The sequence below is a fragment of the Schistocerca americana genome, chromosome 2 (genome assembly GCF_021461395.2).
Source record: "Schistocerca americana isolate TAMUIC-IGC-003095 chromosome 2, iqSchAmer2.1, whole genome shotgun sequence".
NCBI lineage: Eukaryota > Metazoa > Arthropoda > Insecta > Orthoptera > Acrididae > Schistocerca > Schistocerca americana.
The window spans coordinates 310,957,624-311,029,712 of NC_060120.1; the positions used below are offsets into that span (position 1 = coordinate 310,957,624).

The following is a 72,089-nucleotide window of genomic DNA, read 5'->3' on the forward strand; positions in this document are numbered from 1 at the left end:
TGGTGCTAGTAGCGCCACTTTGAAGATGCAAATCCGCTTTGCTTTAAATATGCGCTGTAACGATTGTGAGCGTTAGTCACCTTTGGAAAAGGACGTGGTGAGTTGAAGTTAGTCAAGAATGCGCATGAGGTCGTGTAATAGAGCTACGAGAAGTTGGATGTTCTATCTGCGACACTGCGGAAAGAACTGGCAGAAATGTAGACACTGTACATGGCTGCTGGCAGCGGTGGTCACGAGAATGTACGGTAGCAAGAAGACCGGACTTCAGAAGCCCAAGTGGCATTACCGAGAGGGAAAACCATGGTGTTCGGTGTATGGCTCTGGCACATCTTACTGCATCTGCAGCGGCAATTTGAACAGTAGTCGGCACCACAGTGACACAACAAACTATTACAAATCGATTACTACAAGGATAGCTCCGAACCAGCCGCTCTGTAGCGTGCATTCCACTGATCCCAAATTGCCACCATTTGCGAGTTCAGTGGTGTCAAGCGAGAGCTCATTTGAGGCGAGGGTGGAGGTCTGTTGAGTTTACTGATGAAAGCTGATTCTGCCTTGATGCTAGTGATGGCCGTTTCTTGGTTAGGAGGAGGCCAGTTGAGGATCTGCAACCAACCTGTCTGCGTGCTAGACACATTGGACTACACCTGGAAAATGTTCAAATGGGTGTGAATTCCTAAGGGACCAAACTTCTGAGGTGACGGTCCCTAGACTTACACACTACTTAAACTAACTTATGCTAAGAACAACACACACAGCCATGTCCGAGGGAGGACTCGAACCTCCAGCTGGAAAGGCTGCGCAGTACTAAACCTGGAGTTATGGTCTGGGGTGCGATTTCGTATGACAGCAGGGGCACTATTGTGGCTACCCACGCACCCCGACTGCAAATGTGTACGTCAGTCTAGTGATTCGACCTGTTTAGGTGCCATTGATGAACGGCATTCCAAGAGGTGTTTTCCAGCAGGATAACGCCCGCCCATATACGCACATACCGTTGTTATAATCCAACATGCTCTACAGAGTGTCGACATGTTGGCTAGGCCTGCGCGATGCCAGATATACCTCCAATCAAGCACATATGGAACATCATCGGACGACAGCTGCAGCGCCATCCACAACCAGCATTAACCGTCCCCGTATTGACCGACCAAGTGCAATGGGCACGGAACTCCACCCCATAAACTAATATCCGGCACCTGTACAACACAGTACATGCAGTCTGCATGCTTGCATTCAACGTTCTGGCGGTTACATCGGTTATTAATGTACCAGCATTTCACATTTGCAAAGGCTTGGCTCAAATGGCTCTTAATACTATGGGACGTAACATCTGAGGTCATCAGTCCCCTAGAACTTAGAACTACTTAAACCTAACTAACCTAAGGACATCACACACATCCATGCCCGAAGCAGGATTCGAACGTGCGATCGTACCGGTCGCGGGGTTCCAAACTGAAGCGCCTAGAACCGCTCGGCCACAGCGGCCGGCATTGACTTGCTCAGTTTGTGAAGCTTTTTCTCTTGAATAAATCATCCAATTTTTCTGAAATTGTCTGTATGTGTAGATCACACCCACCCATTTCCATTTGGATAAGTCCTTAGTGATGCGTCGCTTTTTCGTCTTAGTGGACTTTTAAGCTTTCATACAGAAGACATTTTGTGTCCACGTATACTGGAGATTAAGAATTAAACACCGAATTTAACGTAATAACGGGCATTTAACAGCTGTTTCGTATGCTTAAGATCAAATAATAATATCTGGCAGTGGGTATTGCTAACTGAGAAAAAGTCATGAGCTTATCTTAATAGCTGCGGAATACAACTTTAAAGTCTCGATCAAAAACTGTAAGGTCATAGAATTTAGAGGAATAGAAGTGAATACTGAAATCAAAGTTAACAATATCCAGTTACACAAGTGGCACATACTAAGAACTATGGCTATTCCTTTTCTGTTACATGGAAGTTAAGATACGGAGTCCTACGAAAAAGAAGAGAAGAAAGAAAGGAAAAGGGGAAATGAACTTTTCGAGAAAAAAGTCAGGGAACACAAGCAGAGGGAAAAAGTAATGTAGACGTAAAGACAGAATTACAAATACAAAGTACATAAGATCACATTCAAGAGTGTAGAACAGACTGAATGAATCATGTAGACAGAATGAGTCACACCCAGATTCCCAAAACGATAAACACAAATCAATCAAAGTTCTAAAGACCATTGGTACATTAAGGGTAAGAAATGGAAAGAGCAAAATCATCAATAAATAGTAGGAGCCATAACAAGTTACAAAGCCTACTACATGTCAAAAGAAGAAGAAGGGGTAGGAAGAGACTAATCTTTGATGATAGGCTGGAAATAATAATTTATGGGTGAACAAACTTTTACTTTACTGACTGATACAGTATCTAAACATTAGACCAGTACTATAGAATTGGTTGCTCTAGTCTCTACTGTTTCGTTTCCATGACAGATGCTGTGCTCTATCCCAGAGCTTTTTCAACGAATATATGTCATCCGTTCGCCTTCAATTAGTAATCCGGCATTCGTAGCGATTTAGTAAATCACAGACACACTACATCCAGATGGGCGGACGCGCATTTGAACTCTACTGTCTCGAATACTAGTCTACTCCGTGAAGTATTGCACGCCTTTCAAGAAGTAAAGCCAGTCTAACGGCATTTCAAGGAAAATGCAGATGTAGATAATAAATCATTACATGTATTAATGTCACCATACACTACTTTAATTTAAATATTTAGGATGTAATATTAATTATAGCTAGGACAAACGTAAATATATAAAGATGTGTTTGGAAGATAAAGTCCTGATTCTAGTCATGTGGCACTGCGGAAATGGTATTTGTATTCGGTATTTGTAGAATATTAAGACTGTCCTGGCATACATACACTATGTGATCAAAAGTATCCGGACACCCCCGAAAACATACGTTTTTCATATTAGGTGCATCGTGCTGCCACCTACTGCCAGGTACTCCATATCAGCGACCTCAGTAGTCGTTAGACACCGTGAGAGAGCAGAATGGGGGGCGCCGCGGAACTCACGGACTTCGCACGTGGCGAGGTGATTGGGTGTCACTTGTGTCGTACGTCTGTACGCGAGATTTCCACACTCCTAAACATCCCTAGATCCACTGTTTCCAATGTGATGGGAAACGTACAGCACAAAAGCGTACAGGCCGACCTCGTCTGTTGACTGGCAGAGGCCGCCGACAGTTGAAGAGGGTCGTAATGTGTAACAGGCAGTCATCTATCCACACTATCACACAGGAATTCCAGAGCGCACCAGGATCCACTGCAAGTACTATGACAGTTCGGCTGGAGGTGAGAAAACTTGGATTTCCTGGTCGAGCGGCTGCTCATAAGCCACACATAACGCCGGTAAATACCAAACGACGCCTCACTTGGTGTAAGGAGAGTAAACATTGGACGACTGAACAGTGGAAAAACGTTGGATGGAGTGACGAATCATGGTACACAATGTGGCGATTCGATGGCAGGGTGTGGGTATGGCGAATGCCCGGTGAACATCTGCCAGCATGTGTAGTGACTGCAGTAAAATTTGGAGGCGGCGGTATTATGGTGTGGTCGTGTTTTTCATGAAGGGGGCTTACACCCTTGTTGTTTTGCGTGGCACTATCGCAGCACAGACCTACATTGATGTTTTAAGCACCTTCTTGCTTCCCACTGTTGAAGAGCAATTCGGGGATGGCGACTGCATCTTTCAACACGACCGAGTACCTGTTCATAATGCAAGGCCTGTGTCGGAGTGGTTACACGACAATACCAACCCTGTAATGGACTGGCCTGCACAGAGTCCTGACCTGAATCCTATAGAACACCTCTGGGATGTTTTGGAACGCCGACTTCGTGCCAGGCCTTATCGAGCGACATCGATATGTCTCCTCAGCTCAGCACTCCGTGAAGAAAGGGCTGCCATTTCCATAGAAACCTTGCAGCACCTGATTGAACGTATGCCTGCGAGAGTGCAAGCTGTCATCAAGGTTAAGGGTGGGCCAACACCATATTGAATTCGAGCATTACCAATGTAGGGCGCCACGAACTTGTTCGTCATTTTCAGCCAGGTGTCCGGATACTTTTTATCACATAGTGTACATAGGATTCACAGGATGTTTCTATTCACCTGAGGCGAATGCTGGGATCGTCCATAAGTAAGGCCATATCAATATCGTCCTCCATTCTTGTCCAACCCTGGCTAATGCTCCGTTTAAGTGGTACTGAAGTCGTTCGTAATTTTTCTGAATAGAGGACTCAGATGAAGTCATTTAAAATAACGGCTGTTGATGGGAATAGAAATTTTCATTGCAACACTTATAAGAACAGCCAGTCCGCATTGAAAATGTAAATTATGCTCTTGACAAAACAAAAAACGTATGCTGTGACTACTGTATCTAAGAATCGGAATTGGAATCAGTCAGGAGCATTCAATAAGCGATGCACCACACTTTTTTCCCATTTAGTTTCGGCTGAAAAATGCGGAATTCGTTGTGGAACGTCGTGGAATATTCCTGCGTAATCCCCTATTGTTTCATAAAGGTCCGATAAGTGTCGGCGCTACACGTAGCTTTCAAAACGACTTATGTAACGGAGGTGCGTTCCAAGCAGGGATTACAATTGAGTTTACTTTGGTGGAAAACTAGAGTATCGCAGATATTCACAACGTAAGCAGAATGTCTATGGAGACCTGGCAGTGAACAAAAGCACCGTGAATCGCTGGAGAATGCTTCTGTCATCACTGCAACAAGGTCACGGAAACTTGTCCTTATCTCCTGCGTCCCGGTCGGCCGCACACAGCTGTGACTTCTGCAGTGTTGGAACGTGCGGACACTCTCATTCGAGGTGATCGACCGATCACAATCAGACACCTCGATCCACAGCTGGACATCTCTGTTGGTAGTGCTGACACTGCATAAGTGAACGTCTCTATAGGTGGTGCTGACACATTCGTCCACTAGTTGGGGTACTCAGAAGTGTTGCCCGCTGGTTTCCTCGCCGCCTAGCAGAAGACCACGAAGAGCAACGGCGGACCATCTGATCTGTGCGGAATTGCTTGTGCGTTACGAGGATGATCGTGACAACTTCTGTCGAACATCGTCACAGGAGGTGATGAAAGATAGGTTCATACTTCTAACGGGAAACAGAACGGTAATCCATGGAGTGGCTCCACACCATCCCTCGTTCGAAGAAAAAGTTCAAAGCCGCACCCTCATGCGGTAAAGTCATTGTAACGATCTTCTGGAACTCTGAAGGGTTTATTTTGTTTTATGTCTTCGATCACGGTGCAACGATCAACTCAGAAATGTATTCTGCTACCCTCAGGAAATTGAAGAAACGACATCAGCGTGTTCGTTGCTACAAAAATACGAATTAACTTCTCCTTCTCCATGACAACGCCAACGGCCTTGCCACCCGCAATGGTAACACCGGTTCCCGTCAGATCACCGAAGTTAAGCGCTGTCGGGCTGGGCTAGCACTTGGATGGGTGACCACCAGTCTGCCGAGCGCTGTTGGCAAGCGGGGTGCACTCAGCCCTTGTGAGGCAAACTGAGGAGCTACTTGATTGATAAATAGCGGCTCCGGCTCGGAAACTGACATACGGTCGGGAGAGCGGTGTGCTGACCACATGCCCCTCCATATCCGCATCCAGTGACGCCTGTGGGCTGAGGATGACACGGCGGCCGGTCGGTACCTTTGTGAATTCATGGCCTGTTCGGGAGGAGTTTTTCTCCACGACAACACAAGGCCTCACAGAAGTCTGCGTACCCAGCAGGAGCTCGTACAGCTTCACTGGACTGTTCTTCCTCATCCAAGCTACGTCTCGGATCTCGCACCTTCCAACTTCCATCTGTTTGGCCCTATGAAGGAGGCACTCCGCAGGAAGCAGTGTGAGGCTGATGGAGAGGTTATTGATGCAACAAGACGTTGGCTTTGACGTCGACCACTGGAGTGGTACCACGCGGGCATACAGGCACTTCCAGCAATGTGGCGGAAGGCAGTCATATTGACTGGAGATTTCGTAGAAAAATAGGGTTTTGCAGCCATAAGAGTGGGGAATGGTATGGTGTATTGGAATCCTGAGTAAAACCAATCTGCTTTTAGGAAAGAAATGTATCGCATTACTTACTGAACGCCCCTTGTACAAATACCTTTGTAATACAGTTTGCAGAGATATGAAACACAACGCTCGCATAGGCTAACAAGGATACCACACGGCAAAGAGATTTTTAGACTTATAGTACTGAAGTTCAGAAGTCAAATATAAATCCGACATATGCAACTCTCACAAGCTCTCCATAAAATCGACTTTGAAGTTTTCTAAGCGCCTTTAATACTATAAAGTATCGTCACGTTACTTCGACAGGCAGTGTGGCTCTCTGGTAGAATGCATGTATTGCCTGTAGGGTTACTGTGTTCAGTTCCTGTCCGACGCGATTTTTTAAACAACGGTCTATGTTCTACGAGAGCATTTCCATGAAGTGTAAAATGCATAAAGATGAAAAAAAAATCGGTTCCGCTCGAGACTGGTAATTGCTGGATCGTTACATTCACTTTCTTATGTTGTTTCCCGTTTAGTTAGAATACCAACATCATTTAAATATAAAATTCATCAACTAAATGCTAATTTACATATCTAATTGTCATTTTTTATGAAAAATAGCCGGCCGTGGTGGCCGAGCGATTCTAGGCGCTACAGTCTGGAACTGCGCGACCGCTACGGTCGCAGGTTCGAATCCTGCCTCGGGGATGGATGTGTGTGATGTCTTTAGGTTAGTTCTAGGGGACTGATGACCTCCGAAGTTAAGTCCCATAGTGCTCAGAGCCATTTGAACCATTTTTTTTAAATGCACTATTCCTTATTTCTTATGCATGGACGCAGGAATCTAGTTTCAATTATAAATATAAATTCTTAATTAAAAGTCGTTTATAAAATATTACTAACAAAGGTCGTTTAACTTTCAAAAATTGGCCAAATACGGGTAGGACCCACGCACTGAGGCTTCTGTACAAACTTCATTTTGTATACAGATAGTTCGTCCATTGTGGCAATCGAGGATCTCGATGATTTTTGTCTGTTATCAATATCGGTCCCGGGAATTCCAAGACCGTGTCAAAACCTTTACAGTAGTTCCTGAGATTAGTCGTTACGTACAAAAACAAGCGAATAGGGGTCGCCAGTTTATATATGTAGAGAGAGGAGACCTAATAAAATATTTTTAATTTACTTAATGGAACATGATTAAAATTTACATTTCATGTTTGTTTGCAGTAATATTTGTCCTATTGTGCTTTTGACAGATGGCAAAAATATATTTTTTGCGTGATATAGTTACAATGTAATTATTTTAGGATTTTTCCCCTTACTTGTACTGTGAAGTCTTGTTTCTTATCAAATTTCATGATTCTGGGTCAACGGAACGTAAACCTGTACGTTTTAATGTGTGAATTTGCAAGTATCAAAATAGGTGAGATAAAAGACCGCATTTGCTCACTGCACTGGCTTAGAAGCTTAGATGCTTTACACCGCCACGGGGCCGTTGACTTTAGTGTGTGGCAAATCTGAACCTGACATGCCAAACCGTTCCAGAAAAAGAAAGGGGTCTTTACGGACGGACAGACAGACAGACGAATGAAAAATGTGAGAAGAAATTTTTTTCGTGAGATATGATTACAGATGAACAATTGTCGGATGTTTTTCCCTTTTTTCCCTTTACTTGTAGTGTTAAACCTGGCCTCTTGCCAAATTTCATGATTCTAGGTCAATGGAATCGATGCTATAGGTTCTGATGAGTAAGTTCGCGAGTACAAGAATTTGTGACATAAATGGCCATATCTTTTGATTGTGTTAACTTAGAAGGTTAAAATTTTTACGCTGGCAAGGGGCCGTGTGTGACATAAAATTGAACTTGATATGTCTATCAGTTCCTGAGAAAAAATGATTCTTAACAGACAGGCAGACAGACAGACAACGAAGCAATCCTATGAGGATTCTGTTTTTACTGGTTGAGATATGAAACCTGACAAACATTATTTTTCATACATTACGTATACATGCTTCACGGAAGTACTCGTGGAACATGCACTTCCTTTTTTTGGCCACGATACCCATCGAGAAAGCAACTTTGCTTTATGATATTAAAGACGCTTGCAAAACTTCGGACAATTTTGTCTAAAATTTTTGAGATGGCAGACCTGGTACGATATTGCGGAAACGCAATCATTCTACAGAGAATACTGTTCACAAAACTCTCGTGGAACCCATCCTAGAATGCTGCTCAAGTATGTGGGGCCCATACCACACAGGTCAGTCACGGAGTATTGAACGTGTGCAAAGAAGGGCAGCTCGTATGGTCACAGATTTATTTCACCTGTGCGGGGGGGAGGGGAGGGGGGAGAGGGGACTCACGGAGATACCGTAAAAACCTGAAGTGGCATATACTTCGGATGACTTTCCTGTGGATGCCTGGGAAAGTACTACCAACTTTCGTAACGTTTACACGACGATATCTAAAAAAGAAACGTGAACTCTTAGTTGGATGAAAATTGTAGGACATTAGGAGTGTTTCTCGCTGAACGTTTTGGCATACAGTTAATAATATTCGTTCTCACGTTGACTTTATTACAGTTTTTTGTGAAGATCAGTAATTTACAGTTTTATATGCCGGTCCATAATTGATATCTGTGCACTGAGTAATTATTTTACTTAGATGCTAGAGACATTAATCACACAGTAACAACATGTCTATATAAAAAGCAGATTACAATAATGACATTTCAGCAGCAAGTTTTTATTCTAGAAATGTTTATATCTGAAACACCCCTAAAAATTTCAGATCTCTATCTCAAATACACTTTTTGCGCATGAAATAAACACGTCAGAAAATTTTGCCCTCGGGAAATTCATTTCAAAGTTATATTTGATCCATGACTCATCTCTTCTGTTCCTAATACACTCCACTTGCATAATCATCTTGGTTTACATGTTCCTCATCTTCAGTCTTCCTTTCCTTGTTTCTCCTTATTATTCTGGCGTCTTTAGTTGCCTGAAGAAGCCAGTTTTCAGCTTCGGCCACTCTCATGGAATCAACTGCTAATAGTGACTGTCTCATATTAAGCCCAGAATAACTCTAGAACTTCACACCTGCTAACTGTCCCACATTAAAACAAATTGCAGGTATAATGACTTCTGAGAATGACAAAATAGCAGCAGCTCGAATTACAGAAACGTTTACTGGGAAAACAAGGCTCGAGAACCAAAGATGTACAAAGGAAACAGAATAATATGGGAAAGAGTATCTTCTAACAGGGCTTTCTACTTGAAAAAACAGTTGTAGTACATGGTTCTCGAACAGGAGTATATTGACAACATTGACGACTGTAAACAGCGTGTAACTGGGAGTGGACGCACATCGAGAGATCTTGAACTTGATTTTGAAACAACTTCTTGATGTTCCATCCAGTTCTTTTAACCACTATTTTTTCAAAAACTCTAAATATTGATTTAAGATAAAAAAATCTTTTTTTAAAGCGGATTCATTGGCAAGCTACACTAACAACTGACGGTAAGTATCTCGCTATAATTCTATTTGACAGTGTTTGAAGAATTAGCATTAGGTCAGGAATCTAGGAATATGCAACTCCCTACATTTTTCTCCCATAGTGACTGTTGACAAGACAGAACTAATTACTGTGAACACGGAACGGCTTACGCTTCCATTCTTCCAGTGTTCCATACGCGAGTGGAAACAGAAGAAGCCATAATATATTACATAGTACAATGCAAAGTATGCTTCTGCATGCACTTCACAGTGTTTTGCGGAGCAGAGATGAATATGTGTATGTAGATACATCGCACCCCGGCAAGAAAAGTGACACAAGTTAAAAAACGGCAATTCTTAGAATTTGTCACAGAAATAAACGTGTGGAGTGCCCCAACTTCACATCTATAACTCGCAATTTGTTCACTTCAGAGCAATTGTGTCAGTTTTGCGTAGGCTGCTTAATGATTCGCCACAGCAAGAACCGAGTCACGTCAACGTTGCTTGGCTCCTTCAAGAAGGGCAGCACGCTCTGAGTTGCGAAATTTTTCATGTATAAGGTAAGTTTTATGTAGTTTTTAATATCACTGATTATTACAATGTCTGTGTTTATATACAGTACCTGTGTTTTGACGACTACAGCTGTTGTACATATTACGAAATTTCGTTCGTTGCAGCGTGGAAGAGAGACATGGAAATTTCTCCCGTGAAGAAAGTTCATAGTGAATTCCTTTTCGCGGCTATATTCCTATATTATATAAGAGCATGTATGATTCTATGTTACTGCAAATTGTGTTTCTTAAACTGTATCTAATTGATGTTCCCTACTAAATTGTATTAATCTTCATAAATTACATTTTCGAATTTTATATTTTGCTAATACAACAATTTCAACTTTTTTTTATATTAAGCATTAATTTTGCTGATGGAGATTCGAATGTTGTTTTATATTACAATAAGTGAAAAAAATATACGGTATATTGCGTGTAAAAGTGACCAGTGACAGGTCATAACAAAAACGGAAGAGTTTTTAGAAAATCATGAAAAATATACAACTCAAATAATTAATTAGTAATTATCCGATAACACCTCACATTCACCGAAAACAGAACCTCATGTCCATGTTACTGTTGCATAGACTAAAATGGAATTTACTGGCAAAATTACTTACTTGAAATTTAATGGACGCTTACATTAAAGTTTTATAGAATTCTCTAAGTCGATGTTTCTCAGGTATTGCTTTTTTGCGTCGTGTCGCTGTTCTTGGCGGGGTGCGATATGGTAAGAACGAAGACGCATGCGAGCACTTTCAAACTACAGATGTGAATCCCGTGACTTTGTGTCTCTCAGTGTCTGTAAATCTCAGTTCACGTAACATTCTCCTACCTCGATGTCGCTCATAAACCTTCCGCAGGTCGACCGAAGCGTACTTGTACCTTTCCGACAGTGAATGTGACATCTGGAGCACCTACTGCCATTCGGAGGCTTCCCGTTACTCCTATAACGAGATTCTATTTCAAGTTTACTGCCGTAAGATACGTAAATTAGTTAAAAGGTGATTGATAATGGGACACATATTGAAGGTCAGCCGGAGGTCGGTGGTGGGGAGACAGGAAGAGCTGCGAGAGAAAGCGAGTCGTCACAGGGGATGCGGCAAACAGCCCGGGGCTACTTAAGGCAGCGCCCGAAGGCCACACAGCCAGAGACGCGACATCCGAGGCAGACATGCAGCTCATCACACTCGTGAGTACCGCCCGTTCGCTACCTGCGCTTCCAACACGTTTCCCAGCTCAATCTCGTCCCAGTTGCCAGTGCTTTCGTATCTTTTCCTCCCTATAAAAGATATTCTCTCTTCTGACTAGTTCTCGTTCACCTTATCCGCATCTCTTTCCTGGTGTTCCACTTTTCCTGTCATTTTCTTATACTGGCTAATGTTCAATACATCACCAATACGTAGTACATCTCTACCTATCACAGTTGAAGCCAAGTTATCTGCATTCATCGAATTTATTTCGAAATGCTGTCTGACAGTCGTCAAACGTCAACAATGTCTGTTCATCGAGACACACAATTTAGAGCCCATGTTTACTAGACTTATTGTTTTGTTTGGTTCATACTACTATCTCGCAAAGTATGCAAAACAAAGAGCTTGTAGTAGAAGAGATTTGTTTCACAGTTTCGAATGTTAACAAGTGCTTGCAGCTCTTAAGGGTCCGCAGCTCGTGGTCGTGCGGTAGCGTTCTCGCTTCCCGCGCCCGGGTTTCCGGGTTCGATTCCCGGCGGGGTCAGCGATTTTCTCTGCCTCGTTATGACTGGGTGTTGTGTGATGTCCTTAGGTTAGTTAGGTTTAAGTAGTTCTAAATTCTAGGGGACTGATGACCATAGATGTTAAGTCCTATAGTGCTCAGAGCCATTTTTGAGGTCTTAAGGTATGTGCACTTTAGAGCACATGTTTACTGGACTATTTTGCTTCGAATGATAGTTGGGCTGTCATATCCCTGCATATTGACCGTTCCTCCTGGGACACCCCGTATACACAATGTTTCTTTTCTCTTGCATTAATTACGCATTAAATTTAATGTTTTCTGCACGAGATCGTCGACAGCTGTAAGATATCTGAGGAACTTCAATGTATGCACATCAGCTGCCCTTTTTTGAAATTATTTATTATTATCATAAATAATGTCCGCCTCTGGTAGCTGAGCCGTCAGCGCGACGGAATGTCATACCTAGCGACCCGGGTTCGATTCCCGGCTGGGTCGGAGATTTTCTCCGCTCAGGGACTGGGTGTTCTGTTGTCCTTATCATCATCATTTCATCCCCATCGACACGCAAGTCTCCGAGGTAGCGTCAACTCGAAAGACTTGCACCAGGCGAACGGTCTACCCGACGGGAGGCCCTAGCCACACGGCGTAATCATAAATAACTGCAGCTGATGTACACAAAATGAAATTCTTCACATACAATATATTTATTTACCTCGTCTCCTGAATGGCATTGCTTTTTGTATTCCGCACCCACTTCGTGATTATATGTGTGCAGTACAATCATAAGAGACTGACGCAACGAAGCTACTTCTTAACAAATTTCCTGTAATCCCTGTGCACCGATAGATTTATGAAAGAATAAAATTCTTTAAAAAAATCGTATTGACGAACTGAGATCATTCCTTCAGTTCCTCTTCTTGCTTTGTCGCTTCCTATTTTTCCAGTACGTTTTAATCTCATTTCGTGCTGTCTTTTCTTTTCTCCTGTCCATGTTGCTCCCGATTTATTGTTTCTTCTGTCTTGAAAGCCTTCTAAATTTAGTATTTGATTCTTATAAGTCTTCTTTTTCATTTTATTACCGTTTCTCTGATGTTGTTTCTTGCTTGTTCTGATTTCTGTAATTATGCTATTGTCGATTTCTTTCTCCAGAAACATAGGAATACTTGTTTCGTTACTCTGTTCTCATTCATTCTATAGAGCTGTGCAAAGAAGGTTAATCTTCAATTTGCCATTACTTCCGATATTTTCTGAATATTTTCGTAGATTTCCTCGTCACTTCTTGCTTTCCAATCATCGTTATGTTCTTCACTCACATCATGTGTTCGTGAGTGGCAAATGTACGTGCTATAGAAAGCTACAAGGTTTTTTATAGTATCGTAAGTAAAAAAGGCCCTCGTCTTTACATCCACATTGCTGAGCGCCATAACCGAAGCCGCTTATGCACTCAAAAGTTGTGGTGATAGACCAAGAGAAAACTAGTTCGAATCGTAGAATGGATTAAACTTCCGCCCCAGCAGTTCTCTGAGTAAGGAAAGAGAGGTGATGGTATAAAGTTTATTACCAGATTGTGTGATAACGTTCCACGTTGGAAGTCCCTAAACTTTTCGCAGCGCCTCCTTCCTTTGTGTTTTTTGAGAGGTGTAGCTTATGTGCAAGATTCGGGAGTTCATCGTCATCTTACCTTTCATTTCAGTAACTCTTCTAAAATACAACCACTGATCACATTCATCCGGCCTGGACTGATTGATGGGACACTTAAAACAATAGACTCGCAGTTGTGTGGACTAACGTCGAGACCAACATCTAGTCATCCTAGCTTGTTCTTGTCTTTGTCCCAACCGATCTAAGTTTCGTCTCTAATGAACAGTTAGGTGTTAAAATTTAAGGCACATTTTTGAGACGTAAATGCACTATTTACATACAATATTCGGCCTTTTACATCTGAATATGTCTCCCGCAGTCGGAGAGAAAACGTTACGAGAGAGTTTCATACATCGGCCACGGCCTATTAGCGCGGAAGTTTTAAGTGATGGACACGCTTGACATTTTACCCTGAGTAAAGTAGACAGATTATACCTCAACATTTCAGTACGTTCGCCAACAGCCTCTAAAGCAGGTCAAAATATTTACGTTCGTAATAACGACTAGATAGAAATGTTGTCCATCACAAACCTTGCACGCCGGCCGGAGTGGCCGAGCGGTTAAAGGCGCTACAGTCTGGAACCGCACGACCGCTGCGGTCGCCGAATCCTGTCTCGGGCATGGATGTGTGTGATGTCCTTAGGTTAGTTAGGTTTAAGTAGTTCTACGTTCTGGGGGACTTATGACCACAGCAGTTGAGTCCCATAGTGCTCAGAGCCATTTGAACCATTTTGAGCCACAAACCTTGCAACAACCAGACAAAATGCTATCCATCACAAAGCTTACAATGTGTGAAATGGGAGGTTCTGTTTTTCTTGTTCTCCCTGACTATATTAATAGCTACAGACGCAACATCAACGCCGACGGCTAATTATATATTTTTGAAGACAACGATGACATAAGAGTGTCTCTCCACAGGATGCTTCCGGGAGACTGTTTTCGCCGCATAGCGGAAATGTTTTTCGGAGCTGTAGGGCTGTTTTGATGTCCTTCGTATGGCCGCTGTTGTGAAGCGCTCCAGGAATCTTGTTACGAGATGGCAGGCGCTGACGTTGCTAAGTAAGTTACCGGGCAACGTTCCCTGGGCTCTTCACAGAGGTTCACACAATGACTGTCATACGGAGAGCAATCTTCCATGTCACGACTTCTCGCCAATCTGGAAATTTGTGGATTACTTACCCTCACTGCTAGCGTGTACTAAATCTGTAAGTTGTCGGTTTGGTCAGATACCAATAAGATTTTCCCTCTACGGTCAGCAGGTCAGCGATATTAGGAATTTACCAGCTTTAAGCTCTAGCACTCAGTGAGTGAAGGAGCCCTATCAAGACGAATGAGTCTCGTAAGATGGAATACCTCTTTAACTTCACGAATGGCTTTATATATGAAAAAGAGGTTTTCGGAAAAAGTTTAGCATGCAAGGCGCACTTACTTTTATTCCGTTTTTTAATTCTCTTAATTCGTGTATCAAGCGAGACATTGAAGAATTTTTTTTTTTTTTTTATGGAACAATATACATTTGAACAGCACTGGAAGGCTCTTCAGAAGCCGCGTGTTATGATGTACCGCTTGTTAATGTTGGCGTTGAAACTTTTAGCAAGAACTGCGATAAATGAGCTCAAGTTCGAAGGCGAGTGGAGCTCTCATGACAGGCTTCACGTTGCATCAAGATTTATTCTGTATACACATTTTCACAAAAGCTGTTTGCTTAAACACGACTGCGTACACAGCTCTGAAATAGTTTTCCTACGCCCTTTCTGACACGCTAGAAGTTAGCATAAAGTTTAAACCACACAAAGTCGTAGTTTACTCTGTACCTATGTAATACAAAGAACGGTCAAAAGGAAATACTTTTCATCGTAGTAATCTAGGCTTCGCTTTCTGCTGCATAGAACGATGACGAGTGGCATGTGAGTCCCACTTGACGCTGTTTGCACCCCAATAGCCAAATCCGTCCGCCAAGCCTATCAATTTTATCACATCTCTCTCACTCGCCAAAAGTTTCACCTCCAACATTAACAAGCCGTTTAATCCTAAGAAGCTTTTCAAGAGCTCCACAATGCCTTTATACAGGCTTGTGCAGTAAATGTGCGACACTTTGTTTCGAACATAATTTATGAGTCGCACTAGATATCCTGTTGAGTATCTCAAGAACAGTAGCAGGAGAGCTTGCAGAAACAAATAAGTTACCAAATGACGTGAATTCACGATACCGTCCTTAGGAGACTAGTGTTTACAACATGGCCGACAACTGGCGTCTAACAACGCAGCAACTATCGACAGCTGTGTTACTTTTTCACGAAACAACGCGGTGAGTGAGTCCCTTACCAAAGATCCAATCACAATCAGTACTGGAAGCGAAGCGGCCTCAGTCGATGCATGTTTATTCTTCGGAGAATACTGATGCGATACGATTTGCTCTACAGAAAAGTCCCGGAAAATTGTGCAGAAAGGCCTCAGTGCAACCGGACACATCTGGACGCTCCGTTCAACGGATTCTTAAAAGTGACCTCCGAATGTCCCCGTACAAGATGACCTCTGCTCAGAAGCTTACTGCAGAACACAAACTGCACAGTCTTCCGTTTGCCCACTGGGCGGAGGATAGGAAACAAACACTTAAAAAGGTTTGGTTTTCAGACGAGGCGCACTTTCATTTGGACGGTGTGATTAACAAACAAAATGTACGCTTTTGCGCTTTTGACAATCTGCGGGAGCTTCATGAACGACAGCATCATGCTCCTAGGATTACGGTGTGGGCCGCAATTTCCAGTCACTAACTTACTGGACCTTTTTTCTGTGAGGAAACTATGAACAGTGCGCATTATTTGTGCATGCTCCACAATAATTTCGTTCCACAACTTTCTGCTACTGCGTTGCCCTCCAACACACAGTGGTTCATGCAAGTCGGAGCAAGACCACTGTCAACAATGTGTTGGATTTCTTACACGAGTGCTTCGACATGCGATCATTTCACTCAGATTTCCAAGTCGTTTCAATGACGGACAAATTTGGCCCCCAATAGTCCTACTCTCAAACCGTGTGACTTCTTCCTTTGTGGTCACCTACAGGAAATAATTTCTCGAAACGTCCTCACGACTTAATGCAGCTCAGACGCCTTATTCTTCAAGCTTGCTGTGAAATCACGGAAGACGTGCTGCGTAGGATTATCGCTAACAGCAGTGTTCCTGTGAAGGAAGTTAGGAATCAAAATGGTGGACATATCGGGCATGTGCTGAGCTAGAACAATTATCCACAGAGTGCTATTCACGGTAGTATACATTCTTTTGAGTTTGCCTTGACAACCAAGTGTTTATTCAAAAACAAAACGGTGAAATTTTTCTTGCGCCATCCCGTAAAAGTATATCGTTCCATTTAAAGAAAAAGAAATACTTCCACCTCTCGGTTTGTGTAAGAGTTAAGAAGATCAAACACATAAAAGATTGCTTGTCTTTTTCGTACTGCAGGGTGGTCTACGAGAACAATTTTCAAGTAAACCTAGTCTGTTGATTTAAAGAAAAAGAACATTCGTTTCTACAAAATCAAATATTAACATCTTTTATTCCATTTACATGGTCACTTACGAAAAATTATGTCAACTAAATGGAGGCCATTCTATTGAATACATTCCTTAGACCAATCAAAACCACCTCTTCTTTAATGGCAGCTTTCATCTTCATTAACATTTGGGATTTGTTAACACTAAAACGTTCTTTCAAATACCTTCACAACAAAACCACAAACCAAAAAGTGTGGTTGGAAATAAACAATCATCGTGTTCATCCGTCGTCTCCTCAGTTCTGGCAGAACGCTTACGAATCTTTCGGATTTCACTGTCACTGTTATGCTGTCCTCCTAAAAAACAGAAAAAAAGTGGAGATAATGCTAACAGCAGCTACGGCGTATCACTCATGCACACGTGAATGGTGAACAAGGGTTTCATGAAATATGCAAAGCTATTCAAGGGTCCAAGCACGACAGTTCTGTTTGTTAATTGATCATTTAAGTGAAAAATGTGCCTCATCGTTCATGAATAGTATTGCACTTAGGTCGACTTCAAAGACCAGTTGCATACGCACAATAAACTGTTCTCGTTGTTGTAAGTGCGTATCTTTGATCTGATGATCCACCAGCAATTTAGACAGTTGGGAATTTCATTCCAAACACATCCCCCCCCCCCCCCCCCCTGACTGCGGCCTCATCCGTAAACAGTGTGCATGTTGACACACGTATTGTATCTGACTGCTGATAATTGCCTCTGTCTCAATGGTTTGTTTTCAAGTGTCCACGCTTTCTTCATAAGATCGTGATGCCTTCTTCTTGAGAACGTTCTTGTTGTTCAGAAAGATGTAAGTCATTGCACGATCATATTGCGATTTGGAGCTGTTCAATTAAAAGCGTGAAAAAGTATCTGCCGAGATGCAACGACTGGCTCAGTATTTAGGACAATGGTATATTATGAGAATTTGTGATGCTGTATCGCCCACTGTTCCATTACTATGAAATGGAGACCCGAAGTCAATGACGTAAGGGCCGTCTCGTTGCAACCACTGACAGCGGGATACTAGGTGACCTAAAAGCATCAGTCTTCCGTATGTCAGCCTGTTATCAGTTGCCGAAAACCTCGTCCACGAAGTTCGAGTGTTAAGTGGACATATTCGTTAACACTAGTTTTCAAATAAACTTAATACAATAATTTTAAGAAAAAAAAACTTTTATATGTACAAAGGCAAAGATAAACATCCGTAGCGGTCGCGCGGTTCGAGACTGAAGCGCCTAAAACCTCTCGGCCCCAAGGCCGGTTCCTATGAATCTTTCACCGACAATTCTTGTCCATACACTGATAATGAAGCAATCATGGTGTCTCACCTCCATGATTGCTCCAGTGTTTGCCTCTACTCATAAGTGCGTATGTGGTAATCTACTATGCCATCTCTTATGAATCCAGGCTACACCAACGAATACTACACATTGATCGTCACAAGTAAACCACTTCGTATAAGAACCGGTATTCGTTTCCGGACATATAACTGTAGGGACTTTTCTTTTAGTTTTGACCAGTGCTGCCTCCTGTAGGGATTTATGACTTTTTTTAAACACCCTCTACTTGTCATAATTTTGGAAGCAGATATAGTTTTCAACACTGCAGTGTAATTCAACAAGAAAATGTTATATTTTCAAATTAATAAAGAAAGCAATGCCATAATGAATCCTCCAGTGACTGTCCTAAGTGCTACATTGAATGGCTACCCCTGCATTGGCTATTAGTACGATTTGTATTAAAAGACTACTTCAGAAAATTGGATCTGCTGTATGATATGCACAAAGACGAACTGAAACCATAAACAGTGCAGATTAATGAGGTGTGGCTAATTCATGAAGCTCTGTCAATAACTGAAAGGCGAATATTTTCAAACCGTCAACATTTGAATATTGACAATGTTGAGAATTTCTGTGGGGCCATTAACACTGGTGGTCTATATTTCTAATGCTGGCAATACCTCAAAACGCGCCCTCGGACAGACATTACACTGACGCTTTTACAATAATGTTGAACGCATGAGGGGCCGTTAATGCCTTACGCGGCTGACGGTGTACAGTGATTGCACCTAGCGTTACGACACTGCAGCCAGTTCGCTGGGGAACTCCAAAAATGTTTAAATGTGTGTGAAATCTTATGGGACTTAACTGCTAAGGTCATCAGTCCCTAAGCTTACACACTACTTAACCTAAATTATCCTAAGGACAAACACACACACCCATGCCCGAGGGAGGACTGGAACCTACGCCGGGACCAGCCGCACAGTCCATGACTGCAGCGCCTGAGACCGCTCGGCTAATCCCGTGCGGCTGGGGAACTTCCTCTGCGCAACAAAATTTTCTTATAGGGACAGCAATTTAGTGAGGTGGAGCAGTGCATAAGACACACACTAGCTGGACAAATATATCCGAACACCTATTAGTGGGCATTAATTAGGGTGCGTCAGCCTGCGCTTTTATGACAGAATGAACACTTTCAGTGAGGTGTCTGAATGTCTTGAGAACTAACAACCGATTCTTCGTCAAGAGTAGAAACTGGACAAGGTAGTGATGTTGGATGCTGGGATCTGGAGTGAAGCTGGCGTTCTAACACATCCCAAAGATGTTCCCTAGGGTTCAGGTCGGGACTCTGAACAGGTCGTTCCATTTCAGGAATGTTGTTGTCCACAGACCATTGCCTCACAGATGCTGCCTTGTGAGTGAGTGCATTGTCACGGTGGCGCAAACAACCATTGTCTTAAGAGTTTTATTCTACTGTAAGCGGCATACAACGCTGTAAAATAGGTCTATATCCTTCCCAACTTAGCGTTTTCTTAAGCGCAATGAGGGGACCACACTCTGTCCATCAAAAACACCCCTATACCCTTAACACCACCTCCTTCATACTTCACTGTTGGCAATACACGAGATGGAAGGTAAGGTTGTTCAGGCATTCACCAAACCCAAACTCTTCCATCGGATTGTCACAGGGTACAGTGTGATTCATCCCTCCAGATCACTCGTTTCCAGTCATCCCCAGTCCAGTGGCGTCGCTCTAACTCACGTGTCGCTTAGCATTGAGTACAGAAATGTGTGGCCGGCCGGGGTGACCGAGCGGTTCTAGGCGCTACAGTCTGGAACCGCGAGACCGCTACGGTCGCAGGTTCGAATTCTGCCTCGGGCAAGGAAGTGTGTGATGTCCTTAGGTTAGTTAGGTTTAAGTAGTTCTAAGTTGTAGGGGACTGATGACCTCAAAAGTTAAGTTGGTTCAAATGGCTCTGAGCACTATGGGACTTAACTGCTGAGGTCATCAGTCCCCTAGAACTTAGAACTACTTAAACCTAATTAACCTAAGGACATCACACAATCCATGCCCGAGGCAGGATTCGAACCTGCGACCGTAGCGATCGCGCGGTTCCAGACTGTAGCGCCTACAACTGCTCGGTCAAGAAGTTAAGTCCCATAGTTCTCAGAACCATTTGATTTGAACAGAAATGTGTGGCCAATGGGCAGCTGCTCGACCATTGTATCCCGTTCTTTTTATTTCCTATGCACAGTCACTGTCCTAGCTCGGCTACTGGTAGCGGTCTGGAACTCAGGAGTGACTCCATTAGCTGAACTCTCGCGATTTTTCGTCGCCATCTTCGGCAGTGTTCGACGCTCCCTGTTCGTCAGTACACGAGATCTGCTTAGCCCTGGTTTAGCTGTGTTTGTCCCTTTACGTTCCCAGTCCAGTTTCACATCTCCAACAGTCGACTTTGTCGCTGTGTCCCTTCTGGATCTGCTACTCAGGTGACAACCAACGACTAATCCACGTTCGAAGACACAGCCTGTCCTGACTGATCCATTCAGCTACTACTATTTCTCTACTGACGCAGTACACGCCGCCTCTTTTTGTACCACCGGCTCCTATCTCGTGATATCTAGCGGTCAATTCCGTGTCAGATAGGATGTGCGGATACTTTTCATCATATACCAGGTGATCAAAAAGTCAGTATAAATTTGAAAAATGAATAAATCACGGAATAATATTGATAGAGAGGTACAAATTGACTCACAAGCTTGGAATGACATGGGGTTTTATTAGAACCAAAGAAATACAAACGTTCAAAAAATGTCCGACAGATGGCGCTTCATCTGATCAGAGTAGCAATAATTAGCATAACAAAGTAAGACAAAGCATAGATGATGTTCTTTACAGGAAATGCTCAATATGTCCACCATCATTCCTCAACAATAACTGCAATCGAGGAATAATGTTGTGAACAGCACTGTAAAGCATGTCTGGAGTTATGGTGAGGCATTGGCGTCGGATGTTGTGTTTCAGCATCCCTAGAGATGTCGGTCGATCACGATACACTTGCGACTTCAGGTAACCCCAAAGCCAATAATCGCACGGACTGAGGTCCAGGGACGTGGGAGGCCAAGCATGACGAAAGTGGCGGCTGAGCACACGATCATCACCATACGACGTGCGCAAGAGATCTTTCACGCGCCTACCAATATGGGGTGGAGCGCCATCCTGCATAAACATCGTACGTTCCAGCAGGTGCTTATCAGCCAGGCTGGGGATGATGCGATTCTGTAACATATCGACGTACCTCTCACCCGGCACGGTAGCAGTTACAAAACCAGAATCACGCATTTCCTCGAAGAAAAAAGGCCCGATAACGGTAGATGTGGTAAATCCAACCCATACCGTGACTTTCTCGTCGTGCAATGGAGTTTCCACGACAGTTCTAGGATTTTTGGTAGCCCAAATTCTGCAGTTGTGGGCGTTGACAGACCCTCGGAGCGTTAAATGAGCTCCGTCGGTCTACAACGCGGTACTCAACCAATCGTCATCTTCCAACGTCTTTTGAAACGCCCACACCGCAAATGCCTTCCGCTTCACTAAATCGCCAGGTAACAGTTCACGATGCCGATGGATTTTGTACGGATAGCATCGGAGGGTACGCCTAAGCGCCAACCAAACAGTAGTGTACGGAATGCCGGTGCGACGTGCGACTGCACGAGCGCTGACTTCCCCGTGCATAGACGAACCCGCTACAGTCTCCATTTCTTCCTGAACTGTCTCAGCAGCATTACGCCTTGTGCTCGGTCAGCCACTACGGGGTCTATCGTCTAAACAACCCATGGCTTCGAACTTCGAAATCATTCTCGCCACAGCTGCATTTGTCAACGGACCTTTACCCGTTCGAATCCCCTTCCTATGGCGATAGGATCGTAACGCTGAACTAGCACATTCCCCATTCTGATAATACAGCTCCACTAAAAGCGCCTTTTCAGGTAGCATCAACATGCTGCGACTGCTGGCGCATCTGATTCTCTCTTTTTTTTTTTTTTTTTTACTTTATTGTTATTTTAAAGCCTGTAAAGCAGGCAGGCTGTCAGCAGCATACTACGCTGCTCTTCAGCCATAGAAGGTACAATCAGCAAAAACAGGAGAAAAACATAAAAGTTACAAAACGGTGGGCAATAAACAGGAGACACAGAGAAACAAACACGGAGCCGTTCACACTCGACGATAAGCCACACTGCAAACTGTGGAGACGACGCACAAACACTGAAGGAGACGATGGCACTGGTGAACGATGGAGTGTGACGGTAAACACTGAACACTAAACATGACGGCACACACGATACACTGATGGCGGTGATCTCCGGCGCGCGAATGTCCACTGAGCGTGTGCGAGTCCGGGGACCTGCCAAGAGGGCAACAGGGATGAGGAGGGGGAGAGGGGAGGAAAAGAGGATGCCATGGCTTAGGAGACGGGGACAGGAGGATAGGGACAAGGGAGGGGGGGGCCCGGGGACGAGGGACGAGAAAAGGAGGAGGGAGGGAAAGGGGAGAGAAGGGAGGGAGGGTGCCCCGAGGAGCAAGCACAGGAGGAGGGTGGGAGGATCAAAGTTGGTAGGAGGGGTAGATGGAGGGGAGGAGGGCATCATCAGGGAGGGGGAGCTGGCGGAAGCCACCTTGGGAGAGGGTAAGGAGGGTGGAGAGATGGAGACCGGGTGGGACGTGGGCTTTCTCTCTCTCATTACAGCTCCTTTTATACACGATTGTCATGCGCAGTCACTGACGTTTTGCTGTCTAGCGCCATCTGTCGGACATTTTATGAACTTTTTTCTATTTTAATAAAGCCCCATGTCATTCCAAGCACGTGTGTCAATTTTTACCTCTCTATCTACATTATTCCGCGGTTTTATTAAGTTTTCAAATTTATGCTGACTTTTTGATACCCGTATGAAACGTCCCCTTAGAAAAATTAGACAAGACTGTGCGTTAACTGACACACAATATTTTTTTAGCGCAACGCAATCTGACTTTCAAAAATCTCTGCAAAATAATGGCCCTGACTAACATTAACTTATACCTTTCACAAATCACTTACCTCACAAAAATCTTCGTTACTCAAGCTACTGCAATACAGCGAGCGCCACTACTTCAGCTAAATAAAAGATTCAGACTAAGGAAGGCACTAACTACTGATAGGCATAGTTAGCAAATGAAAGATTTTAATAGAGAACAAACACTGTATTTACCTTAATAGTCATAATATATATAGCAGTTCATGACAAATTACAAAACTCCGCCATCTCTATCCTCACATCCACCACTGCTGGCGGCTCACCTCCAACTGCGCAACGCTACGCGCTGTTCACATCCAGCTGCCGCTGCCCAACACTACTATGGCAGACAACAATGCAAACTAGCCACAGACTGCACACAGCACAGCCAGTGATTCTCATACAGAGCGCTACGTAACGTTGCCAATAAGAAAACATAAACAGCCTACTTACACCCGGTACTGTAAGACTTACATTTTGGAGAAGCTGCGTCCATGCTGCTGTCCGGCCATCCACAAGTGAGGTAGCCTTAGTGTGGTGTGGTGACGTGTGGTTGCGGCTGCCACGGCAGGTGGTCCTGGTGGCAGTGGCGGCGGTGGCGGCGGCGGCGCCCGCCAAGGAGGAGCGCGCGCTGGTAGCAGAGCAGCTGGAGCGCGAGGCGCTGGAGCAGGCGCGCAACGCCAAGTACTCGTACGAGACGCACATCGACGACGGCATCGCCGACCAGTCACAGCACCGCTCCGAGGTGCGCGACGGCCTCAGCACGCGCGGCTCCTTCTCCTACAGCGACGGCTACCTCCGCCGCAACGTCGAGTACGTCAGCGACGAGGGCGGCTTCAAGGTCCTCAAGTGAGTCTCTCTCCTCTCCCCAATCCTCTCCCCCGACCCTCCCACACCCCTCTCCCCCACTCCCATCCCTCTCCTTACCGTCATTATCTAGTGTCCAACTCCCTTTAGTATTCAGTTCCCTTTAGTATTAATTGTCTTTCTAATACTTTTTATTACAGCCTATACTTGTACACTCCTGGAAATTGAAATAAGAACACCGTGAATTCATTGTCCCAGGAAGGGGAAACTTTATTGACACATTCCTGGGGTCAGATACATCACATGATCACACTGACAGAACCACAGGCACATAGACACAGGCAACAGAGCATGCACAATGTCGGCACTAGTACAATGTATATCCACCTTTCGCAGCAATGCAGGCTGCTATTCTCCCATGGAGACGATCGTAGAGATGCTGGATGTAGTCCTGTGGAACGGCTTGCCATGCCATTTCCACCTGGCGCCTCAGTTGGACCAGCGTTCGTGCTGGACGTGCAGACCGCGTGAGACGACGCTTCATCCAGTCCCAAACATGCTCAATGGGGGACAGATCCGGAGATCTTGCTGGCCAGGGTAGTTGACTTACACCTTCTAGAGCACGTTGGGTGGCACGGGATACATGCGGACGTGCATTGTCCTGTTGGAACAGCAAGTTCCCTTGCCGGTCTAGGAATGGTAGAACGATGGGTTTGATGACGGTTTGGATGTACCGTGCACTATTCAGTGTCCCCTCGACGATCACCAGTGGTGTACGGCCAGTGTAGGAGATCGCTCCCCACACCATGATGCCGGGTGTTGGCCCTGTGTGCCTCGGTCGTATGCAGTCCTGATTGTGGCGCTCACCTGCACGGCGCCAAACACGCATACGACCATCATTGGCACCAAGGCAGAAGCGACTCTCATCGCTGAAGACGACACGTCTCCATTCGTCCCTCCATTCACGCCTGTCGCGACACCACTGGAGGCGGGCTGCACGATGTTGGGGCGTGAGCGGAAGACGGCCTAACGGTGTGCGGGACCGTAGCCCAGCTTCATGGAGACGGTTGCGAATGGTCCTCGCCGATACCCCAGGAGCAACAGTGTCCCTAATTTGCTGGGAAGTGGCGGTGCGGTCCCCTACGGCACTGCGTAGGATCCTACGGTCTTGGCGTGCATCCGTGCGTCGCTGCGGTCCGGTCCCAGGTCGACCACGTGCACCTTCCGCCGACCACTGGCGACAACATCGATGTACTGTGGAGACACTATACGCCCTCGCTCAAAGTCCGTCAACTGCACATACGGTTCACGTCCACGCTGTCGCGGCATGCTACCAGTGTTAAAGACTGCGATGGAGCTCCGTATGCCACGGCAAACTGGCTGACACTGACGGCGGCGGTGCACAAATGCTGCGCAGCTAGCGCCATTCGACGGCCAACACCGCGGTTCCTGGTGTGTCCGCTGTGCCGTGCGTGTGATCATTGCTTGTACAGCCCTCTCGCAGTGTCCGGAGCAAGTATGGTGGGTCTGACACACCGGTGTCAATGTGTTCTTTTTTCCATTTCCAGGAGTGTGTTATTGCGACAACAGACTGTAGTAAAAAGATCACCTTAGTGAAAAGAATGCAACACAATCAAAAACTGCTTTCAGTGGCACTAAGGTGCGTGCTGAGGGGTTGTGATGTTATTGATTCATTTGTCACGATCATCGCCGATCAGATATTGCTCTGGAGGCCTCTCTAAGCGTTCCTGGCTCTAGCTGAAAAGGCCCAGGGCACACACGGTGTCGGATGCAGAGAACTTGCCTAAGGAACTTGCACATTTAAGGACGGTGTTCAGAGACAATGGATACTCGACCCGGCAAGTTAATAGGGGCTTCTCAGCTAGAGCCAGAAACCGGGAAGTGGATAAAGAGGAGAACGCGCCAGCCAAGTCCCTAGCTTTTCTACCCCTTCGTTGGAAATATCTCCGTCGAGATAGCGAGAATTCTTAATAATTTTCATATGAAAGTGGTTTTTCGACCGCCTTCTAAGATTTCGGATTTGCTCGGATCGGTGAAGGATGATCTGTTACTGCGGAAGGCGGGAATTAACAAAATACCGTTATCAATGTGGTATGGCCTACTTAGGACAGACAACGCGTACAGTGCAAGTGCGTTGTACAGAACATCAACGTTGCACTCGCCTACTGCAACCCAGTAAGTCTGCAGTTGCGGGCTATTGTATTTGTAATGGATATTCAATGCAGTACGACAAAACTTCGATTTTGGCCACAGCAACAAGTTTTTGGGACTCCATTATCAAAGAATCCGTTGAAATATGCATTGCGGGAAATCTAATGAACCATGACAGTAATTACCGACTGAATAACGCACGGAATGCCGTCATCTCCGAAATTTGCTCGAGACGAAGACGCCAGAAGACTTCGATAGCTGCGGCCAGCGACAATACCGACGCCAGCTGAGTCTTGCAGTTCCACCAGCGAGGGCGCTGTCGCTGGGCGGTATGGCCCGTCTGTCTCCGCGACTGCAACGCATGCGCGGCAGTACTATCAGCGCACTATATAAGACGTAGCGGAGAACGTCTTCGTCAGTCCTCGTTCGGCTCACCTGAAGATGGCTGGCAGTTGTCCAGCCGAAATATCGCGCAATGAAGTTTACGACGACCGGCTGCAAGCCCGAAATCTTTTTGAACAGCTTCAGCCACTTGAACGGGGTAGCATTATAGCCCTGCGGGAAGCTGCATGGAAGTATCGACGGATTGCTGCACATGCTGGGCACAGTGTATCGGAGATGAGTTGCTGCTTTCAGCAGTGGTCTGTGAAACATTCCCACACTCTAGGCCAGGTTCTGGCGTCCGCTTAGTACAGACGTACATCGAGGACGACGCACTGTGCGAACAACGGTGACCGACCAAACATCATCCAGAGACGAAATCAGGGCACATATCGCATCTGCTGTGTCACCCAAAGACCATTGGGAAGCTTCTGCTTGCAGGAGGGGTACGATCACGTGTGAGTCAGGCCAGGCTACCACCGACACAACGACAACGCCAAGCGCGGTTACTCTGCTGTCGTGAAAGAGTCGACTGGATGATGGAATGGCACTCTATTGTCTCCAGTGATTAGAGTAGGTTCAGTCTGTAGACCTGGTGTTTGCAAAGCGTTCCACAAAGAAATCGCAAACGTCACTGTAATTATGGCGATGTTTACCCTATGTATGCAAAACAAATACGTGCTGTTCCACAGTTGACTTTCTGTTCGTTGTTTCTCAGATACTAAAAACAACATAACCTCAACCCAACCTCAGACTAGTAATGACAGCTGACTTACGGCCCATCTTGTATATTTCACCGGCAGAGAATGATGCTAGATAAACAAAGTGTCTGTGTGACTGGGAAGTGAAGGTGGTAATGTGTGTGTCTGTGTTGTGTTCGCAGGGATGAGGTGGAGCCACTCGCCGGCCCCAAGGAGAACCCGGAGGGCACGGCGTCCGTCCGCACCGTGGTCGACGGCCAAGAGATCAACTACTCCGTGCACAGCGTGCCGGAGTAACGCCCACCACCTACCTCCACCTTCTATCATCTGCCTGTGTACATAGCCCGTAACGCGCTCTGACCCAATAAACTGCTCACTCTCACCACCGTCTCTTTTATTTTACGGCTCCTTCCTGGTCACAAACATCCCAGTCAACAGCGAACCCAGGATCTCTGCTGATTGGACGTATGCTGGTGGGAAACGGGGGAGAGGGAAGCGAGTGGGGAGGGGGGGGGGGGGGGTGACTACTTTAGCAAACGCAGGAATCGCCTGGAGGGAACGCTGCAACTGTCGTAATTAATGTTCATATGAATCGCCACAGGTTGCTTTTTGTTTGATATATGCGCTCATCAGGCGCGAGCATCCTCAGATATTCATTATCCTGGTGGTAAAATACGAGGGTCATTCTATAAGTAAAGGTGCTTAGTTTTTCCAGACATTTTTATTCCACCTAATAAAAGAAAACTAATTTCACAACATATTTTGATACCTTTGTCATTTTTCTACGTAGTCTCCCTCAAAATACACATTTATCGTAGCGCTCCATCGTCTTTCCTTTGCTTTCCTTCTGCATGCCCTGTTGTTGGACCAGTCACTAGTCCTCTTTCAATAGCGCTTTCGGCCCCAAAAACTTGTTTAGTTCGTGTCCAACTCCCGGCTATAAGGCGATTGTTCAAAAACTTCCCACTTAAACTGCCGTAGCGTATCGTTCGTCAACCCCGCAGGTTGCGGACGAGTGTTATGTCGACGAAGCACAAAAAGCCGCTCGACAACCATGCACGCCATTTGTTTTGAACGGCGCGGCGAAGCCTGTGTGAAGGATATGGCAGATGACCGCTGCATTTATGGTCTCTCTTCTAGTCATAAAGTCGATAAGTAGGACGCTCTTTTGATGCGAAAACACTGTGATCATAAGGTTTTTGGTGTTTAGAATTTGTTTGACTTTCTTTGTGAGTCATAACTGAAGGGCGGTCTGACACTTCTTCATCATGAACATTAGTTCATACACCATTAAACACGATGCACCACTTTCGAACTGATGCTTCATTCATCATATTTCCATAAACTTCGGCTATCTGTCCGTAAATTTCGAAAGGGCGGACGTATTTTGGTTTCACAACTCGTATTACTCTACGAGCCTCACGCTTGGTGCGACTGTTAATTTTGTCGTACATTTTAAAATCGCACAAATATACAATAAACGACCGTTTGTGTTCACTGTTAGCGTCATACTGACGCCAATTGCAAATTAGGTCTATGACACGGCGACGGCAATTGGAGAGAACTGCGCGTTTCATCAAATCAAAACATTCTTTACTTTTAAATAACACTCGTATAAGGGTTTTGGCACCCGCGCAACAAATACTTTTGATGTATGTGCGTGGTGGACGAAGCTAGTCAAACGAATCAGTTAATACGCGACCTATGTAGGCTTATCTCAACACCAGGTTAGTTTCACTATGAATGGGCAAACAGTTTTGAGATTTCACGACAAATGACACAGGGTACACTTGCTAATGGCCGGCCGTGGTGGCCGAACGGCTCTAGGCGCTTCAGTCCGGAACCGTGCGACTCCTACGGTTGCAGGTTCGAATCTTGCCTTAGGCATGGATGTGTGTGATCTCCTTAGGTTAGCTAGGTTTCAGTAGTTCTAAGTTCTAGGGGACTGATGACCTCAGCAGTTGAGTCCCATAGTGCTCAGAGCCATTTGAACCATTGAACACTTGCTACTGGTCATTATTCATGGCATGTTCCGGCTTTCTCCAAACCGATGCTGAATTATCTGTTTCACGGGGCAGGATGCGAGTTCGACTAGCGAACTTTTTTTTGTGGGGACAGGGAAACTTGCCCTCACCTGCCCCTCACTGCGTTCGTCCTCGAGCTCAGTTAGTATAGAACTTACCGTAAATCAGATAGTAAATGTGTGTCTTGCTTAATTCACTCAATCGGGAAAAAGAAATACCCATAATATTTCTTATTTCCGATGGTCTTTGGACATGGATTCGTTTAGTAACTGTAATTATTAATGTAGGTTGATTCTTACAAAGAAGAAGACAGCAATCAGCCACTATTAATACTCCTATTTATTTAAGTAAATAGCGCCGTAACCGGTTTCGAACTGACAAGTTCATCATCAGACGGCTGTTTACATGATTTGCAAGATACACTTTACATAATCGCCAGCTTTCGATTTTTATTCCTCCATTGTGGCGAAATATTCTCGGTGTGTTGGTGCCATCGAAAATTCCCCGTGATTTTGTTGTGAAGTTGCTAGATTATATTTTTCAAATATTCCAAAATATATGAAGCACTTAAATAATTTACGCATCACCATATTGTGCAAAGCACCACACACACATACACCAAAAAGTATTTGCCACATGTGAAGTTGACACAAAGATTGCAGATGCATTTGTAAGAATCAGCCTACATTAATTGTGCACAGCCACGGTCTCACTATGTCAGTTTTACACAAAATAGCAACTGTAATTATTTCTAGCGAGGTAATAATTCAAAAAAATGGTTCAAATGGCTCTGAGCACTATGGGACTTAACATCTGAGGTCATCAGTCCCCTAGAACTTATAACTACTTAAATCTAACTAACCTAAGGACATCACACACATCCATGCCCGAGGCAGGATTCGAACCTGCGACCGTAGCGGTCGCGTGGTTCCAGACTGTAGCGCCTAGAACCACTCGGCCACTCCGGCCGGCTCACCAGTCTAAATCGGACATACATTGTCTAGCCACATTAATGTGACTACCTGTCAAAAACTCGAATTACCACCTTATGATGCGCGGACCGCTACGAGACATGCAGGAAGAGTGTCATTGAGGTTCTGCAAGGTGCCAACAGGGATGTGGAGTCATACCGACTCCTCTGCCGCGGACAGCTGTGTAGGTTTCTCGGTTGAGGATAGAGGTGGTCCCGTAGATTCCAGGGTAGTTTGTTGGCCGTGGGAGTAGAGCCACGCACGTATACTGCGAGCTGTGTGAGACATCACATATTCTTGCTGGTAGATCCCATAGTGGCGAGGAAAACCAAACTACATGTAGAGGTGGACGTGGTCCTCAAGAACAGGTGCCTTCCAGAATGACGAAATCCCCCAGGGAGGCCACGGAACCATTACTCAGATCATATCGCACCCTATTCCGGCGTGGAACCATAAGACAATTGTTGCAGGGTGTTTGCTTTCAAACGTTTCACGCTGTACACGGAAAGGTCCATCTGTCCGACGAAGCATTAAACGTGATTGAACTGAAAAGATACCTGTCGCCACTCAGTGGACGTCAGGTTGCGATACTGGTGTGCAAGTTCCAGCGTACGTCGACGATGGACAGCAGTCAGCATTGGTGCATGAAACAGGCACCTGCTACGGAGGCGCAAACGCAGGAACATTCGCTGAACGGACGTTGAGGAAACACTGTTGGTAGGACCTTGGTTCATCTGGGCGATCAGTTGCTCAACAGTTGCACGTCTATTTGCCCGTACACATCTCGGCAGCCATAGTTCGCCCGTCATCTATGGCCCATGATGCATTACAGTCGCCTCGCCGCCGGTTTTGTATTGTGCCATTTTGAACCGCGGCGGCACGCAAACAGTTTACAAACTTAGCCGTTTCGGTGATGCTTCCATCCTTGACCCGAAAGCTAATGATCATGCCCTATTGGACGTGAGGTAAATCGCTCCATTTCCGCATTACGACAACGGCTGCAATTTTCTGCGAGCTCCACCGACATGCTGTATACACCCTACACTGCTAGTGCTGCAACTAACCGTCAGTGAGTGGTTATTGTAAACTGCCGTCGAACATAGACGGTGGTTACATTAATGTGACGGGACCTTGTATAATTCTGAAATAAGCGTTAACCATTTTGAACTTCTAGCATTCATCTCAGGGGTGGACCGTATCGCAAAATCAGTTATCTCTACTGTGGTGTATCAATAAACTAGCAAACTTCTTACTCAGAGAAACGTTTGCTGTCTCAACTATTTAACTTTAAAAGAATATACATCTTACATTATCTTTTGGAGCAATGACCAAAGCTACTTCTACAATAATAATATAATTATTTGGAATACTTATAAAGCAGAAAAGCATTACATAGAATTTAACATTTGTATCGACTGCTTATTCAAGAATGATTTCAAAAGAGAACGCAGTAATATATTTGTCACTTTATTCGACAAGAAAATTTTCAGTTCAGATTATGCAACCTGAGAAATACAGGCTCCCTTTAACTTGACGAATGATTTTACTCATACTCTATGCGGCTCAGTTATTATTGTTAACAAAGTCAACCATTATTTTTATAAACAGATTGAACATTAAGGACACTGAGATAACTTTAGGGATTACAAACGGGATCCTAGGATAGGTTACGTGACTGTCGGTAATAACTGTTTTTTCTACACATGAAGGTTAAATTTTACAAATGTGGTAGATCACAATAAAGGAGATACCGATTCGTGCATTACTACGACTCTAAAGAAACAGTACATTGCCTGCAGACGACGATGTGTTGAGCTGCAGCGGTGATGGCGTAGACTAGTATTGCTCAAGCGTGGCTCAGCAAACTAATTGCTCTACTATAATTGTTCTTCCTACAGACAATCATTGTCAGCAGATGACCAAAACTAATTGCAAAATGATTTAGGTAAGATATTTGTATGGTGTGAAAAGTGGCAATTGACCCTGAATAAGGAAAAGTGTGAAGTTATTCACATGAGTACTAAAAGAAATCAGCTAAATTTCGATTACGCGATAAGTCACACAAATCTGAAGGCTGTAAATTCAACTAAATACTTAGGGATTACAATTACAAATAACCTAAATTGGAACGATCACATAGATAATGTTGTGGGTAGAGAAAAACCAAAACTGCGATTCATTGGCAGAACACTTAGAAGGTGCAACAGATCTACTAAAGAGACTGCTTACACTACACTCGTCCGCCATATTCTGGAGTATTGCTGTGCAGTGTGGGATCCGCATCAGGTGGGACTGACGGCTGAAATCGAAAAAGTTCAAAGAAGGGCGGCTCGTTTTGTACAATCGCGAAATAGGGTAGATAGTGTCTCAGACATGATACGTGAATTGGAGTGGCAATCATTAAAACAAGGGCGTTTTTCGTTGCGATGGGATCTTCTCATTAAATTTCAATCACCAGTTTTCTCCTCCGATTGCGAAAACATTCTGTTGGCACCCATCTACATAGGGAGATATGATCATCACGCTAAAATAAGAGACACCAGGGCTCGCATAGAAAAATTTAAGTGCTCGTTTTTCCCGCGTGCCGTTCGAGAGTGGAACGGTAGAGAGACATCTTGAAGGTGATTCATTGAACCCTCTGCCAGGCACTTAATTGTGAATGGTAATCACGTAGATGTAGATGCAGACACAATCATCAAAGAGAATTCCACAAATATTCCACGTGCAATAAGCTGGTAAGTAACACGTCTGTCCAATCTCATTTCCAGAAAATCTGCAGATAATTTAGACTCGCTTCCGCTACATGGTGATGACAGTCTGAAGGCCAGCGACTGACTGCTTCCCGTTTGTCTCTCCGCACAGTCACTACTCGACCTTACGCCTTTCGCTCCGGCGCGCTGACCACCTCCAACCCAAAGAGGAGCTATTCCCGCGCCTGAATGGGTACTAGAACCAACAGTTTTTTCATACGTACAACACACAAAAAAATATTTATTATTATAAAAAAGTAAAACAATATATATATATATATAAATATATATATTCGTGAATAGACAATAATAATACAGCAACAGTTATATTAATGGCACTAGGTATTGGTGTTAAAGGTTGTTAAGACCAATACTGGGGTATTAATGAATAGTAAATTTGATAATCCGTGAAAGTGGGGGAGGGGAGGTAAAATTTGTAGAGGGAGGGTAACTAAGCAAGTTCAAATACATATAGGTCGTAGTAGTTATCCAGAGGTGAATAGCCTAGCACAGGATAGAGTAGCGAGGTGAGCTGCATCAGACCAGGCCTCGTACTAAAGATCGCAACAAAAACACAAACGTTTACTCGTTACGGCACAACAAAACACACTTTTTCCCTGTGTTTCAAAACTTTTTGTTCCACGCGACAAACTAATGTTGTATTGGTGCCGTTTTAAAGATGTTATTCATGCATTCTGGTCAAACTGATTACCGAATCGCAGCTGTCTGAGAGTGCTGGACAGATTCTTGTGTTTCGTTTCTTGCCTGTCTGAAAAGTGGCAGCGTCGAAGTGACACTAGAACGCAAACAAAGTACTTTTGTATTCTACGCCTACATAAATCCAATATCATTTCAAAACCAGTGCCAAGTGGGCTCCATCATTTCAAAACTCTAGTGTGATCTCCGAAGTTCCCACAGAGATAGTAAAACTTATTCTGCTTAATGTTCACTTACGTTTTACTCATTCATTCTTTTGCTGTATAAAACAATGCCATGGGATGCTCTAGAATTCCATAAATTAGATACTACGTTAACCACATCGAATACGTACGATGCATAAAGTAAAGTACCCCAAACAATGCAGACGCCTCGTGAATAAGGCTTACGTGGTTTTATCAAACATTTATGTTAAAAACGGCGAAGTATTCCTCAAGTAGAAATTAATGTGAAACTCTACCAGGGTCCTATTTGTCAGTCTTTTTACACTTGTATCATATAAGATGCATTGTCTACATGCCTTTATGTTATCACAATCGTAGACACAAGTGCTGCAAATGTGACAACGTATTTCTTCCGTCAGTACCTTAAACTTCGACTTCTGAGGAAAATAATCTGCACGTTTTAGTACTACCTGTATCTATTTCAGCAACTAAGAGACGTGTACGGTATTACAGCTAATGGATTTCGAGAACAATATTGTCTATCACAATTTTCCATCATCATTTACAGGAACGAAACCAGACTAGAGATTGCAAAATTCTTCGCCTATGGGAAAGAAAGAATTATTCTGAATCTGTGAGGATCATCAAATGAAGTATTGTACTATTGTGCTGATAAAATAGTTCCCTGCTGCAGATTCTATTGCAGGCAATGACGTAAGACTTATAACCATAAATAAGTAAATAATCTTTAATCGTGAGCAGACCGAACTTAACTTTTCTCCTAATTGCTACATGTTAGACACGGTAGATGCAGAAATCTGCAGGTATGCAGCGATTATTTCTTCGAGACCAGTTCAACATCACTGCTTCCGTAGTATTATGAAACAAAGAGTCTACACAGAGTCTACAAGCACCACAGAAATTAAGTTTTAATTAAAACCAACTCATCGAGATCAAACTGCATACAACAATGAAATAAAATGGTGTTATAAGATATCGATGCTGTAACATGTAACTAGGGCGATGTACTTGAGGACAATATTATGGAAATGGAAGAGGATGTAGATGAAGATGAAATGGGAGATAAGATACTGCGTGCAGAGTTTGACAGAGCACTGAAAGACCTGAGTCAAAACAAGGCCCCGGGAGTAGACAACATTCCATTAGAACTACTGATGGCCTTGGGAGAACCAGTCATGACAAAACTCTACCATCTGGTGAGCAAGATGTATGAGACAGGCGAAATACCCACAGACTTCAAGAAGAATATAATAATTCCAATCCCAAAGAAAGCAGGTGTTGACAGATGTGAAAATTACCGAACTATCAGTTTAATAAGTCACAGCTGCAAAATACTAACGCGAATTCTTTACAGACGAATGGAAAAACTGGTAGAAGCGGACCTCGGGGGAGATCAGTTGGGATTCCGTAGAAATGTTGGAACACGTGAGGCAATACTAACCTTACGACTTATCTTAGAAGAAAGATTAAGAAAAGGCAAACCTACGTTTCTAGCATTTGTAGACTTAGAGAAAGCTTTTGACAACGTTAACTGGAATTCTCTCTTTCAAATTCTGAAGGTGGCAGGGGTAAAATACAGGGAGCGAAAGGCTATTTACAATTTGTACAGAGGCCAGATGGCAGTTATAAGAGTCGAGGGGCATGAAAGGGAAGCAGTGGTTGGGAAAGGAGTGAGACAGGGCTGTAGCCTCTCCCCGATGTTATTCAATCTGTATATTGAGCAAGCAGTAAAGGAAACAAAAGAAAAATTCGGAGTAGGTAGTAAAATTCATGGAGAAGAAGTAAAAACTTTGAGGTTCGCCGATGACATTGTAATTCTGTCAGAGACAGCAAAGGACTTGGAAGAGCAGTTGAACGGAATGGACAGTGTCTTGAAAGGAGGATATAAGATGAACATCAACAAAAGTAAAACGAGGATAATGGAATGTAGTCAAATTAAATCGGGTGATGCTGAGGGGATTAGATTAGGAAATGAGACACTTAAAGTAGTAAAGGAGTTTTGCTATTTAGGGAGTAAAATAACTGATGATGGTCGAAGTAGAGAGGATATAAAATGTAGACTGGCAATGGCAAGGAAATCGTTTCTGAAGAAGAGAAATTTGTTAACATCGAGTATAGATTTAAGTGTCAGGAAGTCATTTCTGAAAGTATTTGTATGGACGATAACCAGTTTGGACAAGAAGAGAATAGAAGCTTTCGAAATGTGGTGCTACAGAAGAATGCTGAAGATAAGGTGGGTAGATCACGTAACTAATGAGGAGGTATTGAATAGGATTGGGGAGAAGAGAAGTTTGTGGCACAACTTGACTAGAAGAAGGGATCGGTTGGTAGGACATGTTTTGAGGCATCAAGGGATCACAAATTTAGCATTGGAGGGCAGCGTGGAGGGTAAAAATCGTAGAGGGAGACCAAGAGATGAATACACTAAGCAGATTCAAAAGGATGTAGGTTGCGGTAGGTACTGGGAGAAGAAGAAGCTTGCACAGGATAGAGTAGCATGGAGAGCTGCATCAAACCAGTCTCAGGACTGAAGACAACAACAACAACATGTAACTTAGATTACAGGTTAAACATACAGTTCTGACTACACCACACTGATAATGGGATATTCTTAACCACACGATAGAGAAACAAGTTGTTCCAATAATTCTCAAAACATTTAAGGTGGAGTTTTTGTAGCAATCATGTAACTGAAGTGTACAGATTAGCTGGGAGAGAAGGAGAGACCAAAGAGGTTTTCCATCAGTTATTCTGGCAGTATGTAGAAGTGAGAAAGCAAAATCCGTTTAATTATTCAGTAACAGTTCTTGCTGGCTCTTCTAGGGTTCTTATTTTCATTCATTCAAACTGCAGATTCTGAAAGTATCAGTCATTTCCTTCCAGGATGTACAATGCTTCTACAACTACGGAATATTTGTGGTTGGTTCCTAAGCAATGCCACTGGTAGGTGGAGTCATAGGTGTCCGAAAGGGGGATGGCGGAGCGTGGGGGAACAAATAGGGAGACTTTCCGCCTCACCCCCCTTCCTCCTGGAAAATTAGTACAGGTTTTTATTCATTACCGAATCCCCAGGAGGTTTTAGTAACGACTGGACTGTCTGCGACCCTTGAAAACTGCGGATTTAAACCTGCTGAGATCGACAGAAAAACCCGATTTTAGGATGAACTAGTTTCGCCTGGGTCAAACTCGTTCATCCTGTTACCGATTGGATAAAACAGTTTAGCCTAGGTCGAATCGGTTTATCCTAGTTAAAATTTACATGCTTTAGGATAAACTGGTACGTCCTAGTCTGAACTAATTTCACCAAGTTTGTATCTTCTATAACCTTTCCAAAGTGAACTGAACAAAGAAATAGAAGTACAATAGTCAATACTATTCAATAAAGTTATTTATTAACTAATCAGTAATTTCACATCTATCACTAGATCGATTTACATATATCCATCCACAGAAACCACCTTATCTGCAATTTGCTTATTTACTTATTTTTGAAAGGTTTACTTTGGTGGCGCGTAGAATTGCAGAACACTTTGTCATTCTTACAATTGCATTTGTTTGTTGTACAGTTTTTCATGCAACTGCATTTCACGAAGCCTTACCATTACTTACGCTTTACTCATTCATTCTTTTGCTGTATAAAACAGTGCCATGGGATGCTCTAGAATTCCATAAATTAGGTACTACGTTAACCACATCGAATACGTGCGATGCATAAAGTAAAGTTCCCCAAACAATGCAGACGCCTCGTGAATAAGGCTTACGTGTTTTTTTCAAACATTTATGTTAAAAACGGCGAAGTATTCCTCAAGTAGAAATTAATGTGAAACTCTACCAGAATGTTTTGTGGCTGTAGTCCTTAAAGATATTTCAATATCGTGGTAAAAATCCCCCACATCTAAAAACTTCTGAATGCAGACGTCAAAATCAGTTCTAAGAAAATAAAAAGGAAGTTAAAACAAATATTTTTTAATATTTTATTACAAAAAAGTATGTAAAATTTTAATAAAATTATACCTGCAATAATGTTTTTGAAGTACGCCATGTTCGGCGCCAACTTTGTAGACGCCCTCATCAGTCTTATGAAGTATTACTCCAGTTATGCTTCGAAGGTCACCTCTGCCTTTATCTACATCTGGAATAGGTGTCATTACGTTGTCTCCAATGTCAGCTGGAGGATGGGATTTGTCAGAGGAAGTTTTCATTTTTTTAGCTTGATTTTTAAATTTTCTGTCGCAATTTTTCTTGCATTTTGAATGTCATCTGTGTCAGTTTTCACAATGTTATCATCATCACTGTCTTCGTACTGGTCAGTATTGCTGTCATCTTCGATTGCTTTCTTTAGGTCATCTTCATCCAGAATATCATTTATGATTTCTTGAGACAACGAGGAAGTGGTAAATCCTATTTTAGGTTCGATTCCGAATAATGCTGTGTAAGGTGACTGTTTTAGACCAGAGTGGTAAGCTCGATTTTTCATGAATTGGACATACCTTAATCCTTCCGACCACTTCGTCGAATTGTTGTCCTTTAACCAAGAACTTAACATATTTTCAATGTCTTGGTTGACACGTTCAACAGAACCCTGACTTTGGCTGTGCCTTGGTTTTCCATGCACAATTTTCAGTTCTGATCAAAGCTTTGCGAGTTCACTTATAACGTTAGTGACAAATTCTCTGCCATTATCAGACTGAAGAATACAAGGCGCCCCTACAGCTAGGAATATGTCATTCAAATGATAAGCCACTTCTTCAGCCGTCTTTGACGTTATCGCACCAATGAGAACAAATTTTGTGAGATGGTCTTGGTAAACTAGAATGAATTTTAAATTCCCGTCTGGTTATGTTTGGAAATCAGTCAAATCGACTTCGCACCTGCTATTCATTTGCGAATCGAGAATTGGCTTTGAAACTAGCCCTTTTTACTTTTTTGTCTTTTTTTGTTGACAAACATCACACATTGATATATAGAAGCATATCATTTCGTTTGTGACATTGGCATTTTTTTTTATGTCTGGGCTAACATCCTATCGCGACCACTATGACGCACAGCTACATGAACTACATCAATCACATCATAAAGTTCACACCGTGAAATTAGTTTTTCACAGCACCAATTTTCAAAGCAGCAAGTCGTTTCAGTCTTCTTTTTTGTAATGATGTTTTTCTCCAACTTTTCCGCGTCTTCTAATTGTATAACCAAATCCGCATATTCGTCTACTGATAACATATTATAGTGAGAAGACTTTTTGTTTTCATTCTGTAAAATTTCCTGCAGAAACTTTTCTCTTCACAGCTTTTGATTGGCTTGTATAACACACGAAGACTCGTCCATGCTGGAACGCCTCACAATAATTATAGCAGGATTACAATAAAGTCTTTTAAACGCAACCAGCAACTTAACACGTGCACTCGTCGATGCAAAATACCGTTCAAAACAAAGAACAGCGCGAGCGAAGAGCGGTTGATGGGCACGGGGGGCGAGCCAGAGATGATTCGGAGATTCCTCGTTCGTACAGGCAGCGACATGCGTTCCGACTAGGCAAAATTAGTTCAGACTATTACGTACCAGTATATCCTGAAGCACGTAAATTATAACTAGGATAAACCGATTCGACCTAGGCTAAATTGTTCTGTCCTATCGATAACCGGATGAACGCGTTTGACCTCGGTGAAACTCTTTGGCAGTGAAGATGGATGTGAACCCTTACACAACTATGTCGAAAAAGTGCCATCAATCTTTTTCCTGACTTTCTCGCGTAGCCTGTGTCGAGCTACAAAGATAAACCGATCCAACAACCTGAAGCGTAGATTCCTACGGCAATTCCCACGCAACGTAAACATGTCAGCTGTATACCTATTCGCCATCCGTCCTCTGTTCCCACAAGGACGCTCTCTCTTCTTGTCGCCGTGCAAAGAAATCAAAACAGCAGTTTATCATTTCCTTTAAGATTCTCGAGTGTACTGCTGAATACGATCGTCGAAGATCCACTACATTTCGGCGAATAGCCGTTCCGCCATCATCAGTTATTCGCCGAAATGTCGTGGACCTTCGACGATCGGATCCGGTAGTGCATCCGATCATCTTGGAAGCAGCATATACGCCGGAAATGCCTCAGATCACATACTAGTTTATCATTTGTCTGTGGACATCGAAGAGCCATGATGACTAGCCAATTCCATATTAGAGTTTCACGCGAAAGAGAAATTGTTTTAAAGTCGGAAGAGTACGCCGATGATATAATGAAGATGTGTACACCTGCATTTAATCTATTGACCCAATTACATCAGTTGAAGAATGAAAATACTATTTTCTGTGTTATAAAAGAAGGAAATAACGTGATGTTTCAGTGTCGATCAGATATCCTCTCCAGGAATTAGAGACCTGAATCTCTGTGGCGTGCAACACAAAACAACATGCAGTCATAGAGCAACGAATTCTGCATTTCATGTAGAATGGCTGCACAATAAAATGACGAAGTGGGGAGACGAGGATTTGCTTGTGTCAGGCAAAGAATGCTAAAATTAATTCTGCCGGCCATTTCGAAGATATTTTAAGAGATTTGATACATTCATTAGTAGTAGATGCCCTGGGCTATACTTTACACAACCAACCCAAAAATTTTACTTTCACAACTAGTTATTACTGTGCCGGACAACAATGAAATAATAGATAGCTTGAAAGTAATACAGTAAATCCATAAACGTGTGAAGTGCTGTAAGGAAACAAAATTTTATGGGTGGCATTAAAGAGGAAGATGTGTTTTTTTTCCAAAATATGATTCCTGTTTCTATATTTTGAAGAGTACTAATGTAACATTTTTGTTGACATCCCACAGGATCTTAACTGTTCTGATTTTCTTGTAGTTGAGATTTTTGTTTTCAGTGTGAACCCAAAGTGTTTTAGGATAACCATGTTGGCACCCAAATCAGGATAGGCTGACGAATTTCATCCCTACCCTCACAGAATACAAGCGTGATTCACTACAGAGTTCTGTTTTTGGTCCTCTGTTATTTATGATATATACGTGAATGATCTTCCAACTTCAGTTTCACAAGATGACGAATTTATCCTTTTCGCAAATCATATTAAGAGGGCAGACAATTAAGTATTTCAGTACATCAGTAAATGTTTCAAGGCGAATAGACTGTCGTTATATTTTGAAAAGACTGATTATATGTAATTTAGTGTTTCTCATTGATTTCATAAGGTGTAAGATTAACCCACATTTAAAAATAAATACAAGAAGTAAATAATGGCATTTCTGATACCATAATAGGTGCCACACCCTAAAATTAATGAAGAGCTTGTGTTCAGCTGCATTTGCAGCATACAGCATGGCACTGATGGCTGGGAGGCCCCATATGGGGAAGTTCGGCCGCAGGGTTGCAAGTCTTTTCAGTTGATGCCACATTGTGGCTTGCATGCACTGATGGCTGGGAGGCCCCATATGGGGAAGTTCGGCCACAGGGTTGCAAGTCTTTTCAGTTGATGCCACATTGTGGCTTGCATGCACTGATGGCTGGGAGGCCCCATACGGGGAAGTTCGGCCGCAGGGTTGCAAGTCTTTTCAGTTGATGCCACATTGCGACTTGCATGTCGGTGAGGATGAAATGAAATGATGATGAAGACAACAAAACACAACACACAGCCCCAGACTGGAGAAAATCTCCGACCTGGCCGAGAATCGAACCTGAGCCTGCTACATGGCTGATTAATCAAGTATGCAATATTACTGCTAGAAGTTATTTGAAAGAGAGAAAATTGCCCATTTCCACTCATTATGAGTTTTAATTAAAAATTATTAGAATACAGGTGCATGTTCTAAATGTTGTATCTGAAGTTAGTTCTAGACCAGTATTTCCCAACCTCTCTGAGGCCTTTACAGCTGAGTGCAATCAGATATTACCTAGTACCCCAACTATTAAAGTCATCAAAATCAGTGTCTAACTAAATTTTAGAATGAAAAAAAATCTGTTTGAACACTTATTTTTAGAGTGACGAAAGATAGTTTCTGTAGGTGTTTTATTATGTAATGAACTAATGATTCTGCTTATTTCTAACAACCTTCTCTTTTTTTTTTTTTGGGTGATGAAACATTTAGCAGTGCACCACGAGTGCTACCTGCAACTCCTCTTCAGAAAAGAAAGCTAACTGTCCACATTGAGGATAGGCACTTGTTTCAAAATATGCTTCCTTTGCACCACTCCTCTCCGTAGCGACTCTCGTCCCACCCGCACTCTACACCGCCATTTAAAAGCAGCAGAATTAAAATGCGTGAGCTACCTTACTGTTTGTAAATTACTTCATTGCTGGGCTCCTTACTTATGAACTGGTATAAATTGGAAGACCTTGCCTGCCAAAGCTTTATGTCTGACAAATTTACTAATAATAAAAACGCTATGAATGCCCTGGAGCAATTTAGTAACCATTACGTAGTTACTGTTAGGTCGTGCCGCCAGCTAGATGGATTATCTGTTGCCAAATGAATAATGAAGCAATTTGTGGTCCATTGCGGGAACTATCTACAACGCAGAACAGGTATTTTTATCAGATTTTAAAGCAAATGTGATAGATATATTACTATCATAGATACATAGCACAAAGTAAAAAGCTTATGTGTAAATAGAGGACTATGTGAGTAGAAGACGTTCATAGAGTCGTTTCATAATCTTCAACATCAAACGGATTGCGTCGAGGGTTAATACTCGTGTCTGAAAAAAAAATAAGGGCTGATAACTTAGTCAATCAGTATCACAGTCTTACGAAATACTGATAATAATGATCTTTAAAAGAATAATTTAGTTTCCTAGCCATAAAACGAATGAATTCTGTTGTTTTTATCCCAAAGAAAATTTCATTTTTCCCCTCAGAGCGTAATAGCCTCCAGGTTTGGAACTACTGCTCTAGAGATTAGCGCCTAGATCCCTTTAAGGGGGGGGGTAGGACGTCAAAAATTAAAAAAAAATCGATTTTCAAAAATATGCCTATTTTGTAGCGCCCATCTTCCCGAATAGCTCATGTATAAAACATACATATTTGAGAGATTATAAGACACGTTATTTGGTCTTACGTGTACCAAAATACAGCGCCACGCCCCTTTACACAGCATTCTTCTGTCATAGGTAAGTGTATTTCGCTCTGTAGAATTAGAATGTTTATATTTGCGCCTGAGATTGTCATTCGTGAAACTAAGGACTATTGATATCGATATTTCCTCTGCTGCTAGCGAAGGGCATTGGTTTCATAGCTGATTTTGTTTGTTCTCTGTTTTGACAGGCTTACAGTGTGGTGTCGTGAATTTCGAAACGATTTTCATTTGGCTGTGTTGTTTTGTGTTCGTCTGTGACGTATTATCGCACAAGATGCCTAGAATTCGTTGCTCCAACCGTAAACAACGTCATCAGGACAACAGATGCACAGTAAAGGGCGCTACAACATATATTACACTCAAGACTGCAGCTTCTCAGAGCCAGTAAACAAACTACTGCTGAGGACTTCAAGAAGGAAACTTGTTTTTTGGTGCTAATGAAAATGGAGGCTGTGAATCTGAAGGTTCATGTAATATTATTGTTGATGTTAACATATTGTCACAGTTAATATGTTATGTGCAAGCATTGCTTTGGTGTGCAGTGTGTTGCTGTGGTGGAAGATGAAAGTGCCAGGAAAGGTCTTGCTACGAACTTACTTGCGATATGCAGCAAATACAACGTTGGTGCGTCTTGCATGACATATGCAATCGTAAACAAAGATTATGATGTAAATTTGAGGATAGCATATGGCATGCACTGTATTGGGAGGGGATAGAAGACAGCAAGAACACTGTGCAGTGATGAATCTTCCACCTCCACCAGCAAAATTGGAGAGATATTATGGCTTACTGCTTGGGGTTGTAAAAGAAGTTGCAGAATCATCAATGAAATGTGCTGCAGAAGAATCTATTACCTAAAATGTTGGCGATAGGGAAACAGTGGCCGCTTTTGATGGTACCTGCTAAAAAAAAGGACATACTTCATTGAATTGTGTTGTTACAAAAACATCAGTTGACACTGGCAAAGTACTAGATGTTGAAGTGTTGAGCAACTTTTGTCATAGTTGTGTGCAAGGAATTCCAGATCATGAATGTAATATGAACTATGAACTCTCATGTGCAGGTATCGAAATGCAGGGAGTTGTCAGCTTGTTTACCAAATCTGTTGCCTCCCATGGCCTGATATATGTGAAGTACCTTGATGATAGTAAAGCTTCCTTGAGGTTCAAAAAATGTGCCCCATATGGAGCTGAGCTGTTGTGCAGAAGTTAGCATGTGTGGGACATGTACAGAAAAGACTTGGCACTAGACTTAGAAGGCTGAGACAAGATTTGTCAGGAAAAAAATTATCTGATGGGAAGGGTATAAAAGGGAGTGGGCGACTGTCGGATGCAGAAATTGACAAACTACTGACATATTATGGTTTGGCAATAAGTAGGAACACAGGGGACTTGAAAAATATGAAGCAAGCAATTTGGGCCTTATACTCCCACAAAATGTCCACAAACAATAACCCTGTCCACAATTTGTTCCCAAAAAGAAGTGAATGGTGTGGCTACCAAAGGTCAATTGCTGGTGGTGAAGAATATCGTCACAGGAATTCTCTACCAACTGCTGTAATGGAAACCATCAAACCTATATTCAGGAACCTTGCAAATGAAAACTTACTGAAGAAATGTCTTCATGGCGGTACCTAAAACCCAAATTAAAGTTTTAACCAATGTGTATGGGGAAGATAGTCAAAAACCATTTTTGTGGGAAAAATGCACTTGCTATTGGTGTTTATGATGCAACTTCATGTTTTAATGATGGTGTGCAAAGCAGGAAATACGTTTTAGTGAAAATAGGAGTTAAGCCCAGAGTGAACTGCATCAAAGTATTGTGTGCGATAGACAGAGAGTGTGTAGTGAAAGCAGATAAATTATTTTTGGAGGTAATAAAATCAGGAAGAGTGCATCATAGGAATGTGAAAAGGAAGAAAACTATTTTAGAAAATGAAAAAGAACCTGCTTATGGTGTTGGACAGTCCTAAAAGAGTGCCAAATATAAGCAGAATGTTTAACAGCCATTTTCCGCAAAACACAAATTTCTATACTTAGGTACATGTAACATCCGAAATAAATATCCTATTACTTTCAAACTTGGTACGATACGCTTATTAAACACAAACTCCTTAATGCAAAACTCTAGAATTTTCCAAATCTATTAAAACTGTGGTAAAAATTGAGATAATTAACTCTAAAGTTTGAGTTTTTTCTAAACATGAAGTTTAAAATGTAACTGCTCATTAATATTTTCATAAATTAAATAAATTCTAGAGTTTCATATACCTGAAAGTATGTGACTGTATGCTGTGCGAAATTCATCTAAGAATCTCTCTTTTTTATGAATTTATTTGCAAAAGTATAGACAGTGGAAATTGAAATGTCCTGTGGTGCCTCTACTGCTCCAAGTCGGGGCGTTTGACGTCGTACTCCCCTTAAAACGTGGTATTTTGAGAACTGTTTCACTATACATGCATTCATTACTGACCTTCCGAGTTGCAATATTTCCTTTACCCCGAAAGAAAATGTAGTTCAAAGCATGGTTATAATACTAAGACGAACAGCTCTGTAAAAACTTAAAGCAATTAACATTCGTTCAGAAAGGAGTCAGGCATACATGTTCAAATGTATTCAAAAACCTATCAGAGCATATGAAATGTCTAACAGAAAATGTGGTGAAATTTAACACTGAATGAAAGGGCTTCCTGTTGAACATCTCCTTACTTTGCATTAGAGAATATCATCAGAGTAACTCTTAGAATTAGTCCATTAGATTATAATATAATCCACTAGCGACTTGTCCTGGCTTCGCACAGGCAGCTCTAAGTATTTACGGCCAGACGACTTGTATGATGTAGCGATAATTGTGTTTATGGGTTCTGTGTAGAATTATGATTAAGATTCAGAGAGCAACGTCAGGTAAGAGAATATCATCAGTTCCCTACAAATTAAACGATTTAAGCAGCGCACAACAGGTACGTTCTGAACAGACGCATGTGTTATCTGTTCCATACTTACCTGCCATTTAGAGTGGGAGCTGAGGGCTGCCACGCTGCCTCGTCTGGCTCACTGCAGCGCTACTTTGGCAGAGGCTATATCCACTTACCGCTGCCCAACTGCAGTGGCAGTATGGCACAGTCTGTATCACTGCAACGAAATTCAGTACGGGCCACTTGCTGGGTGCCTGATTCCAGTGCAGATCAACATTTTCTGTATGGCCTTCTCTCACAATTGTTGTAAAGCACCCTCTGCCACACAACATGGGTAAGATGCTGCTTCTGCCGCATGACATTTGTGTGAAGGACCTCCTGCTAGACACATATCGTTGATATGAAGCAGCTTCTGCCATGCATCATTGCAATGAAGCGCCTTCTGCCACACGCAGTTGATATGGTATACCCTCCAGTTTGCAACATGATACGAAGCAGCCTCTGCCATGTAACCTCGGTACAAAGCACCTTCCGCCACACAACACTAGTACGGGACATTCTCTGTCATGCAACATAGGTACGCTGCACATGCTGCCGTGTAACATCGTCATGCAACAGCCTCTGACACACAACATTGATATGAAGCACTTTCTGCCATCAAATACTGTTATGAAGTACACTCTGCCGTGTCAAATTGGTAAGAAGCGCCTCTTGGCAAGAAACGTTGGTATGAATCACCCTCTCCGATACAACATTAATAGGATGCACCCTCTGCCACAGGAAATTATTATGAAGCACCACCTGTTATGTAAAATCGTTACTAAACATCCTCTGTACACAATACTGGTATAAAGCACTCACTGATATGGATCATTGGTATGAAGCACAATCTGCCCCACAACAGTGGTAAGAAGCACCCTCTGCCACGCAATAATAGTATGAAGCACCCTCTGCTAGGCAACATGAGCGCAAAGCACATTCTGCTACACACCATTGGTACAGATCACTCTCTGCCTCATATCATTGATATGAAGCAGCTTCTGCCATGGAACATTGCAGTAAAGCACCTTCTGTCTTCAGTATGAATCACTATGTCATACAACATTTGTAACAAGCACCGCCTATCACACACATTTGGTACGGTGTACCCTCCACTTTGTAACATTATACAAAGCACATTCTACCATGTAACGTTTGACAAAGCACCTTCTGCCATGCAACATTTGTACGAAGCACTCTCTGCCACACAACATTGGTACGGGGCATTCACCTGCTGGCGTGTAACATCGGTCTGCTGGACCCTCTGACATGTAGCACTGGTATGAAGAACTCTCTGCTACCAAATACCGTTATGAAGTACATTCTGCCCTGTGAAATTGGGAAGAAGCATCTTTTGCCAAGAAACATTGGAATGAAGCACCCTCTCCCACGGAACAACCATAGTATGCGCCCTTTGGCGCACAGAATTGTTATGAAGCACCCCTTGATTCTCAAAATCGTTATAAAGCACCCTCTGTCACACAATACTGGCACGAAGCACTTTTTGGTATGGAACATTGTATCAAGCACACTCTGCCGAACAACAGTGGTAAAAAGCATCCTCTGCCGCGTAACATTGGTACGAAGCACCCTCTGCCAGGCAATATCAGCACAAAGCATCCTCTGCCCCACACTATTAGTACGGATCACTCTCTGCCACATAATGTTAGTATGAAGCAACTACTGTTATGCAACATTGCTATGAAGCCCCCTCTAACACACAGATTCGTATGAAGCAACCTCTGCCATGTAACATCGGTACAAAGCACCTTCTGCCAAGTAACATTGGTATGGATCACTCACTTCCATGCAACAGTAGTACCCTTCTTCCACGCAACATTGGTAAGACGCACTCTATGTCACAAAACATTGTTATGAAGCACCCTCCGCCATGCAACATTGGTACGAAGCACCTTCTGTCACACAACATTGATACGGAACAATCTTTCCTCTTAACGTTGGTTCGAAATATCCATAAGAGACATGCATAACGCCATCCGATTGCAGCGCAAATTACTGCGATTCCAAGGAGTTCTACCATTCGCCACTAGAGGCAATTGCACCGTTTTCACAGCAGCAGGCGACTCTAGTTCAGCATAAGTTACCCAATTTGCACAAAATATTTCTAAATTATATACACAGACCTTCCACTTAAATCAGTCTTTCCGTTAGTAAAAACCATATCAAAACCTCTACAATAGTTCCTGAGATTAGCCCAAACATACAGACAGAATTGTGGTGGGAACTTCAATTTATATATTTGTAGAAGATAGAATTCCTCCAGCCTTATCGTACCAACCAAATCTCTCGCTATATCCTACACCGCACAGATAATCCACTTCCCATAGTCAGATGTGGACTTACAGTCAGTAACAAAAAGAACATCCCTGTTCGGCCACAACCCTTATGCAGTACTCCCATCGAATATCTTATCCTTACCCTCTTCTTTAAAACTTTAACCATTACCTAGAACACAATCGCAATCGACCTGATTACCACATTCCTTATAACTGCCTCACTCTTATTGACTTTACCTTCTCCACATATGTTATTGCCTGACCTCAAGATCCATAGCAGATCTCCTGCAGAACACAAGCGATGGCATCATCAGTTTTCAGACTCCCTCCAAGCTAACATTGTCCCATTATCATGAACATAACACTACTCCAGAGTATTAACTACTCACAATTTCCTTGAATGCCTCATTGCAGCAGTCCTTGATCGGATTGGAAGTGATCATCTATCTGTTCTTCTCACCAGCACCTACTACATCCTACCTCTTCCCACACACCCCATCCTAATCTCCATCCAAAATTTATCCTAGACTACTCCTGCACTATCTGGATTGCCTACTGGGAATCCATATATACCCATATTGGAAGCCACCCACTCTTCTTCCAGCAATATGATAATATGCCTCATGCCATGTCTTTCTGCAGCAGACCTTGCCAGATACTACATCCGCCCACATTCCTACCAAGACCACCACGCTTCCTTCCTCAACAAGCGCTACTCCTCCTCCAAGAATCCTGTTGCAAATAATTGCTCCTTCCTGCGGACTCGTGATTGGTGTGAACTCATATGCCACCAGCAAATAAAGAGGCAACACATCAGCAACTTACTAAACGCCAAATACTCTGGGACTGGTGCCAGACATGCACCAGACTCGATGCTACACTCCTCATTAACTCTTCCGAGTATTGGAGACCATTGCAACAACTCATTGGCAATAATTCCATCTCTCACTATCCACTCCTCCACAATAACCGTTCCCTGGCTTACAACCTGAGCAAAGCTGATGAGATTACCTCCTATCTGTCCGACATCTTCTCCATCCCTAATGACCTTAATTTTGATTACTCCCTATTCCTTACAATCTGTAAATACCAAATACCACTATCTTACCCATGGTTCCCACCTTCCACTACTTGAACAACATACCACATATCACATACCTATCACAGCATGACATAAAACAAGTACTTCACAACAGAATGTAACACTTGCTCTAGCCACGACCACATTGCCTACCAACACCTAGAAGAAAACCCCCTCTCCTTTCTAGCCACCCTTACGACGTTTTATAACACTTTCTTCTCCACAGTTTACTATCCTGAACTGTGGAAAGCCTCCAACGTCCTACTTTTCCTCAAACCTCACCGACCTCATACTGATACCTCCTTTTATTGCCACTCAGCCTTAGCTGAGTGTTCAACAAGGTCTCTATCGTCGTATCCATCAACATGTGAACCAATAACACCTCCTTCCTCGTAACTTCAACTCTGATGGCCAACTCCTGTACCTCACTCATCGCCTGTCCCAACAGCTCATCACCCAAAATTTAGCCGTTATTGTTTGCTTAGACCTGGAGAAAGCGTATGATAATCTATGGCATTCTGGTCTCCTTTTCAAACTCCACACTTACGCACTTCCAGTTAACTATGTCTGATTTATTTTGCCCTTCCCTTATAACCACCCATCCTTCGTCACTGTTGACAGTAGCGATGCACATACCTTTCATCCTTCTGCAGGGGTGCCCCAAGGCTCTGTCCACTGTCCTGTCCTTTATCTCCAGTGCACTGGAGATATGCCGAAACCATCTCCGCCAATCCGCCTCCTCCGATGTATTGATGACACTGTTTTTCTCGTCCTCTACCCGACATTCCAGAAGTCCTAACGATCCCTCCAAATCCACTTCAATCATTTTACCTTGTGATGTAAACAATGGCTACTCAAAATCTATGTTTTCAAAACCCAGGCAACAATTATACGACTAATGAGCGGCAACTTCCGTCACTATGACTTCTACCTCACCATTTACAACCCTCACATTCAATTAACAAACACACTAAAGCACCTCTGATCACCAACAAACACTGAAATCTCATCAAGTCACCATTCAACAGAAAACCCACAACAGACTAAAACTACTAACTTGCGAAACTTGGGGTTTGCACCCATCCACTATCCTTCACATATATTGTAAGAGGTATGCACTGCCTGCGATATAGAATCGCTGACCAGAGAGCAGTGTTGACTGCAGTACAAACTGTGTAACTGTGGCAGTTAGTTATTGCTAGTCGCTTGTCTGAGGTGGTCTGCGCTTGTCTGCAGTCTGCTCTGGTCGGGAATCTGGAGATGGAGTATTATTGTATAAGGTAAAGAAGCAGGGTCGCGCATATCTAGTAATGTACCTGAACTGTCATCCAAATGTTTTAAAAATGTCCTAATAATAATTTTGGTAATATAAAGTAATTTTTTTTTAAAAAAAAGCATTCATTTCCAAAAAATCAGTTGCTCCCATTCACAAATTACAAATGTATAAGCCAGCATTGCACGGAGCTGTGCCAAAAAAAATTTTTAGGTAAGAGCAGATATATTCGCCGTTTTTTTATTGAGGTAAGAATTTTTGCTTTTTATTCAGAATGATCTTACAGGGCCGCGACGCAGCACTGCTGTCGTCCAAATTTTACCAGGTTACTGAATTTATTTTTTTATTATAAGGTTTAGGAATTTTTCTGTTTTGAGCTTACATTAAATGAGAAAAGAATTTTGTGGGTAAATGCATTTGTGCATGGAGATTATAAATGGGAACCAATTTTTTTCTGAGGTCACACAAAAATTAGAATCGCTATCCATAATAATTATTTTAATTTCAATTTAATTTTTGTGGGGAGGTCACACTTGGCGACCCTGCCAGGATCGTATTTCTTCGTGAATTTCTGAGAAGTAGTCATATATCTGCTCTTATTTACTTAAATGTAGTTTGCATCTGGCGCAACACATTTACTAATTTGTCACTCTTGCTTTCACAGATCATTGGCAACATATTGCTCTTTGGTGTAATTGTGTTTGTTCCATTTTTTGCTTCGTCTTTGTTTCATTTTGTGCTTAATTTTGATTTGTGTAAAAATGCCGCGTAAAACTGTTAACAGTACATCGCGATGTGCAATGAGTGAAATAGCCGACTCGAATAATTTGACCGATAATACTTGCGACACTCAGTGTCTTAATGATAGTCCTTCATTTACAGACAATCAGTGCGTACCAATCACTAATAATGATTTTAATGCTAATTAGGAGCAAACAAATTCAATTGTGTCCTCTGTTAATTTAACGACAATTGATGATGCGGCATGTTCTGATAGAATGAACGCTGCCCAGTTTGACACGCCTAATTTGCGAAATTTACGTAGTGAAGAGATAATTGTTTCTAACGAAGGTGAACAATATTCACAAAACACGTCAGATTTATTTGATTCTGTTGTAGTGACCAACAGTGCACATCCGATTGGCAAACCTTTTTGTGAATCGGAGAATGACCTAATGGTTACACAAAGCGTGACAAGTGCACATACACCATCACATTGTACAGAGAATAGAGTCGGTAATTTTAACTTGGATCAAGTTGTAGCATTATTGCTACAATTCAATGAAAAACAGGACAACAATCACAAACAACTTAATGAAAATTTCAAATAGTTGGTAGAAAAACACAATCACCTAAATGAACAGAACAAACAACTTAATGAAAATTTCAAACAGTTGAATGAAAAACACGATTACCTAAATGAACAGAACAAACAACTTAGTGAACAGATTGCAGCCATTGCCATGAAATGTCATGATACTAAAAAACAATTACGTGACGAAATTAAGGCTTGTGCTGGGAACAATAGTGAAGAAATTAGATCTACGGCTCAAGAATTAAGTAATACACATGCAGCCACAACTAAATTACTTAGAGACGAAATTAGTGCAGTCGCTAAACAATGCTCTGAAAACGCAACACAGTTACACGACGGGTTTAAATTAATGTCAGCAGAACTTTCGCGCACACTGGATGCAAAAGTAGACGCGAAATTTGACCAACAGTACAGCCAAATTGACGAACGCTTTAATCACCACCTACAAAACAGTGAAACGCGTTACCGTAAATTTATACAGGAACAGAATAACGTAAAGCGACAAGTCATGGAAACAATTACTACACAGAGACAGGAAGATAAACGTAAATTGTTTACGAAAGCAAAAACGTACGTAGACAACAATATTGCTACAGTATCAGACGAAATTAATACTATCAAACAGTTGAACACCGAATTGCATGATGAAATCTCTGATCGTAAAGCAAAAACAGACACACACACAATATACTTTCAGACAGTGACCGACAGACTTGAACAATTAGAAGTAATTCTGGATCCCGATGCCATCAAAGCTGACGTTAAAAAGTTGGACAAAACCACACGTAAAATACAAGAACAAATTAATGCTTGCGAGACTAAAAACGATGATCAGGTAAAAATACTGACTGAAAAATATGATGAATTGGCCAGTCGTATTGATGTTATCGAAAATAATAAAGACACCAAATCGGACGATACTTCACCAGTTTCGTTTAATCAAACACCCAAATTCCAAAATTTACAGCAGACAATCAGTGAGATAGGTTCGCCCAATAATACATTGCGTAGAAAATTGTCAATTATACAGAAAGAAGTGACAGAAATGAAAAATGTTTCAGCCTTTAACACATCACAGCATAAGTCACTTTGCGAACATTTGTCAGACTCACACAGCCAGTATAATTAGGTAATTTACAGAGAGTACGTGAGTTAGATTCCGAACAGTCACAGACAAATAGATTCTCATACAATCCTGAACCTGTTCAGACATACAGAGACGATAATTTTGATTACAAGCATTTTCTATCCGTGAGAAAATTTAGAGTATTTAATAATGACAGAACACAGATACACGCTTTGGACTGGATATGACAATTTGCTTTGTATTTTTATCAGCTGGATTTGATACAACAACTTGCTTTTGAATTTTCACCGCCATTGCCTGTAATGCAGAAACTAAAATTTACTTGTAGCGCGTAGTAGACCTCAGGGGATTCATTACGCTTCGATGAATATGTGCCGTAGCGTGCACAGAGCCCCGAGCTGTAGTAGTGCTGTTTCATCTTTAGTTTTCTGCACTGCTGCCTTCTCTTCTACTATCCTTTATACCTATCAGAACAGCTCTTCAACTATCGATCTATCTAGTATTAGAAACGTGTAAAGAAAACCTGATAAGACAAGTTTTATCTGAAAGTGACATTTATCATTATACGCTCCCAAAATGAAAAGAAATACCAGCATAATTTTAATAACAGAAAAAGTTTTAATCATCAGTATGTACAAAATTTTCAGCAATCACAGACACATTTCAGTAACAATAGAGGTTTTTCTCAACAACAGCATCAAAACCAGCCTGTTAGCATACCTAACCAACAATGCAGTCTGCAAGGTCAACCAAGCTGTAATTTTTCGACGCCTACACGTATAGAGTCAGCTCCAACAAATAGTAACGCACAGCAACAAGGAAATCAGTACGTACAGAAAACACACTATTTCAGCTCATATCGCAATGCACCGTATAGAAATGACTATTATGACAGACGTAAAAGTAATCAGCAGAATTTTCAGCGTACGTTTAATAACAGTCGGTCTTTCCAACAAAAAAATCATCCGCAACAACAAATTATCATGAATGAACCAGACAGTAGATATCATCCCGAACGTAATACGTCAGGACGAAATAGCAGAACAGTACAAATAGTGGAAATGCCACAGCATCCTCCCGAAAATAATAGCACGTCAGATAGAATTTGACTAGATACAGTACAGGTTGCATCTTATAACAGCAACGCAAGCAATACTTCAGATACGCAGAATCTTGTTCACGAAAATGTTATTACTTTTGACGACATCCGAGACACTCTTTTGCAGGAAAGGCCAGTTATTCAAAAAACCATTTCACACCCTGTCATTGAAGTAAAGATTGGATCATCCAGATTTTCAGCAGTAATCGATTCTGGATCACCTATGTCAGTTATAAATTAGGAAAGTTTCGGCGAATGCAACGAAGAGAATACCTATCCTACGTTACCATTAGGCAAAACTAAAGTAAAAGGAGCAGTATCTGGTAAAGGAGTAGATGTAAAATTACAGACACATTTATCATTTTGTATTGCAGGTCATACATTTCACTCAAATTTTTGGATTGTTCCCTTATTAACGACAGACGTTATTTTAGGTACGAATTCTCTGGTACAACACGACGCAATTATTGACTTTCAAAACTCCTATTTAATGTTAAAGGATGAAAATGTACAACTGGCTTTAGAATTTCAGCACTCTTTATCTGCAGAAGAACAAACAATTAATCGCACAGAGGTCATTTCCCATCACGTGACATAGACTGTCATTCTACATTGTTCACAGATATGTACGTACACAACTATAATACTCCAGACGAAGCTGACTGTGACTTTATGCAAATGATTTCTGATAAAGTTAAACAGAGCAGTGCAAATACAGACGATGAACGCACGCAACTACGCAAAATTCTTTTACAGCAAGCTCCAGTTTTTGACAACGTTCCTGGTACTATGTCCGGTTTTATGTATGAATTTCAAGTTGAACAGCACGACACATTTAAAGCGAAACATTATCCCATTCCGTATATTCACAGAGAACAAGTTAAGAAAGAATTGCAAGCTATGCTTGACCAAGGAATTATTGAACCGGCAGTTGGTCCGTACATAAACCCGCTCCATATTGTTAAGAAAAAGGATGGTTCACTTCGCCTCGTACTTGATTCGCGTCACATCAACGACATTATTATTAATGAAACAGATGGCCCACAGACACTAGAAGACCTTCTACAGAAATTTCATGGTACTGCTATTTATTCCACATTAGATTTGAAATCGGGATTTTGGCAAATTCAGCTTCATCCAACTGCAGAAAGTACACGGCTTTTCTCTGTTTTGGTGACTGTTATGAATTTTGTAAATTACCGTTCGGTTTAACTATTTCTTCAGCAGCATTTATTCGCGGTTTGAATAGTATACTCCCGACAGAACTTAAAGACAGAATCACAACGTATGTAGACGACATTCTTATTGCAGAAGCTAACTGGTCTGAACACACTCTGATTCTTGAACAACTGTTACGAACTTTTCGTGCACAAGGACTCACAGTTAATCTCAGTAAATCGCACTTTGGCAAAACTTCTATAAAATTTCTTGGACATGTAATTTCAGCAGAAGGCATTGCGCCTGACCCGGAAAAACTTCAAGCTTTACGTGACATTACTGTTCCTACGACGAAGAAACAACTACGCAGCTTTTTGGGTTTAATTAACTTTTTTCGTAAATTTATTCATTACTCTGCTTTAGACACCCCTAGATTATGTCAATTGACGGGTAAAAACACTATTTGGTCCTGGGATAGCCAAGCACATTCTGAATTTATGAACCTGAAACAAGCTTTGTTGAATGCACCACTTTTATCACATCCAGATCTTACTAGAAATTTTTCCATTGCCACCGACAGTTCTAACACCGCTTCAGGCGTACACATTTTTCAGGAAATTGAAGAAGATGGTACTACAGTAATTAAAAACATCGCCTTTGGAAGTCGCATTCTGTCACCTGATGAACGCAATTATTCTGTTACAGAACTTGAAACATTATGTGTTGTTTGGGCATTTACGAGATTTCGGCATTTTCTTTATGGAAGACACACTACCGTTTACACAGATCATAGAGCTATACAGTTTTACTTTCCGCTAAATTTACACACGACAGATTAAGCAGATGGAAACTTTATTTACAGGAATTTAATTTTACAATTGTTCACATTCCCGGAACACAAAATATTGTAGCAGACGCACTATCTCGTTCTCTCAGCAATAATCAGCAAGACATCGTAACCAACTTCTGCAAAGCAAATTTCAGCGTCCTGTACATTCAACAAGTTGCATTTGAAAATTTCATTTCGTCGTCATTACAAGACATAGCACAAGAGCAGAGTAAAGACAACGTATGGAATGATATTAAACACCTTTGGCAAGATAGGAATAATGTTACCATTAGAAACCATTACATTGTACGGAATAATATTCTGTTCCGCCGCTCTCACCCTGACAGCAACAATTGGTTATTATGTATTCCTGACGAGCTTGTTAACAAATTAATTTGGTATACTCATTTAAGTTACGCACATTACGGAGCCAGAAAATGTTTTCTTATACTGAGACAGAACTGTTATTTTACCAACATGGAGAAACGTATTCGACGAGTTTTAGCGTCATGTAAAATCTGCCAGAAAGCTAAGTCAGATACTTCACATATTCTTCCGTTACATCCCATTGAGACACATGGCTGCTGTAGATATTTTTGGTCCGATTCCCAGAACTAATAGAGGTTTTTGCTACATCTTTGTCGCTGTTGAACTCACTTCAAAATTTGTTACCTTCACTCCGTTACGCAAAGCTACTGCTAAAACTGTTTCGAAAGGATTTGTAAAACATTTTCTATTCCATGTAGGGCATGTATTGAAAGTAATTTCCGACAATGGATCACAGTTTCGATCTGCTATATGGACACGTATGTTACGAGCTAGAAACATTTCTCCGATCCATATACCCAGGTACCATGCTTCTTCGAACCCTTGTGAACGACTAATGAAAGAAATTGGTAAACTGTGTAGAATATACTGCCATAAAAAAACATATTGATTGGGACACACACATACTCTCATTCCAGGATGTAGTTAACTCCATACCAAATGAATCTACTATGCTATCTCCGACTGTTATACTGAAAAATGTTGAACCACCTAACAAAATTAAAGAATTAGTAACCTTTCCTACATCTCGTCGACTACGACACCATGAAATAATTGACATTGCGCTGAACAACATCAAACGTGCCGCGGAGCGCCGGAGAAGACAGCAAAAACAGGTTTGTACACGCCGTGACGTTCACATTGGACAGAAGATATTAGTACGTACACACTATTTATCCAACAGAGGAAAGAATAGGTGTAGTAAGTTTGAGCTTCTGTACGCAGGTCCATATCCAATTCGCAGCATTCCTCACCCCAATGTAGTACACGTCGAAACTTTGAGAACCAGAAAAAGTAAAGGCAATCACCATGTCTCCAATATTAAACCCTTTATTAAATGAATGTACTTTATGATTTATCACACTGTAATGCCATTTCCTGATTTTTATATGACCAATGATGCAATTATATTTATGTGACTACTTACTGATGATTATCGTACTTTTTTCGTGGCAAGTGCCCGGCAAGGTAAGGTTAGCAGGTCGCTTTTCTTGTCGTTACACATCAGATCGCGCACATTTTTCCAGATAAACTTACATATTTTATGACTACTTATGCAATAACATTTATATGAACATTTACTGATGATTATCGTATTTTTTCTTGGCAAGTGCCCGGCAAGGTAAGATTAGCAGGGCGCTTTTCTTGTCGTTAGACATCAGACCGTGCACATTTTTCCAGATAAGCTTACATATTTTAAGACCAATTATGCAATTCTATCTAGTGACATATTAATTTTATCAAATTCTTTCTCCATTAAAGTCTTCAACTCTCGCCTCTATCAACTACACAACATACAAGCTGAACAAAGAAAGGCATTTCTTGTCGTTACACATCAGACCGTGCACATTTTCCATTCTTCATGTATGTATGATTGTTTTCCTGTTTTGTTTGTATGCACTATGAAATCTTTAAGATATAACAAAGACCAGTTGACTTTGACATTTTGCCTTATGATATCTCAACATAGTGACTATTTTACATTTTTTTTTGCTGCTACATTGTGATACTCTGTGTACATTTTTTGCACCTGCACACTGTCTATGTTTTTGACATATTACGTTTTCTGTCATGCTATGCTGTTTGCTCAATTATATCACTAGAAACCAGTTTTTATACAATGGGTATATGATTTAAATGCAAGACATTAATCATTGTTCATCATTTTCAGAAAGCAATAACGTGTAAAAGAAATAAATTAAACAAACCACAGTGGATTACTATGTAATGGGAATTTCACCTTCGAAATGAACGAAAGAAGATGCAATACCTCGTCACGAAGAGTAAATGGATCAGAATTAACAAGCATTAATAAGAATATACTATACACTTCGTATGATAGCGGTCTTAACTAATTTTTTCTTTCAGAATACGAGGCGATTGATGCAGGCTGTCAGACAGAACTACACATCTTAGTTTTAGTGATGAAATATGCTAGAAATAAGGAACTTTGTACTATGAATAGTTGTATGAAGTAAATGGTAATACGAATACTGAATACTGAAGTGTCTTTTTGCAGATGATAATGAATGGTGATGAATAGTGATGAAGAATATGGTAATATGAATAATGAAGTTTTTCTTTACAGGTGATGATAATAATGAAGTTACGGTGATATAAATAATGAAGTTTTTGTTTACAGGTGTTGATAGTGATAAATTTTATATGGCCACTAAACGCAACACTTTTAAGTTTTTCTTTGCAGATGAGAATAATGATGAAGTTGATATATTTACTGTTGGTTAAGAAATGCTATGTAGTATTTAAGTATTTGTTGGAGTTCGTTTTGACAGTATGTCTTATGTCGCATGGTATGATGACTGAAGGTTTTGGAAAGGACAGCTAGAGAACATATATATTTAATACACATTTCATTACCTGTTAATTCGAAGTTCACTACTTTTCAGCATAATATGCGTTTCTTCTTTCAGCTGAACAGTCCATTTTGTATTTTTTTCCAGGAGAAGCTATTCATGAAATTAATGTGCTATAAGCAGTTGGTCATTAAACCTGTTCCAGTACTTGCATTTTTTTACCCATTTGTGTGTGTGATTCATGAATGTGTTCACATATACTCTATTTGTTTCATAATCTTGCTACAGCTGACTCATGACGAATGACGTTACCTATCCTCATTTGCAGCAATAAGTCAAGAGTAAATGTTGTTATGCCCCAGCAATTAATTATCGATCCCAATGCAGTACATTGCTAGCACAAAAAAATGTATTACCAGTCCCAAATAATGCTACCAGTTTCAGAGAGTTCTGAGTAATACTGAATGATGTTTTTCTAATCACAGACCTTGAGTAATAGTTACAGTGTGTTACATTTTAAATATGTCATATGTCACTTGAATGCTGAGTTCGGAGTAATACTGAATGATATTTTGCAATAATGCGTACATGCTACACTCTTTAGCTCCCGTTTGAATGATGACTTCTGATGATTTGTAACTGGCCAATGAGTGCCAATAGTTATTTTAAATATGTCGTATGTCACTTGAATGATGAAAAATGTTTTGTAATATTTAATTCTTGCTATATGTTTAGTAACTGGCCAATGAATGCCACTATTTCTTATATTTGTATTATGTCACTTACATGCTATATATATGAATACTAGTAGCTTGGTGCTACACTCTTTAACTCCTGTTTTGAAGGATGACTTCTGATGATTTGTAACTGGCCAATGAGTGCCAATAATTATTTTAAATATGTCGTATGTCACTTGAATGATGAAAAATGTTTTGTAATATTCAATACTTGCTATATGTTTAGTAACTGGCCAATGAATGCCACTCTTTCTTATATTTGTGTTATGTCACTTACATGCTATATATATGAATACTAGTAGCTTGATGCTACACTCTTTAACTCATGTTTTGAAGGATGACATGACTTCTGATGTTTTGTAACTGGCCAATGAGTGTCAATGATTACTATAACTAGCTGAATTATGTAAATAGTATGCCATTAATTAACTTGTTGAATGATCACTTTTGAATAATGCATAAAATGGTTTGTAACTGGGCAATGAGTGCCAATGTTCACTATAATCAGATGACTTATGAACATTATTCTGTAATACTTCATACATAGCACAGAAATGTTCAGTAACTAGGTGATGAGTGCCATCAATTACTCAAATCAGTTGATAGACTAGTATAATTCTCAATGATGACTGGCATAAGACTTAATGTCCTTCACCTTCTGACCTAATTACCAGAAATTACTGCAATATCCGTTTGTCCTGTCTATCCTCATGATCATGGAGCACTATATTTGGTTTTTGCACTAATTCTACGTCGGTGTACCTTGCAAGAACGTGGTGCTGACACGATATGCTGTCCACCACCTTGAGTGATGGATATGTTATTATGGTCCCACTGTTTGGTGTACCTAATGTACTACCAAAATGATAACATTGAATATTAATACGACATTTCGGTGTCTTGGCTACACTGATTAATACTTCAGGGAAGAGAACTTCAGATTGTCTCACTTGGTGTTGTGCTTCTGTAGAAAGATATGGACTTTCAGTGCAGCTACGTGCAACCTACTGTGCTACAACCATGATGCAATCCTTCCCTTTCCTATTCTAGTTCTTGTAAAATGGTAAAAAAATACTACAGTGCGTATGCACTTTATGTCATTTGCTAATATGATTTGTACTCATTGCGTATACATTTTGTCATTGCCTGATATGTTCTGTACTACAGTGCATGTGCACTTTACGTCATTTGTTAATATGTTTTGTACTCATTGCGTATACATTTTGTCATTACCTGATATGTTCTGTACTACAGTGCTTGTGCACTTTATGTCATTTGTCAATATGATTTGTACTCATTGCGTATACATTTTGGAATTTCCTGATATGTTCTGTACTCAGTGCGTGTGCACTTTATGTCATTTGTCAATATGATTTGTACTCATTGCGTATACATTTTGTGATCTTTTGATATGTTCTGTACTCAGTGCATGTGCACTGTATTTTATTTCATATTCTGCATTTATATATATGTATATATTCTGTGACTGTAAACTTAGTTAATTAAGAAAAATTTGTTGCTCATGGCAAGTCCAATTGACTCACCATCGCTGCCAAATTTTTGCCCCCCCAGTCGAGGGTTATGTAAGAGGTATGCGCTGCCTGTGATATAGAATCGCTGACCAGAGAGCAGTGTTGACTGCAGTACAAACTGTGTAACTGTGGCAGTTAGTTGTTGCTAGTCGCTTGTCTGAGGTGGTCTGCGCTTGTCTGCAGTCTGCTCTGGTCGGGAGTCTGGAGATGGTGTATTATTGTATAAGGTAAAGAAGCAGCGTCGCGCATATCTAGTAATGTACCTGAACTGTCATCCAAATGTTTTAAAAATGTCCTAATAACAATTTTGGTAATATAAAGTAATTTTTTTTTAAAAAAAAGCATTCATTTCAAAAAAATCAGTTGCTCCCATTCACAAATTACAAATGTATAAGCCAGCATTGCACGGAGCTGCGCCAAAAAAATTTTTTAGGTAAGAGCAGATATATTCGCCGTTTTTTTATTGAGGTAAGAATTTTTGCTTTTTATTCAGAATGATCTTACAGAGCCACGACGCAGCACTGCTGTTGTCCAAATTTTACCAGGTTACTGAATTTATTTTTTTATTATGAGGTTTAGGAATTTTTCTGTTTCGAGCTTACATTAAATGAGAAAAGAATTTTGTGGGTACATTAAATGTAAATGCATTTGTGCACGGAGATTATAAATGGGAACCAATTTTGTTCTGAGGTCACACAAAAATTAGAATCGCTATCCATAATAATTATTTTAATTTCAATTTAATTTTTGTGGGGAGGTTACAATATAAAACCTTGATCCAATCCATCTTCTCCTAAGGATATCCATTCCATATCGAGCAAGGTGGCGCAATGGTTTGCACACTGGAATCGTATTTGGTAGGACGAAGGTTAAAACCTGTGTCTAGCCATCATGATTTAGCTTTTCTGTGATTTCCCTAAATCGCTTCAGGCAAATGCTGGGATGGATTCTTTGGAAGGATACAGCCAATGTCCTTCGCCGTACTTCCATAATCCGAGCTTATGCCTCATCCCCAATGACTTCGTTGTCAATGAGACGTTAAACACTGATCTCCTCCTCCTCCTCCACTTCCTCCTTAGTCCTTCCAAATCCTTGAACGTCGTGCACTCTGCTTTGATTTCCAATCCGCTTACCTTTCTCCTCGTGAATCCTCTACCATCTCATCAAATCCACACCCCTCCTCACCCATACTGCATATCCTACGCTATCCGCAAACTAGATTCCAATAACCCCATTGTTTCGATTTTGGTCACCATTCCTCGTGTGCTGCCGCACCTTTTCAAACACGTCCCACCGTCCCTACACCCACACAAACTTCATATCCCAGGCCAACACAACTTCAACCGACTCACTCTCTCACGTAATGTAATCTGCCCCGATATTATCTGTTCTAGCAACTATAATTCCCTACCTATCCCACTCTACATAAGGGCTTCCCGTTCCTTCTGCCCTCTCCATCTCTACTCATCCTTCCCCCTCGATGTTCTGGCCCTGCCCGACCACCAAACTCCTCCGCTCTTTCCGACTTCCCACTATGTACCCTAACACACAATTTCATTCCCACAGACACCACCCAATAGCCTGTAACTTTCCACGCACACCCTTTCCCCCTACAAAACACTCCCTGTTCTCCTTTCCCAGTAAGCATTTTCCCCCGACGAAGGTCCTCCACCGTTTTAACGAATTTGCAGAGCTACTTTGTAATGTATTCCGCTGTCCTTTTCAAAGTGTTTTAATGGTATATTTAGCCTATACTTTTTCTTTTATCTTTACAAATTAGTTCTTTTATTTTACTTTTTAAGAAATGAAGACGAACACCATTGTATTTTACGTAACTAGCATCATTCCATCATTTCCTTATAGATTTTAAAAAGTTTCTAATCTTGTATCCTTGAATTTTGCTGCCATGTCTTTGTTTATATTGTAATTCTATTGGCTTAAAAGCAGGATATTGTACCGCTGACAGCCCACCCCTCTCCCATATGGGATGAGGCACGGGGAGGGGAGCGGGTGTGTGTAAAATAATAATAAATGAAAAAAAGGAGGTAGAAGAAAGATATATGTTAACACTGGGATACATCAGCAATTGATCACGTACTGTATATCACTGATTTCTATCCACTTCCGAGGAACGTCTCCATGCTGGATCCATGGCAAAAATGGCTCAAATGGCTCTGAGCCCTATGGGACTTAACTTCCAAGGTCATCAGTCCCCTAGAACTTAGAACTACTTAAACCTAACTAACTTAAGGACATCACACACATCCATGCCCGGGGCAGGATTCGAAGCTGCGGTCGTAGTGGTCGCGCGGTTGTAGACTGTAGGATCTAGAATTAAGGTAACGCCGTGGTTCTAAGCACTACTCGACTTCGCTCGGTCCTATTACATTCGAATTGTTAACACAAAGTATTCGAAGTACGTCAAACTTGGGAAAGAGGGTCCATCTAAGTAAAATGCAGAAACTACTACTTGCCGCATTATTATCATTATCGACATGGATGGAAGTTGTTACTAATGAATTTCGTATGCCTTCATATAGACAAACCACCAGGGAGAAGGTTATAAGATAGTTGAAAAAAGAAATGAGCTTACGGCATCGTTGGCCGGGAGGCCCCTATTCGGGGAAGTTCGGCCGCCAAGTGCCAAGTCTTATTTCATTCGACGCCACACTGAGCTACTGGCGCGCCGGAGATGAGGATGAAATGATGATGAGGACAACACAACACCCGTCCCCGAGCGAAGAAAATCTCCAACCCAGCCGGGAATCAAAACCAGGCCCGCTTGCATGGTAGGCGAGCACATTACCACCCATCTAAGCAGGCAGACATAAGATAGTTTACCGATAGTTTACTTATCATAAAAAAACCTGGAGTCTGACTGATCTAGTGTGAAGAATCTGGGAAAGAAAGGAAAATTATAATTTGTTTCATCGACAATGGGAACATTAAAGATGGAACTCGTCTGTGATAGGACGAACCTGGGGGAGAAAAGCAGCCGCGAAGCTTTCAAAGGAACCCGGGATTCGCCTCGATCTGTGTATGAAAAGTACGGAAAATCTAAACCTGGATGGCCAGACAGAGAATTGAATCTCACAACTTCCAAATGAGAATCCATCACTGCATAATTTAACACTTACTAAAGAGTGAACATTTACAGTACCTGCAATCTAGAAGCCCAATTAAAATAATCAACGAACTAAAAATGATATTGCTAGCAGCAAGAAATAGATAATGAAATAAAACGTGAATGTACTGGGTAATTGCTGAGACAAAAGGCTGATGTAAAAAACTATCATCCAGAGTAAACCATAAACAGTTTGTTACATGGATTCGTATCAAGTAAAGATTTCCTCGTACTTGCACCTCTGTACAAAATGTAAAGTACAGCTGTGAGGCGACCTACGGGAGCGGGACATGAAAGTCAAAAGAACGAGCAAGCATAATAGCAAGTACCATTCGTTACAGGAAAATTTCCATATACAAACAAATATTTTACAGAATAAGTAAGTAGTAGATGAACAGTATGTCTAACAAGTTACTGATCAAGCTAGCCTTCGAAAGAAAATCAAACTAAAACATACGAGCCGAAACTTTGTGATCAATGTCCACCGCGAGACTGATGGCGTTGCGGACACGCGACGCGGCAAGAGGACTGCGCGGCCCCTCCCGCCGGAGGTTCGAGTCTTCCCTCGGGCATGGGTGTGTGTCTTGTTCTTAACACAAGTTAGTTTAAGTAGTGTGTAAGCCTAGGGACCGATGACCTCAGTAGTTAAGTCCCTTAGGAATTCACACACTGCGCGACCGCTACGGTCGCAGGTTCGAATCCTGCCTCAGGCATGGATGAGTGTGATGTCCTTAGGTCTAATTAGTTCTAAGTTCTAGGAGACTGATGACCTCAGAAATTAAGTCCCATAGTTCTCCGAGCCAATTCACACACATTTGAACATTTGACGCGGCAAGGAATGAACGTAAACAGAGTACAGACGAATGTATAATTATTCTAGGTACAATACCGGCCGCAAATGGTGAAATCCACTGACACGGACGGCTTTAGAAAATGGCAGATTGTTGTGGCCTGCTGCTTGGGAACGACCATATCGGAAACTGCGAAACTGATCGACTGTTCGCGTGTTGCTGTCGCGAGCATCTATGGAATGCAGCTGATGGGCGATGAAACCACGAGTAGGCGACAAGGTGTTGGATGTCAACGTCTTATGACAGAACGTCGAGTTGGAAACTTGCCCGCCCTGTGGAACATGACGGGCGGCGTTCTGTGAGAGATATGATGCCACATTACAACGCTGGTGTCTCGTAGCACACCGTTCAGCGCACACTGCTGAACGTAGGGCTCCGGAGCAACGATCCATATATTTTCCCGTAGTTCTAAGTCTAGGGGACTGATGACGTCAGATGTTAAGTCCTATAGTGTCTAGAGCCATTTGAACCGTAACTGTCAAACCTAAGGGAATCATAACTTAATGTAACACAAATCTGGGAACATTATAGAAGAGAAGTACAAGGGTACCAACTAGCAGGCGATATCAACAACATTAATAACCGAGATTTAGGTACCCCGTGTGAGGGCCCAGTGGCACACCAGAAGATCCCAAGCAATTCTACACTATACACTATACACCTCACCGACTCGCCCTTGTCCTCCACATCTACTCTTATCGACACTGAGGAAGACAGATTTACATGTACAAACGCGATAGTAATATGGACCACAATCAGAACGATGCTGGCGAGTATCAACAACAGCGGGTTTCCTCATCCCGATGATGTCCCTCTTTCTAAAACGAAGAGAAACGCAGTGAACTGCGTAAAAGGTCACGCAGTATATCGCTTTCTGGCGAACGAAGAAAAGAGTGAACAGGAATTTTGGGCGTACTCATGACATAACATCATAAACTGCTACGGACGAAATCCTATTAAGAAGAATTTGCCAATTTAGTCATTGTCTTAAGGAAAAATTTTAGTTATCAACAATGTTAAGGTAAAATAACCTTTATGTTAGATAATAATAAGACACAGAGGGTGTCACAGGAGGAAAGGTCAATATTAGGAATATGAGAGGATAGCTCATTTGAAGCAAAAAAGCTTCATACGGAGATATGTCCTGTCCGAATGGTTTCCGAGATAGAGATTTTATGTAGTGTATATTTATTTTTTGGCTGATGGCGCTCAAGTGCGTGCCTTGTCCACCTAACCTCTTTGACGTTTTATTCTACCCCAACATACCTTCTTCCTTTCAACCTCTTTGCCCGGAGTGTACTTCTGGCATTACAAAAAAAAATGGCTCTGAGCACTATGCGACTTAACGTCTGAGGTCATCAGTCGCCTAGAAATAAGAACTAATTAAACCTAACTAACCTAAGGACAGCATACACATCCATGCCCGAGGCAGAATTCGAACCTGCGACCGTAGCGGTCGCTCCGCTCCAGACTGTAGCGCCTAGAACCGCACGGCCACTCCGGCCGGCTCTGGCATTACAGTAGGCTGTTCAACGCGCAGGGTGTGTTGTGAATGAAGCAGTGCGAGGGACTGAGAGTGTATCAGAGAAAAGCATTGGTTACCTGTATTTGTACACGCGCTGAGCAAAATGCCACATGTCTACACTAACGAAGAATATCCAGATATGGTGAATGTTTACACGGCTTCTGAGATGGTAATACTACTGCTGCTGTTGAAGAATACCATCGGCGTTTTCTGATACGTCGAAGTCTGATCATAGAGAGTTTATCACAATTTTCAGCATACTCTGTGGAACAGGTATTCTTTCAAGATTCCATTTTTCTTCTGAGCGTATAGCCGGACAGCCTGTGCAGGAACTGAACACATTGTTGAAATGGTACTGCGTAGTGCTACTACTGGCACACTGCGATTTCCTGCACGTACCAAAGTCCCACCAACACATGTATGGCGAACATTACATGCGGTAAACTTGTACCCATTTCACATACAGCGTGGCTATCACCTTCACATTGGCGACAATGCAACATGACTTGAATTTTGTCACTATTAAATGGTAATCGCCCTTTGCCTCTATTAATACTATTCACTGATGGAGCCACGTTTACACGCAGTGGGATCAACAACACACGTAAGAATCGTTGACGGTCGCAAAAAATCCACACGCTACAGTGGAAAAGAGTTTCGAAGTTCGTTCTGCGATCACGTTCCGTGTGGCATTATCGGAACGTATTCATAGGTCCATTTAATTTAGAAGAGCGAAAAACGGGACAGAATTACTTGCATTTTTTTGGAAAATTCGTTTGCTGAACAACTTGAGGACATTTCTTTATCCATGTGGACTGCAAGGTACTTCCAGCATGATGGAGTCCCTTCACACTTTACCAGATGTGTCAAGAAACATCTCAAATGCGCTTACCCTAATCGCTGAATCGGGCGTGGTAGTGCACTTAACTGACCACCAAGATCGCCATACCTTAAGCAGTTACATTTTTGCTCATAGGATTGGATGAAATCTGAGATTACGAAGAAGGATGAATTTATGAGGTGAATTGTTTGGTCCCATAATTGACGCTGCTGCCCTCATTAGAGAACGCGCAGAGGCACTCAGACAAGCAACTCAACATGTTCTCTCAAGAGTGCACAAACGCACTGAAGCTGGGATACTGGAACATCAATTGTGACCTGTACAACAGCTTTTACGTAACATGTAGGATAATGTTCAGAGGCTAATGTGTTAAACATAACATATTTTTCAATTGATACTTTGTACAACGCATGTTTACTAAATGTAGTTCATGTGTACCTGACAGCGTACTGAATAATACAGAAAATAAATAACAACATTCATTGAATGTATTCTGTCTCGGAAACGATTCGGAAAAGTGCATATGTCCATATGAAGTTTGTTGCTTCAGATAGCAGTATCTGTCATAATCCTGAATATTGAACATACCTCCTGCGACATCCATTATTTCCTTACGAAAGGAAAAAGAAACAAGGAAATCAGCTGAACGGCACCTTGAATTTAGTGTCCTCAGTTATATGAAATTTTGCTCCACTGTTTGTCATGTGTAAAAAAAATAAAAAATAAAAATAAAATAAAAAAATTGTTAGCGTCACCTTTAGATCGCGAGGTCGCAGGCTTGATTCTCCACCAGGTCGGAGGTCGGAGATTTTCTTTCCTCGGGCACTCAGTATTCGTGTTGTTCTAATCATTACATGTCATCTTCATCAACATGCAAGTCGCCGAAATGGTGACAATTTGAAAGACTTGCAGCACACGGCAGAACAACCCCAGCCAGGGTCTCTACATCGATAATGCGAAACGATCATTTCATTTTCACGGGCGTTTAACGTGAAAACCTTTCAAAACTGTGGATTGCTCGCGGAGAAACGGCGAGAAACAAAGAAATGTATCAGTGGGAAATGTAATCATTATTGCAATGAAAATGAAATATGTGTAGGGTAGGACTAGCAGATGATACTGAACGTATACAGAGAAGAACAGCACGAATGGTCACAGTTTTGTCTGACCCGCAGAAGAGTGTCACAGAAATGATGATAGAACTAAACTGGCAGAATCTTGAAGACAAACGGAAACCATCACGAGAAAGACTACTAACGAAGTTTCAAGAACGGGTTTTAAATGATGACTATAGGAACATACAATTCCCTTCATATCACTCGCATTGAAACCATGGGGACAAGATGAGATTAACTGCAGGAAACACTGTGGCATTTAAATAATAGTTCTTCCCGAGCGCCGTACTTGAATGGAATGGGAAAAAGCCGTAATACCTCGTACAATGGACCGTACCCCTTGCCATGCACTTTCCAGTGCTTCCAGAGTATACAAGTAAATATAAATGTATGTGTGTGTGTGTGTGTGTGTGTGTGTGTGTGTGTGTCACCACCATTCTTTTGTTGATGCCCCGCTCCGGCATAGGTTTTATTATATTGACATTGAATCTAACTTTACAAGTCGCTAGTTGTGATAAGATGTTGACAGTTACCGAAACGACGTTATAAATGAATAAATATACTGAGCGATCTAGACGGCTCTATTCACAAAATATCGTCAGTGATGGCAGAATCTTTCAGGAAATTTATTTCATTTATTGATAACCAACGTTCTTATTAAATGTGTATTGCTATCGCAATAAATTTGCACAATAAGCAAGTTCAGAGACACCCATTTGGCCGATTATTATTTGGAATTGGTATACTTTTTTGAATGTGTCAGTTTCTAGCAACGAATGAATTCGTTATAATCTTAACTGAAGAATTTGAGAATACCTGTACGGGGACGTTCTTCGGGTACTTCCGTGTTTAATTACGATGTAGCCTATACAGCGTGTGCCAAACCTTTATTAATGTTAATGTGATGTTAAAAACTTGCTGTAAGCTGTTTCGTGTGTCTTTGTGCGATGAAAAAAGTCATAGTGTTTTTCAGTCAAGCACAATGACACTCGAGACGCTATATCATTGCTCCACAAATGCTCTTTAGTGAGATATAACGTTTAGCAGACAGGCGGTAATACTCTCCTTAAACTCTAAAGCCGTACAATTCTCGTATTCTGTATTCTGTTCACCCTCTCCTGCTTCATACTTTCGGAAAGTTGAAACGTAAACACGAAACTGCGCGGGTGAGAGTAACAGCATTTCTCAATGCTCTGCAGACCTACTACACGCCAGCTTGCCCCTGTCCAGAAAACTGTAAACAGGAACGACCTTCCTCTTGTTTGCCGCCCTATGATCTTGCGTGCTCCGTAGAAACGCATATATAGCGAGTTCGTGGATTACATTAATCATCTACGGGACATTTGCCTGCGGTGACTAACAAACTTTTTTCATTCATTGTTTTTATTTGCAAAATACCAATTTACACATAGTTTCTGACCCTTCCGTAGTGAATAATTCTGACTGAAAGACAAAATTTGTGTAATTGTTTGTTATATAGACACCACAGAAAGTGTCACTAAAACTTATGTAAATAATATCATTGAAGGCTAAGTGTATGATAATTGTTTAACGCATATAGTTACACAAACATTTTTCACTGTCATGGTCCAAGTTGATAAGTAAATGAAAAAAACGTAATACGCCTCTATAGCTTGCATACTTCAAGGTGAACTACGACTCCTATTTCCCTTGGCTCATTGTCATACGTCCTCGTAATTAGTGATTCTCGTTCTTGTTCACTTAAACGCTCCACTTATCTCTTAACAAGTTACTGAAAAGCCTCGTCAGTTCCTCTTTTGGAATATTATTAAGATCACATGGCCGGTTTCGGACTTTATTAAAGCCATTATTAAATGTAGCGGAAGCTGATCAATCTTAATAGATAACATGAGGGCATAAAGATTTTTTTTTTTTATAATAGAAGATGAGAGACAATGTTTACATTTACGTTCAGTACAAGTGCATAAATAATGTACAACTTACGTTATGCTATAGAGAAGCAACGTCAAATGATCAAAAAAGTAGAAATCAAGTGGATTTTAAAAGAACTATCGTCCCCAATGACGTCACGAGAAAAATAGACGTTTCGTATTTATAAAAGGTGTGCAATACAGTACATTAAATCAGTTAACATGGATGAGCTTAGAAAGAGTTATCAGATGTGTTTCATCATAAGTAAATGAGCGTGTCGTAATTATAAATACGTACAATCTGAAAAACTGTTAACGTGCTTTAGCTTAAAAGAGTTGTATTTAGACGTGTTTCAGGAATACTGTTGCATGTTTTCAAGCAAAAGATGAAAGTTCTTATTTGGCATTAATAAAATCGCTAAATAGTTGCAATGAACGAAGTGTCCAAGTGGAGCGCAAAGGTACGATCTCTAACGAGAAAAATTTGAACCACCGCGGACTGTTGAGGACTTTATAAGGGAAATTTTGGAAAATGGTTCAAATGGCTCTGAGCATTATGAGACTTAACATCTGAGGTCATCAGTTCCCTAGAACGTAGAACTACTTAAACCTAACTAACCTAAGGACATCACACACAGCCATGCCCGAGGCAGTATTCGAACCTGCGACCATAGCGGTAGCGCGGCTCCACACTGAAGCTGCTCGAACCGCTCGGCCACGTCCGCCGGCAAAATTTTGGAAATTTGTGGTAAGTTCCTATGGGACCAAACTGCTGAGGTCATCGGTCCCTAGGCTTACGCACTACTTAATCTAACTTAAACTAACTTCCGCTAAGGACAACGCACACACACATGCCACAGGACTCGAACCTCCGACGAGGGAGCCGCCCGAACCGTGCAAGACGCCTGAGGCTACGCGGCTGTAAGGGAAACTGCCACCGCACCACCGTCACATTTAGTGGTAAGATGGACCAGTGGATAACCCTTCAAAAACTAAATACAGATCAATCATGAAAACAGAAAGAAAGCATACTGAAATGTGAAAAAAGAAGCAAAAAAGAAAGGATGAACGGCCCATGCTCAAGATTAGTAGCATCGAGCGAAGTTGAATAGCCACGGTGTCGTGGTTAATTAGTCGCGGTAGTCACGGTGTTGAACTAGGAAGGGGAAGACCTGTGTTCAGACCTCCCTCGTGCCCCCACTCCCTCCCCTTTTTTCCGGAAAATTATGAACTTCTGTCCGGTCATTGACGTTTGTTCGCTGTGTGTGTGTCGTGGTGTAACGGCCGTTTGCAACAGCGAGAGGTAATGAAGAGACCTCCAGACCTACGTACCCTCTACTTGTCTTGCACAAGTACCGATGCGTTATGACTTTTGC

The 72,089-nt window shown here is 41.9% G+C and overlaps 1 protein-coding gene across 1 annotated transcript; it reads left to right on the forward strand.

The window, feature by feature from the left end:
- Positions 1 to 11,287: 11,287 nt before the first annotated feature.
- LOC124590857 lies at positions 11,288 to 27,725 on the forward strand. The gene is made up of 3 exons (XM_047131680.1): positions 11,288 to 11,318; positions 23,919 to 24,196; positions 27,591 to 27,725. The coding sequence occupies exons 1-3, from the start codon at positions 11,301 to 11,303 to the stop codon at positions 27,703 to 27,705; spliced, it is 411 nt and encodes a 136-aa protein (XP_046987636.1). The 5' UTR covers positions 11,288 to 11,300; the 3' UTR covers positions 27,706 to 27,725.
- The last annotated feature ends 44,364 nt before the right edge of the window (positions 27,726 to 72,089 follow it).

Coding starts and splice junctions, on each gene's coding strand:
- LOC124590857 (XM_047131680.1), top strand. Junction 24,197..27,590: donor GGCGGCTTCAAGGTCCTCAA/GTGAGTCTCTCT, acceptor TTGTGTTCGCAG/GGATGAGGTGGAGCCACTCG.